Here is a 61,489-nt window from a genome sequence, read left to right as displayed (position 1 = left end):
ACCATGGACAGATTAATGATTATATAAAGAAAGCATATTTCTATGTAAGAAAGCTATATCCTCATAGAGCATAACTGTCATATAATATCAAAAAACAATTATGTGATTATGATATGGCATCAATTTGCCATGTTGCGGTCGACATGGACATGTCTTGTAGTATACAGAAAATACAAAATTGCTTTCCCCGTAACATCTATGGTGTCAGGAAGTATGATCGAGTATCGCAGAGGCTGAAGTATGCGAACTGGTTGAAAATGAGTTCTAGACGCGAACTGCTTACTTTATTACTGTTTCATAAAGTCGTCACGTCACGGACCCCACGATACCTCTATGACAAAATTGCATTTAAGTCAAATGACGGAAGATATCCAACCATGTTTTGACTTACAATCATACCACCTAAGTATAGAACATCATTGTTTTAGCGGTCTTTCACATACCATATCTATAAATCTTACGGTAGCTCGACAATTAAATATGTCGGGTTTTAAAAGGCAGGTAGTTGAGAGATTGAGAGACAGAGAGGATCTGTGCATTACTTAATATGTTGTACATTAAAACAATCTGTGATGTACTTTGGTTTGCGATCGTGCATTGATGTGTAGTCTGAGTTTGTATACATATATTTTGTCCGTATCTTATTTTTTCATCATCCATATTCACAACTCTACTTTTTATGTAGATTTTTCTGTATCCATATATCAATGACGAAGTAATTTCCAATTTTAGGTCCTCTTAACTTTTAATTCTTAAACAATTTGTTTGTTTTTCAACAAATATGTATATGTCGAAACCGGTTCTAAGAAAATTTTAATGAGGCAAGAAAGTTTACAACAACATTCTTAGTTTTAATTTTATCATAATACTGTTAAGGTGATAACATTAAGATAACGTAGAAATTTTTGAAAATAACATTTTGCAGTGAAATGTGAAGCTGTATAATAAATAATAATAATAATAATATGACTTTATTTGTCCCATTAGATGTATATATACATAAAATTATTATAAATTAAGCCAGGACAAATTAGGCGGAGTTCAGGTGCAGCCGTAACAGCACCTGCTCTTCCACTCAAACCTAATAAAACTAATTCTAAATATACAAGAGAGAATAAGAAAAGAAAAACGAAAAGAAATAAGATGGCGAAATCATAATTAATTACGAAGCGTAAACTGCCCGATCCCTGTCGCCTTACAATGCATTCTGAATTTGAGACAAGCGGCCCTTCATTCTGTGACGAAACAACCTTGAAGAAGTGCTACATTTTATAGTTGATGGCAAATCATTAAGAATATGTGTTATTTGGTATGAAAAGCATTTCTTAAATAGCTGGTGATGATGTATCGGCGGGGTAAGAGTGCCCTTGAATCGAATATTCAAGGTATGAACATCGGTATGAAATTTTATTTTATTGAACAAGTATGGAGGTTTCTTCAAAGTAATTATATTAAAGAACAAAACCGCCGAATGAAGTATGCGCCTATTTTTCATGTTGAGCCAACTCAAATCCTTTAATTTGTGCGAAACATGCTGACGCCCCCGTAACCCAAATATCAAGCGCAAGCAAGAATTTTGAATTTTCTGAATTTTTTTCGTATTACTATACGAAATACACGGATCATACAGTGTATCACAATAATTAAAATGCGCTAACACCAAGGCCTCGCACAAAAGCACCCTTGTTCTACGATTGAGGAACGACCGACCGCCATAAATCAGCTTAAGAGCAGCATACGCGGAAGCAGTGCACTTATTGATGTGTTTATTAAAGCTCAAATTTTCGTCCAATAAGACACCCAAGTTTTTCACATAATCTTTCAGCGGCAATACTTGATTGTTGACAACTATCTTGACCCGATCCCGAACAGAATTGTCACTTATCACCTTTCTTGGCCCAAACAAAATCAGCTCTGTTTTAGCTGCATTAAGACAAAGGCAGTGACGCCTAGAAACCAGCTCCAAAGCCTCTATATCCGAAGTCAGACCTAAGCAAGCATCATCGACATCCGATGGCAGAAAAGATATATATAACTGGGTGTCATCCGCGTAGAAATGATGATTACAACTTTTTATGTATCTGTTAAAATGCGATGTGTAAAGTGAGTATAGCAGTGGACCCAAAATTGAACCCTGAGGAACACCGGACGTTGTCGAAAGAAACGATGAAACGCGACCATTCACCTTCACGCACTGCATTCTGCATTCGGCATACATCAAGTCATTGATAGCATTAAAAGCCTTTGAATAATCTAAGAGACACATCAAAGTCAATTATCCTTGGTCTGTGCTTCGTATGACAACGTTCACAATATTCGATAGAGCTGTATTGCAGCCATAATGCTTTCTAAAACCTGACTGTGTAGGCGGTAAAAGGTTGTATTCCGTAACATAGTCCTTTAATTGAGATTCGATTACTCTTTCTGTAATTTTTGCCAATATCGGTAAAATGCTAATTGGACGAAGGTCTTTGAGGTGATCAACATTCGTTGTCTTTGGTAGAGGCAGAACCATGGACCAACAAGTGGAAAATAGAAAATAGAAAAAATAGAAATAGAAACCCTAAAAATAGTGTATAATATAATATGTATATAAACAGGATAATTTATGCAAAAACTTTTGGGTTAAGTCAACCGGAAGTGGCACTTAACCTGAACTTACACCGAACCTTTTTATAAAAATTTCCATTTCACATCATACTTTTTTAAATTGAGAGAAATTAATTACGATAAACATTCAGATTAGTGCTGGAACGGATAGTGATTTTGTGAAAAGCCGGATACCGGATATTCGGCATCCCCTCCGGTCGGATATCCGGTTTTCCGGCATATCTATCCGGCCATTGCAATATTTGAATAAAAATGAAATTAATAAGAAAGCTAATAAGATATGTCAACTTATTTGGATCCAAGATACAAAATGAAATTTTTTGATACTGATTTAACTAACGAAGGAACTCTAAAAAGAGGAAATTAATTTTCCATCACCATTTATCGATGAAAATTGTAACATCAAAAATTTTATCGAAACTTTAAATATTGTTTTCTCAAAAACTAAAAGTTATTTTTCAAAACGTATTGGTTCATTGGAAAGAGTACACTTTTATTAACATTTTGGCAAATTTTCAAACTCATATTCCAAGAAATGGATTTTATACGAATTTTTAAAACTTAATTGGCGAAAATTGCAAAATTCGAAAAAATTGTCGGTCATTTCAAAAATTTATTTCTCAAAAACTGAAGGTGATTTTTCAAAACGGTACTTTGCATTAAAAAGAGGATACTTTTATTAGTAATTGGCGATATTTCCACAAGGATCCATCAAGAAATGAATTTTGAAAATTATCGATGAAAATTGCAACATCGAAAATTTAATCAAAACTTCAAATATTATTTTCTCAAAATCTAAAAGTTATTTTTCAAAACGTGTTGGTTCATTGGAAAGACGAAGCTTTTATTAACACTTTGGGAAATTTTCAAACTCATATTCCAAGAACTGGATTTTATACGAATTTTTAAAACTTAATCGGCGAAAATTGCAAAATGCGAAAAAAATGTCGATTATTTCAAAAATTTATTTCTCAAAAACTAAAAGTGATTTTTCAAACGGCTTTTTGTATTAAAAAGAGGATACTATAATTAATAATTGATGATATTTCCACAAGGATCCTTTAAGAAATGAATTTTATAGCGAATTTTGAAAGTTATCGATGAAAAATGCAAGATCGAAAATTTTATCAAAATATCAAATATTGTTTTCACCAAAACTAAAAGTTATTTTTCAAAACGTGTTGGTTCATTAGAAAGAGGACACTCTTATTAACACTTTGGAAAATTTTCATACTCATATTCCAAGAAATGGATTTTAAACGAATTTTTAAAACTTAATCGACGAAAATTTCAATATTCGAAAAAATTTTCGATCATTTCAAAAATTTATTTCTCAATAACTGAAAGTGATTTTTCAAAACGGCTTGTTGCATTAAAAAGAGGATAGTTTAATTAATAATCGAAAGTGATAACAGCGACAGTTCTGTTAGTAACGAATGTGATGATGAATTACAAGCAGAAAGAGAAGAAAACTAGACGAAACTGTAACAAGAGATTTTATATATCGTATTGGGATTGTTACAATGAGGTTGCTAATGATAAATAAAGTTGTATTCAATGAAAAAAGTTTTATTGGGGTTAAACTTGATTATTATCTGCACTCTCCAACACCTAAAAGAGATATTAATTCCTGTGAATGGTGGAATACTAAGTAATAGGCCAAAGCCGGATATTTGGTAACTATCCGCTATCCGGCCGGATAAAGTAGGATAGTTGCCGGATATCCGTTCCACTACTAATTTAGATATAAAAAGGAAGTGGTACTTTGTCCTAAAAAGAAAGTTTTAAAATTCGGCTTGGCTACTAATAATCATAATTGGATTGTAATCACTTGCTGATAACATTTTAAAGGTTCATTATAAACAATTTTCGTCCATTACATTCTTTTTTACTTTAGTTGTATATCCAAAAACGTCTCTATTGAAGTTAGGGATTTACTCCTATAGGCATAGAAATAAAATCCTTTCTGAATTTTATCTGGTGATGCAATGAATTCCGATAATTTTCTTAGATTATATTTTAAAAAGTTTATCTTTCAACAAATATGTAGATTCTGAGAAAATATAAATGCAGTAAGAAAGAAGTTTACACTACAACTTTATTTTAAATTTATCATATTTTTTTGGATTTGGATAATTTATTAAACATTTTTGTTTTGCTGTTTTGCTGCATTTTCACTTAAAGTATTTCAACAGTTAAACCTTCCAATACAGAAAAAGCGAAAAAGAAAGACAAGATAATGTCTAAACTCATTATTTTCTTTGTATTGGCTTTTGGTAAATATAAATTTAATTTTTAAATGATTTTTAAATAATTTTAATTTTAAATATTAATTATAATTTAATTTGCAATATTTTAATAGTTTCAATTACTTTGGCTACAAAAGATTGTCTGCCTCATCAATACTACGACACTTGTGGTTCAAGATGCCGTGAATATTGTAATTGGGATCCAAGTAATATGCCCTGTACCGCAGAATGCGTACAAGGTTGTTTTTGCCAAGAAGGATACGTGTTGGCTTCAAAAGATAGTAAAGAGTGTGTTTTAAAAAGCGAATGTAAGGATTTTATAAAATGTATAGAAATAAAATAAAAGTTAGAGGAGAAAATTTAAAATCATCATTATTGTTAATTTTATTTTCTTTTTTTACTTATACAAACTAAAGACATACTACATTCGTTTCTAGAGATATATCCAGGTTGACAAAAACTTCGTCTGGTACAAACTTGGATACATGAACCCGAATTAACCCAATCAGATCCTTTAAATTTTGTAGTGCATCATTTCTTTGTAACACATGGTTAAGATGGTTAAGATGTTTGTCAGTCACAATTGTAGTCTACCATAATGTGCTACCAGCCTAAGTTACTAATGTGGCATGATGAAGTACCTACGCAAGATATTGGGGAAAAACAGAAGAGATACAGGAAATAGAGGGAAAACAACAAAGTTGGTATGGTCATCTGGTTGGAATGAAAGAAGATAGAATACCTAAGAAAATCTCAAGAGCCCAATGGGAGAGAGAGATTGAGAAGATGGCTAAAAGAAGAGGGAAGAGACTCACCGAGGTACGAACTATAGTCAGAGATACGAAGATGTATAACAGATGGATCCAAAACCCAACACATAAGGTATAAATGGGGGCAAGAGAAAGAAGAACAAATTAAAAATAGGACCATTAGATAATAACCTGATGGTCTAACTCAAACCGCGCAACTATCACCGCAAGTTCGATGAATAGGCTAAGAATTTCACCACAAGACCTAGTGATCCATAAAAATCAGTTTGGTCTAATTTATAGGCTAGTGGAATCATTGGCCCACATTTTATGAACATCTCATGAATGGAGAGCGCTATTGGTCCATGATCACTGATTTTTTGATAATGAGGCAAAAAAGCTTTGGTTTTAACACATGTCATAATATGCAACACAACCAATTTATTGAAGAAAACGTTTGATGAGCGCATACTTTCATAAAAAGGGCCTGGATATAAGCTTCCATGAATGACATCTTTCAAATATTTTCTACAGAAATATGCATAGTCGCTAGTCGAACTTGATAACCATGCACTTTGGACCAATTGGAAACCAACATTAGCAGCGTTATAATGAAAAATTACGAATATGCACCCTTAGACTACAAGTTATTATATTATTTAATTTCAATATAAAGATTTTTTAGAAAGAATACAAAATGAAACAACACCAAGCTTCAAAATATATTTACTATCATGCATACTATTCAATATGGGATTCGAAAAAGTCATCCGGAATATTTAATGGCACGTGCTAATGATTGACATCATTGCTACAGCAAGAAGAGGCATGATGGGTGCGTTCTGCCTATTACAAACAGCAGCTAAAATTAAACCCAAATAAAACGAATCATTCAACACAAGATCTGCAAAACTTGGCCATAGGAGAGCATAACATCGAAAATGTACAGAAAATTGTATACCTGAAATCACTGGTGATGATTTTTAATGATAAATTCGTTTAATGACGGCAAGTTATTGCATATTTATTTACTTTTAATTTCTTGAACAAAAAAATTTTGTTGAGACTAGTGGTGGAACGGATATCCGGCAACAATCCGGTATCCGTCCTATCCGGCCATTTTTTAAAATCCGGCCAGATTCCGGATAGTTACCAAATATCCGGCTTTGGCCGGATATTAAAAACCTATTACTTAGTACTCCACCATTCACAGGAATTAGTATCTCTTTTAGATGTTGGACACTATAGATAATAATCAAGTTCAACCCCAATAGGACTTTTTCTTTGAATACAACTTTATTTATATCAGGTTTGTCATTAGCAACCTCATTGTAACAATCTCAATGCGATAGATAAAATCTCTTGTTGCAGTTTCGTCTAGTTTTCTTCTCTTCGCTTGTAATTTATCATCACATTCATTACTAACAAAACTGTCGCTGTTATCGCTTTCGATTAGCAATTAAAGTATCCTCTTTTTAATGCAACAAGCCGTTTTGAAAAATCACTTTCAGTTCTTGAGAAATAAATTTTTGAAATGATCAAAAATTTTTTCGAATTTTGCTATTTTCGCCGATGAAGTTTTAAAAATTCGTATAAAATCCAGTTCTAGGAATATGAGTATGAAAATCTCCTAAAGTGTTAATAAAAGTGTCTTCTTTCCAATGAACCAACCCGTTTTGAAAAATAACTTTTAGTTTTTGAGAAAACAATATTTGAAGTTTTGATAAAATTTTCGATGTTGCAATTTTCATCAATAACTTGCAAAATTCGCTATAGAATTTATTTCTTGAAGGATCCTTGTAGAGATATCACCAATTATTAATTAAAGTATCCTCTTTTTAGTGCAACAAGCCGTTTTGAAAAATCACTTTTAGTTCTTGAGAAATAAATTTATGAAATGATCGACAATTTTTCAATCGATTAAGTTTTAAAAATTCGTATAAAATCCAGTTCTTGGAATATGAGTATGAAAATTTCCCAAAGTGCTAATAAAAGTGTCCTCTTTCCAATGAACCAACCCGTTTTGAAAAATAACTTTTAGTTTTTGAGAAAACAATATTTGAAGCTTTGATAAAATTTTCGATGTTGCAACTTTCATCGGTAACTTGTAAAATTCGCTATAAAATTAATTTCTTGAAGGATCCTTGTGGAAATATCACCAATTATTAATTAAAGTATACTCTTTTTATTGCAAAAAGCCGTTTTGAAAAATCACTGTTAGTTCTTGACAAATAAATTTTTGAAATGATCGACAATTTTTTCGAATTTTGCAGTTTTCGCCGATTAAGTTTTAAAAATTCGTATAAAATCCAGTTCCTGGAATATGAGTATGAGAATATCCCAAAGTGTTAATAAAAGTGTCTTCTTTCCAATGAACCAACCCGTTTTGAAAAATAACTTTTAGTTTTTGAGAAAACAATATTTGAAGCTTTGATTAAATTTTCGATGTTGCAACTTTCATCGGTAACTTGCAAAATTCGCTATAAAATTAATTTCTTGAGGGGTCCTTGTGGAAATATCACGAATTATTAATTAAAGTATCCTGTTTTTGAGTTGCTTCGTTAGTTAAATCAGTAGCAAAAAAGTTCGTTTTGTATCTTGGATCCAAATAAGTTGACATATCAGCTTTGTTGTTAATTTAATTTTTATTCAAATATCGCAATAATGTGACAATGTAGGGCAGTGGTGTCCATAAGGTCGATCGCCAACAAAATCATGTATCTGAAATATCTAAATGTAGGCCTCAGAGCTAAAAAAATAAAGGAAGGTTAGTTTTAAAATGTAAAAAGAGAATTTAAACCCTTCGGTCGATCTTGGCAAGACATTTATATGATGTAGGGTATCACCTCAAAAATGTACCAGAAATTATAACCATAATGGCAAGATAGATATGCCGGATAAGCGGATATCCGGCGGAAAGGGATGCCGAATATCCGGTATCCGGCTTTTCGCAAAAATCACTATCCGTTCCATCACTAGTTGAGACCAAAGACAAACTTCTCAGCCTTTGTAACTTTTGAGCTTATTAAAAAGTGGTTCTTTTAATGAAAGACACTTCCATGTTTACGAAATACAATTTAAAAAAAACATAAAAATATCATTCCTATATTATTTACATGACTAATTACTTTTTAACTTTTACATTTTAGCTTTTAAGCAATTTAAAAAAATATTTTTAAACATATAAAACATTAAATTTGGTGTATGACAGGTATGTATGTATTTACAACAAAAAAAACATTTTTCTTCTAGATAACAAAAAGGTATCATAAAAATTCTCAAAGGAACGTCTCTAGATAACGAAATTATACGTGAAATGTTGCGTAAAATTTTTTCCGCCAGCTAGAAATTATAAATTCCCAACCGTGCCGTTCACAATCACCAGTTACTTATCAGAAAATGTGGCGACCGTTACCGTTTCTATACTTATTCATTACCTTTATAAGTAAGTTCAATCTTAAACATAAGGAATCAACTCATAAAGTTATTAAAAAAATAATTAAGTTTATTATTTAATTTTTTACTTCAGCTGTGCGATCTGAAACGGATCAATGTGATATAAACAATATAAAAGAGTGTAAAGAATCTTCGTCGGCGTTCGTTTTACCTCAAAACACAACTAGTATTAATTTGGGTAAGTTTAAATCATTCAAAAATTTAAAAATAAAACTTTAAATTTTAAAATTATGCGGGAATCCAATTCTTCGGAGTGCCAACTTTAAAACATAAATAATCACTAGGTGACGTCTTCGGTTTTCGGTGGTGTCGGTGTAATGTCTGCGGTGTTGGTTTTAGTTTTTTAATTAATTTTGCAGTAAATATCGTTTTAAAATGGGTTTATTAATTATGAAATTAAATAGCATCATGCTATTCTTAGTATTAATCGTTAAATTTGTGCCATTAATTAATTGTTCAAAAAATAGTGGTAAGATTAGATTTTATTTTCTAATGTTTACATTCCGTGTTTTCGTCCTGTGTTATTTGTTTTTATTTTAATTCAAAATATATAAATAAATATTTGAAAATGCTTCATTTATTTGAGTTCGAATTGAAATTTTTCATTAAAAAAATGTAACGTTAAATTGTTATCATCTTAAAAAGGAAGTCATGTAGGGTTAAACAAATATTTATCTCTTGGATGATGTAATTACCAGATGCTTTCTTTGGTTTGTATTGGACTACGTGACATAGTTCTTTCTTAATTCGTATTGAATCTGACTCAAAAGTTATAAATAGTTTTATGGTTTCGTTAAATTATTACAACTAGCTGCGTAACTTTACACTTTTTGTTTGTTAAATTGCTCGTAATCGATAACTTTCTGGTATACACTTTCCATTTTGAGTTATTTACGTAAAACACTATTTAATAATTTGTCGTATTAAGTTGATTTTGTAATAAAATCAAAGAAAAAAATTAATTATTCATGCATAAGAATTAAAACGCGATTTATACGATACATATTTTAATTAACAAATTGTTTATAATGATTATTATGAAAAATACCTTGAAAATTACTTGCAACATTCCGTTTAACAACGAAATTGCATGGAAAACTAAAACAGTTATTTTCACAACGCCAATTTAAATTAGACAGGACCGTAATTACAACATCTGGAAAATTGATCAGATTATAATTACATTATAACGGTAAAATGCAAAGTTAACGGACCCACGTTCTATTCGGCTGCTATATTTCATTCTTCTTGCACATTTTCAGCAAGTAGAGTGTAAAGGCGAATGCAGTTAAGTGATTGTAACGATGTCCCATGATAAATTTAACCTACTTTTCCCTAACAAAGAAAGAAAAGACATTTTAAATTAGTTTTCTAAACAAAATGCTCTTATCTCTATAAATGTACCTTATTTCATTGAAAAAAATCCTTTTTAAAATTTAAAACTGTCACGATGACATTACTTTGAAGTTTCACGTCAAATTTAACCTATATGTTAAACGTCAAAGTAGATAACTTTTTTATCGAGGTAAAGAATAATCAAATTATAAATTGGTGTAAAATATAAGTTTATGTCCCATTACTTCTTATATTAAAACAATTCTCATCTTAACGAATTACGTGACAAAAAATGGCTAAATTAATGTTGATAAATAAATTTTAACAATTTTAGAAAAAAACATTTATTATTTTTTTTTCTCATAGATGGGTCCTTTTTCAAACTGTCAAAATATAAAAAATTATTTTTGAGTAAATATTGGGCTTTGAAAAAACCCTGGTCTAAACAGATATTTTAAGCTGGTTTTCTAAACAAAATTCTCTTACATTTATAAATCCATCTTATTTAATTGAAAAAAAATCATTGACATTATTTTGAAGTTTTACGCCATACATAACCTATATGTTAAAATTCAAAGTAGATACCTTTTTTATCAAGGTAAAGAATAATTCAAAATTGGTGTAAAATGTAAATTATGTCCATTACTTCTTATATTAAAACACAATTCTCATTTAAACTAATTACGTCATCAAACATAACTAAATTAATGTTAATAAACAAATTGTAATAATTTTAGAAAAAAAATTTATTATTTTTTCTTGCTCATAGATGGCTCCTTTTTCAAACTGTCAAAATATAAAAAATATTTTTAGTAAATATTGGGCGCCCTCTACTTTGAAAAACCCTGATCTAAACAGATATTTTAAGCTGGTTTTCTAAAGAAAATTCTCTCACATTTATAAATTCATCTTATTTAATTAAAAAAAAATCATTGACATTATTTTGACGTTTTACGCCATACATAACCTATATGTTAAAATTCAAAGTAGATACCTTTTTTATCAAGGTAAAGAATAATAATAAGAATAAAAATTGGTGCAAAATGTAGGATTATGTCCCATTACTTCTTATATTATAACACAATTCTTATTTAAACTAATTACGTCATTAAACATAACTAAATTAATGCTATATTAATAATTTATTATTTTTTTCTTGTTCATTTGTTCTACTGTCAAAACTGTCAAAAGATATATTATTTTTGAGTTAATTTCTATTTATTTTTCAGATAATGTACTAGTCTTTACGGTGGCAACGTCTGAAACTGATGGTTTAAACAGATATTTGCAATCAGCTCACGAATACAACATAAAACCGATCCTTTTGGGTTACGGTAAAGAATGGCAAGGAGGAGATGTAAAACGAAAACCTGGCGGTGGTTGGAAAGTAAATTTATTAAAAGAAGCCTTAAAAGACCTAAATAAAGATGAGAATAAAGAGAGGATCGTTATATTTACGGACGCTTACGACGTGATGTTTTTGTCAGGTTTAAAAACGATTGTTGAGGCGTTCAAAAAGACCGAAGCAAAGGTGTTGTTTAGCGCTGAAAGTTTTTGTTGGCCTGATAAATCATTAGCTGAGAAATATCCCACAGTAACGAAAGGAAAACCGTATTTAAATTCAGGAATGTATATGGGTTACATAAAAGAAATTATGATGTTGTTAGAAAGAAAAGATATTGAAAATATGGATGATGATCAATTATTTTTCACTGAAGCTTATTTAGATGATGAATTAAGGGAGAAATTATCAATGAAATTGGATCATGAAAGTGAAATGTTCCAAAATTTAAATGGAGCAATGAGTAAGTTCTATCAATATAAGTTCTTTTGTTGTTATTCTTTTATTAATTTAAGGTGAAGTTGAAATAAGAAATGATAAAGAAAACAAGATGACTTTACGTAACGTTGTTTCTCATACAAATCCATTAATTGTCCACGGAAATGGATATTCAAAAATAAAATTAAACCAATTAGGAAATTATTTATCAAACAGTTGGGATGCTGAAGAAGGTTGTCAATACTGCAAAAGTGGACAGATTGATTTAGATCTAAATAAAATTGAAGAACTTCCCATTGTTTTACTATCGGTTTTTATTGAATTTCCAACACCATTTTTGGAGGAACAATTAGCAAAAATCGCTCGGATAGAATATCCTAAATCAAAAATACACTTATTTATCCACAACAAAGTATTAAAAAGATATTTTTTCTTACATTTTAATAATTTTTTTGATTTTTAGGAAAAATATCATAAAGACCATGTTGAAGCATTCCTTTCAAAACATCTCACTGAGTATTTAAGTGTAAAAGAAATTAAACCTGAAGATAGCATTACTGAATCAACAGCAAGAGATATTTCAATGTAAAAGTTTTTTTAATCGTTAAATCATATAATTAATTATTTGAAAACGTTAAAAACATCAAGGATCATTAAGAGTTTAAGTGAATTACTTTAAATGGTTCCTAATCGCTCACAAGATATTTAATTTAAGTAGCTCCAAATCGCTCCCAATATTATTCACTTTTAGAAGCTCCCAATTGCTTGGTAAGGCGCCCAACTGCTGTTAGTACACTTCAATATATCACACTCACTCTGAATAATTGTCAATAACTAGCAACTTCTTCAAATATGTTTTATTTTTACTATCTTTTAGTAGATGCTTTACTTTTCGCTTTAAGGACCCTCAGTGACTCCCAGTTGGTTATTTCGCTTTGAGTATATGTCAATATCTTTTAGCCACTCTAAAAAGCTCCAAAATTGTTATCAATTGCTCGCAATACTTTTTGCCCCAAAATGTTTTGTTTTTAAAAAATGTCAATGAAAGTCTGTATGGCTCTCAATTACAATTACTCTACTATTTATTATTGCAATTACTCAATGTCCCCAATTACACCAAATTAATGCTTAAATGGCTTTCAATACTTCTGCTGTTTTGAAAGAATTCAATGAGCACAAAACCTCGCCACAGTGACTCTACATGAGTTCCAATAGCTCTCCATACAACCCTATATCTCTTAATCTCTTACTCACTTTAAGGAAGATTTATGGTGGAGCACTCATACCTGTAAGAAATAATTTTAAGGCGTCTTTGGTGGTCAACATGGGCCTTCTGATATAGAAAGGATAGAAATATTTACAAAAATAGATATCTCTTAGGGGCTCTATCTTTCTGAAAAAATTGCTATTGTTGTTACTGACAATTATAACTTGGTCTTGATCTGTTGGTGGCAAACTATGCCTGGAATGTTTTAGATATTTATTGCAATTTAAATTATTTCAACCTCACAATGATAATTTGATAATGCTTTTTTTTTCACATACCTTTCTTCTCTTCAGTTTTCAGACATGGAGTTGTGCTTTGTTTGTGTTTTTAAGTAAATCTTTTGATTTCTTCCTTAACTGTTGGAATCCGGAGATCTCTATGTATATCAGAATTTTGCACATGCCAATGAGCATTAACTATGTTTCATAGCAGTTTATTCTGGAATATTTAAATACAGTTGGTGTTCAAATTGCTGGTACAGTCCGTAGAGCTGGATACTGTAGTGTTATATTGGTTTTAGGATTTCATCGTAAATCCGTAATTTTTAGAGATTAAAAGTGTGGAGTTCCTCCCAATCAGCCAATACAGCTATTTGTATTTTAATGCTAATTCCGCTCTTTTCTTCTGTACATGCTCCTTCCACCTTAGATTGGCGTCCAGAGTCACAATACATAGTTCCATTTATGAAAAGAATTATGATCAAAATCCATTTTACCAGTATTTATATAAGGAAAAAAATAAATTTGTAATTATTATGTACTTTTTAACTGGTCTTTAATTGTTAACTATTCAGTCTGATTAGTTTCGGCGCTTAGTATCATCAGAGACTATGTCGCTGAAACTAGTCACAAACATAGTCTCTGATGATACTAAGCGCCGAAACTAGTCACAGTGAATATTTAACAATTATAGACCAGTTAAAAAGTACATACATAATAATTACAAATTTTTTTTTCCTTAGTTCCATTTATGTCTAGGTTTTTTAACGTTTGTTTGTAAAATTAATATGGACGAATTTCAACTCATTTAACTTTATACTCCAATTTTTAGCCCAGTTGAAAATTGCATTGCTGTTATATGTATTTTCCCAGTGGATAACTTTTGATCTTTCTCCACTAGAAGTAGTCCTGTGTCACTTGCCAACATAGTCATTATAGTCACCCCCAAATCTAGTATGTCATTAGTATATAGCAGATACTGGATAGGACTCAGTATATTGCTTGTTTAACTCTGAAGAGTCTGCCTGAGATATACGATATTAATATCTCTACATATTACATTGGAAGCATAGGCCTCAGTCTTTTGAGCAATAGTTTCTCAAAGAGTTTTGAGACTAATGGTGATAGTGAAATCGGTCTGTAAGATTTAATATTGTTAAGTTGTTTTCTTGCAACATGATAACCTCCGCAAATTTCGAGCATGCCAGTATATGTTTTAATTTAAGCATTGAAGAACATTATTATATTTTCTCTAAGTAGTGCTTCAGGATTTCTCCCATGATGTGGTCGCATCCTGGAGTTTTCTTTATATACAGGTTAGTTCTTATTTCATTTGCTTCATCTTTAGAAGTAACTGGTGTGATATTTTCTGCTCTTTGGTTTCCAATATTGGTCATTTCTTAATTATTTTGCCCTGGGTTGAGACTAAAGATCTCATCCAGATGTTCAGCAAACAGCATCCGGTTTTGCTTATTGTCTCGGTCCAGTGTTGCTTCTAATATGAGGAATAGAGGTTACAGGTCTCTTGACCTTCTTGGTTGCCTTCCATAGTAAATAATCGGTCTGCTCACATACTGACAGTTCTTCTAGATAGGAGCTCATGGATTTTTTTTAAGCTTTTGAATCTCTCTTCTGAGTTTTTGGGACTTATTATTAAATAGAGCTTTGTCTGCGGAAATCCGTTTTCTTCTAGCTCTTCTTTTACTTTGACCTTTGGCTACTTGTTTTACCTCTTTAGTATTGTTGTACGCCGTAGATTGGGTTGGGTTGAGTTCTTCATAGAAGTTGGTAGTTTCTTTCGTGTGGAGTGGTAGTTGCAGTTCCTCTCTTGGATTGCTTTCTTTAATTCTCTTCCTCGTGGTCAGCTTGAAGACCCACTCTACTACGTGTTTGGCGTTGTAGAATGTATTAGAAGTAGGTATTCTTCTTCTTTTATATGTCTTTGCGGGTAGTTAATTGCACCGAAACTCAACTTTTGTTTTGATAACATAATTTCGATTACTATCAGTTGAATGTTCTCTCTTTGCAGATAGTATTCTTCGAATTGGTGCTATATATTTTATAACCTCTTATTTTAAATCTTATTTATACATGTGAAGTAAATCCTTAAGGACCAAGAAACACTCTATTGAGTCATGTATGTCCCAGTACAGGTTTAGGATTGGAAGTGGTTTAGTAAAGGTACAAAATAAAAATTTTAGGCACGAAATTGGGTAAAGCAAATGGTATGTATGTAGGAAAGCGGAGGGTATGCTTCCGCATACAGCACCTAGGCCCCAACGGGCTCCTTGTACGTCCTCCTACACTCTCTCCGGCTACATCAACCAGCCTAAGGAATTTCCGAAGGCTAGGATACAGCTCAGAGGTGTGTTCCTGATACCATCTATGGTCGGCCATTCCTCTCCGAAGTCTCTCATTCTGAGGTCTTGCAGAGTGGGGCATTCACACAAGATGTGTCGGACCGTCTCCTCGCTCTCTTTACAGAGAGGACTAACAGCAAGCTTAAGGTTATAAAGATGCTTGTTTACCTTACAGTGACCCGTGACGAGTCCCGTTACAGTTCGTAGAGTGTTTCTGCCAAGCCTTACGAAAGACAAGGCTGCCTCTGCTGAAGGATAATGTAATACTTCCTTAGACAGATGGCAGCCCTTAACCCTATACCACCAGTTCATAAACTTTTTGTGGGTAAAATCTTTAATTATCTCAATCTGAGTTGATAAGGACGGAGCGATTATCGGTTCAGGCGAACATGGCGCTCGCTTGGCAGCCCTTTTGGCAAGCCTATCAGCGTGCTTGTTACCTGAACAAGTCGAGTGTCCTTTTATCCATTGAAGTATAACACAGTTATGCACTGCGGCCTTCTCCAATGTCAGATGACAACCCATAACAAGTCCTGAGGTAATTGTTATTCTACTCAGGGCCAAAATAGCTTGTCTACTGTCAGTATAAATTGTAAAAGTCTTACCTACCAAGTTGGATCTGACAATAACGTCAGCGGCAACTTGTATGGCGATTAATTCCGCCTGTATGACGGTGGTACTTTTACCTAGAGGTTCAGATACGTGGAGTCGGAGATCGTACGAGAAGACTCCGGCTCCAGCTCCTTCCCGTCTCTTTGAACCATCAGTGTAGATTTTAAGGCTGTTTTTTACCTCTACTTCTGTGGAACTTGAGTGGGTGAGATATTTCTTCGTAAAAATGTGTTGTAGGGGTCCGTTACACAATCCAGAATTGGTGAGTATTCCACCATTTCGTTCCAGAGATTGGCATTTTTACTGTTTCTCTCACCCATTAGAATTCCTGCTGCTCGCAGTCGAATCATGGTCACCAATGCCACCTCTTGGATGAACAAATGAAGTGGCGTTAGGTTTAACATGTTTTTCATGGCTGCAGTGGGGGTAGTCCGCAGCACACCTGTAACATACAAACACGCAAGTCTCTGTACTTTAATAAGTGCAGCAGTAGATGTAGACTGTAGGGTCTTTGACCACCATACTACTGCACCATATGTAAGCATAGGTCGGATTACAGCCGTGTAAATCCAGAGAGCATTTTTGGGTGACAAACCCCATGTCTTACCTATAGCCCTCCGGCATTGACCGAATGCAACGTACGCTTTTTTAACTCTATTATCTAGGTGGGCTCTCCATGTCATTTTATTGTCAAGCGTGATGCCCAGATATTTAACTTCTTTTGACAATGCCAATGGAGTATTAGCAAGGGATGGCATTCTGGGCTTGCCAACCTTCCTCATCCGTGTGAAAAGAATCAACTCTGTCTTCTTAGGATTCACAGAGAGTCTTTGTTCGTCACACCATGTCTCTATCAATTTAAGAGCTACTTGCATCCTATAAAACAGCACGTTTATATACTTGCCTTTGACGAGAATGGTTAAATCATCTACGTAATCAACTGTGATAAAGTTGGCTTCAGCGAGGCGGTTCAAGAGGCTATCCAGGGTGAGGTTCCACAAAAGTGGGGATAGTACACCCCCTTGTGGACAGCCTCGAGTAACTCCTCCTTGAAGACTGACATCGCCAGCCCTAAGCTTAACTATCCTATGTTTAAGAGCGTTCTCAATCCAACCACAAAGAGTCGGTGGAACATTATGCTCTAACAGGGCTTCGTTAATACCAGAGAAAGTTGTTTTATCAAAAGCTCCCTCTATATCTATAAAAACACCTAGGGCGGACTCCTTTAGGTCCAGCGCTCCACCAACAAAGCTGGTCACTGAGTGAAGAGCTGTTGTGTGGACTTGCCCTGAGTGTAGGCGTGTTGATTAGGATTTACTGGTTTGGTTGGAAGACAGAAATCTCTAATGTAGCGATCACACAGTCTTTCCAGAGTTTTCTAAAGAAAGGAGGAGAAACTGATTGGTCTAAACGATTTCGGTGTGAAATAATCAAGCTTACCCGGTTTTGGTATGAAGTTCACTGTGACCTCACGCCACCGACTGGGTATATAGCGCAGCGCCAGGCTAAAGCAAATATTGCATAGGGTTACTTTGTAAGTAATATATAAAATCTTAGTATATATTTTTATTCATTTTGCATGATAATTGGTCTTCTGCATTTTACATGTGCCAGGATAAAGTTGATCGCCACAGTGTTGGAAAAATAATGTTCTGGTTGTCTAAAACCTTTACTTTGAATAAGTAACCAGTTTATTGATATAGTATGTTTTACTACAATTTTTGGTTTCGCTGTAAATTATGATTTGTGTTATGCTCTGATTTTTCAACCTACTAAACTAATAATAATGACATGGTGGGTGGCAGTTATTATTCATTACATCATCAGCATACTGACAACAATCTATCATCAAATTTTAATATAAAAAAGCGCTTTGGAAAGAGTTGAAAAAAACATGCAGTTTGTGCTACTACCTATTTATCTTTGCCAACATCACTGCTTCATAAGAAACTTAAACTACAATGGATTCTACCTAATCATTCCAATCGAAGTTCTTCTTTGTCAGAGGCATTCTCTTTTAAAATCCGAAAAATGTTCACTCATAGAATAGCAAGAATGTGACTCATAAGTTAAAATAAGTTTTTCTGAAAAATGTAAGAAGGAACCAACATTTTCAAACAAGTCTGAATAAGTTTACTGAACTTAGATGAAGTAACACTGTTGAGGCAACCACTTGTGTGAAATTATAAAAACTCGCCAGAAATTTTAGGCACAAAAGGGATTTCTTGATAACTTTTTAACGTTTTCCTTTTACATACTTATTCATGTATCTACAAAAATTATCCGCTTTTAATAAAATTAAAAACAATCTTTTTAGGGATCAATGTCTTTTGAGAAACTGCGACGTTTATTTTTCCGTCGATTCCGTGGCTCACATCGACAATCCTTACACTTTAAAATTATTAATTGAGCAAAACAGAACAGTTGTGGCACCTTTATTGGTACGCCCAGGTAAAGCTTGGAGTAATTTTTGGGGTGCTTTAACCACCGACGGTTTTTACGCAAGATCTGATGATTACATGGATATTGTCCACAATAAAAAACGGTGAGTTTTTTTTATTTTTATTCAAATTAAAGTAAAAACTAAGTTAATATTACAAAGTTATTTGACAATAATAAATTTGAAATAAAATTTTTAATCGAATGCTATACTGAAATCGGTTTTAAACGACCGTCTATCGATAGAATACATGTTATCGGCGGTGCATTCATATAATCCGGCGTCCATTTGTGTAGCTGGATCAATTTCCAGTTTACTTTTTACTTTATCTGTGCCAATACGCCATTCGTGAATCTAAAAAGTTAAAATATAAATTATTTATGAGTAGAAATTATTAAATATGATTACGTTTAGGTATAAATGTGAAAAAATTTCTGATCCATCTTTATACCAAGTGATATGAGGTCTTGGATTTCCCCTAGCAACGCATAAGAAAGCAATTTTATGCCCCAAAACGTATTCATAATCGAAATGAGACGCTAAAATTATTTTTGCACCCTAAAAAACGTTTATTAAAACGATTTATTAAGATTAATCGAATTATGTTTACGTTTTGATTGTTGTAATATTGATCTGATTCCGGATCTCGATATTTCCCCGTTATTGGCAATCCAATTTGAAACTTAAAAGAAAATTAGTTTATTTTTATGAGGATTTTTATTGATTTACTTTTGATTTTGTCCGTCCTCTTCCTCTGCCTCGCCTCGCTTCCCCATCGCCCACAATTAGGAACAAAACCAATAAAAATAACCCGTTAAATCTCATTTAAATGGAAGCTCGTGCTTGCACCCGAACGTTTCGTTAAAAATTGCGCTGAAATAACTACTATCCTATTTATTTGCGGCAATTTGTTGTGCTTGCCAATTTAAAATAATTGAGAGTAAACGGGTTTGGAGAGCGAGGGTGACCCGAGAATATTGCAGTATATAAATGTACTATTTTAAATAAGAATACAATCTCAGTACTTATTGTTAGTTATATTTTATTATAGATTTATTTATTGCGTATATGGTGAAAAAAAGTTTAAAGAATTTATGTTTTATTTTAAAGATTAATATGTAACCATAACATAGTCTGTTCTAAATCCTCGAATATCGATTGCATATTTATTATTGGCTTGGCATTCGTAATAACCGGCATCTTTTTGGGTTGTTGGATCGATTTCCATCTTTGATTTCATCGTGTCGTTTCCGATTGGCCATTCATGAACCTAAATTAAAATAAATCCATAATTAAATAAGTAAAAAATACGTAACAAATTAGAACATAATTAACATTTAAATTTAAATAAAAAGTTTACTTCTTAGGTTAAAAATTTAGATTAAATTTTTTCTTCAAAATACGATAATTACTTGAAAGAATTTATGAGCATATAATTCAATTCCATCTTTAAACCATGTTATTTCCGGCCTTGGAAAACCTGAAAAGTTGAAATGATCTAGAATTAGTCAAATTATCTTAAGAATGAATTGAAGCATTTCGAATTTGTAATACATTGAAAAGGTATAAATCATTTATTATCGTTTATTTACCTGTAGCCATACAAAAAAATGTTATTTTCCTACCCAACATGTAATCCAATTCGAAATGGCTGGCTTTAACAATTTTTGCACCCTTAAATGAACAACACGATAAAAGTATTAATGTTTAAAACAAATATTTTTAAGATCTTACATCTTTATTTTCGTAATAATTAACAGCCGCGGGATTTCTATGTTGAATTATAACAGGCATACGAGAATTATACAATCGACCGCGCCCCCTTTTACTACCTAAAACGATTTGAAAAAGCACCCCAATAAAATAAAAAAATAATAAATGTTTCTTTTTAATTTTCGAAACTTTTAAGAGTAGTAATAAGCAGTAATTACTGACCCATTCGACCACCAGCTCCTCTGGCTGAAAATGATTCAGAAAAACACCCCATTAGAACTAATACAACCACAAACAACGTTTTTGTACGCATCTTCCGGAAAGAAAACTCTTTACTACGCTTAACGGGCGATTGTTTTCGAAATCGTACTCAAGCTCATTGTTAAATTTTTTTGTTTACTAGCCCTGGGGAGCGTAGTAAGTGAGAAGAACCCCAACTCTTTTCGATTGGGTCAATGTCGGCGCAATCTTTCAATAATCGTTAAATTGAACAAATTGTTTTCTTTAAAAATTATTTAAATAAACGATTTATTATAAATCACGTGATCGATCTATATTACATCTAAGTATACAGTAATCACTCGAAAATTCAAATCAATTAAAACAAGGCTAATTCGGATTAAACGACATTTCGAATTACGGAATAAAAAGTACATCATTTGATAGGAGGAACAATCACAAAGGATACTTGCAAATACCAAGCTCAAAAAGGACTAATCAAATCAACCATATCTTCAAGAGAATCGTCATTAATTATTGATGTACGAACAAGAAGAGGTGCAAATTGTGATAGCGACCATTATCTGGTCGAAGCTAAGGTCCATCAAAGAACAGCTAATATAGGAAAAAGTAAAAGATGCAGAAATACAAGAATAGTGCAAATAAGATATCTCTAGTAAAATGGAAACCATAAATATAAATAATAGCAGTGACATAGACGAAAGTTAGGAAAAATTAGCAAAAAGTGTTACAGATATGGTAATAACAAGGGCTAGTTCGATAAGGACTGTGCAACAATAATGAAAGAAAAGAACTTCGAACCAGATTGCTACAACGAAATAGCGAATAGAGAAACCTATAACAGATCTATATCAAAAAGAAAAGAAGCAACAAGGTTGTGCAGAAAAAAGAGAAGAACTGCAATGAAGAAGAGATTCATAGAAATAGAAGAGTAGTACAGAAACAAATTTACGAGAAATATATGTTAACAAATTAAATGGGAGTCAAAAGAATATCAACCCAGATTGAATGTGAGTAGGGTTAGAAACGAAGCTATACCGTCGGAAGAGAATGAGGCCTTTGAACGCTGGACGCAACACTACAAGAAAACTTTGAATGTTCAGATCAATAAAGATAAAAATGAAACCATGGAAACTGAAATAGAAACCCCAACAGCGGACGAAGTGAAAACAGCAATAATAAACTCGAAGAATAACAGATCTTCTGGTGAAGATAATGCCACCATGGTGGCGACATACCTATCTCTAAGCTATATAATATGTAACATATGATAAAATGAGGTAATGCCAGAGGACTTAAAAACTTGTCTTATATGCCCAGTATACCAAAAGGGTGATAAATTAAGTTGTGGAAACTGTAATAATAATAATGATAAGAATATTTATTGATGTACCTCAAAATAACAAAGATACAGAAATAGAAATGGAAACAGAGTACACAGAGGTCATCAAAAGGGGTTGAGTCAATATATCTGCAAACAGCTGTATTGTTTTTCATCAACCTCTCGAACAACCTAAAATAATAATTATAAATATATTATTAATAATAAATTAATGATAATGAATATATATGTTACAGTCATTGTGATTAAATTGCTATTATACATAATGACTGGTCATTATATATAATAACGAAATTGTCTAAACAATGTGATAAATTAATCACTTTATCCGGATATTATTCATAACAACTGTTTAAAGTAAGCCAAAGTAATAAATACAATCCAACTGACATGTTACCTCAGTACATCAGCTAAACACTGACACATTTAGTACATCAGCTAAAGTCGGATTAAATAGCCTTCCTAAAGAGGTGCTAGTTGAACTATCAACAGAAGAAGAGCTAGAATCTATATTAAATGAAGACGAAAACCAGTTGCATGAGGAGAGGGAAGCCGAGCCCAATATTACCGACCCTGTGATTAATGAAGAGGAAGAAATCGAAAGCGACACTATAATTTCAAACGCTGATTTGCAAAATGAAATTGTAGATAAGCTAACAGGAAAACCTAATAAGGAGACCGACAACCAAGAAAATACTACAGGTCTCTCAAATATAACGCAAAGTGATGAAGAATTAGTAATTGCTCTGTTTAAAAAGAAACAAGATATTAGAGACATCAGAAAATTAGTTGGACAATCACTGAAGAAGCAAGCAGATAAAATGTTAGCTCTATCTTCGGTAAAATATCCTACTGCTAGTACGGGTGATAATGTAGTGGTAAAAATTCCTGATGTAGATCGCGACAAAGCCGATAATAGAAACATTATGGCTGTTATAATTTCTCAGGAGACAGAAGGAATGTATAAATTAGGAACTAAGGGGATTCTAAATCAACTTTACGCAAGAAATCAGTTCACTGTCTGCAAAGAAACGTTTATTACAATTGATATCGTTCCCCAACATGAAGTTAACATCAGAGAATGTGCAAAAAAAGAGTCACATCTTGGCGGCCAGGGATTTCAGCATTGTAACTGTAAAGTCAAGCCTCATGTGTAACTCGAAATGTCACAAGAGCCTTACTTGTAAGAATAAATCATTATTATGACTCAGTTGTTTTTAAATATTATTATTGTAGTTACATAATTCATGTCAGTAGAATTTAAATATTTTATTTTTTTAGTCTTTATAGAGTGATACCAAATACTTGTATTATTCTCTGTTCTTTTTTATTATTTTGTTTTATGGCTAGTGAGCTTTAAATTTACTTTGTATTACTATTTAAATAATAGTATAACATATATACCGACTTGTTTTATTCCAATTCTTCGAAGATATTATATAAAATTGCCAGTTAATGTGATTAATTCTGTGTCTTTATCACTTCGTCTAAATTGAATAGACATTATAAATAATGGCTGGATAGTATATATAATATCTGGATTCATTACTTTGACTGTAACATATATAACACTGCAAATAACATAAAAAAATGAACGTTTAAATAGTTGCGTACGGTATCTAGGAATAAAAAGCCTACAACGATGTCTAACATTAATGTAAAGCTAAGTTTCCACATATACGGATTACTGGCGCCAGTACGAAGCCAGTTTAGTGGCGCCAATTAGCTGGCGCCAGAAGTTGTTTCCACATAAATGTTATAATTGTGTACTGGCACAGTAATAAAAATGGCGTCAAGTGATGTACTTCGCGCTGGCATCAATATGGTAGTCCAAATGTGCTCCTTGGAACTGCACATATTATTAACAAAAAAAAAGCGAAAACATAGTTCCTGGGTTAGATCGTGGATTGCACGTAGAAATAACCTAGGTGCGTCTAGTACTTTAATTAGAGAATTATGTCATGAAGATCAGCAAGTATTTTTTAATCATTTAAGAATGACTGAAGAGAGTTTCATGTTTTTGTTGAGGCAAGTATCCTCTAAAATATAAAAACAACATACGCATATGAGAGATGCCATTCCAGCTCATGTAAAACTGCAAGCAACTTTAAGATTTTTGGCTTCTGGAGATTCTTCTACATCTTTGCAATATATGTATCGTTTGCCAAAAAGCACAATTTCTAAATTTATATGTGAAGTTATTTATGGTGAAGTACTTTATGGTATTCAATTGTATATACTTCGTATTTTTGCTTTTGTCGAGATTTCGTCAAAATTAGGAACTGTTTTCTTCATAATTTCAACTATCCTTCTGACAGCTTCATTTCGTGCTAGTCGGGCCTTATATTGTGGAATTTTCTGATTCTCTGACATAAGAATGTCCAGAGATGCAAATAGAAGAACTCCGCAAAACTTATCTGTTGCTGAGTACAACTTTGAAGATGTAGAAAGCATTAGGTACCTGGGAATTTTACTCAGAAATCATAATACCATACAACACTGCATACAAGACAGAATAAGTGGTGAAAAGGAAGTTACTTCGTTCACAAAAAGTTATTCCAATCAAAAGCTGCTTAGGAAATTAAAACTATTATTATATGTATAAAATGATAACCGGTTATCACATATGGAAGCGATGAGCATAGTCTAAAGATATTTGAAAAAAAAATATTGCGAAGATTTTTTGGAATTAAGAATTAAACAACTTTGTTGAAGGATAAAACATTGTTCAGTTTGCCAAAGCTCAAAGAATAAGATAGATGGGACACATCGTAAGAATGAGTGAAACCAGGAAAGCAAAAAGAGTATCTGTGAGCAAACCAGATATGCCAAGAAATAGGGGAAACTGTTAATGAGATGGATAGACGGTATGACTAACGACATAAAAAAGCTGCGAGTTCAAAATTTAAGAGTGACAGCACTTAATAGAGTGGAGTGAAGGTAGATTGTTCAAAAGGCAAAATCTTACCAAGAGATGTAGCACCACATGATGATGATGATAATTTACTATTTACTGTGCTAATGGTATCAAATTTTTGGCTTTCCATTCTTCGACGTTTTTACATGAGGTAGAAAATAGACATTCGGCATGGTACAAGTTTATTTTTTTAAGCCTTTGTGTAATGTTTGATTTGTCGTTACAAAGCACGTGGATTCGGTTGGGTCTTTCGGTAAAATAGTTTTGTTAGGCGGATTACATTCTTATACATTGGTTGGATAAGGGTGGTACATTTGGGAAGCAAAAACATAGTTGATATTAATCCATCGTCACTGACCAATTGGGCTTCTGTAGCAAGACTTGGTGCATTATCGATTAACAACACCGCCTTTCAAGATAAGTCTTGACAATATTTTCTCATTTCTGGAACAATACATTTTATGAACCACTTCTTAAAAAGCACTGAGGTCATCCAGGCATTCGAAATCAATTTGTAGATTTGGATTTTTAGCTTTTGCGTTAGCATAGGCAAAGAAAGTTAATCTTTCTTTGCTAGTTTTACACCCTGGTGCTGTTTTGTTGTCAGATCCCACCAAAGTTTTATCTGGAAGGTTTTTATAAAATAAAGCTGAGTCTCGCCTGCGTTGTATATTTGATTATGGTTTAAAAACAAAGCATTGTGCTTTCTTTTTGCCATAATGACGGAGTGAAAGTAAACATGTTGAAACACGCATAACACTTCATAGATTATAACGGTTATGAAGGATCAGAAAGAACTATACAAAATATAAATATGCATTCGAATTGTAGGATACTCATCAAGTACCGAGTTTTGGTGCAAATTGCAGAATACTAAGACAATATATAATTTTTTTGTTCTTAATTTTTTCTAGCGGATTATGGAATGTTCCGTTTATAAACAATGCCTATTTGATTAACGCCACCTTATTGAGAAAACACGATCGCACAACTTTGAATTTCGGCGGAAAAATTGATAAATGGGACCCGGATATGGCGTTTTGTGGAAATTTGCGAGAGCTAGACGTCTTTATGTTTGTTTCGAATCGATTGGAATTTGGTCATTTAGTAGATCCCGATACCTATAATACCAAAGTAACCGCCCCCGATATGTACCAAATTTTTGAGAACCCCACCGATTGGGAGGCAAGATACATTCATGAAAATTACACGGAAAGTTTCGATCCAGACAGAAAAGCAATGCAGGTAAGTTATTATTTTATTAATTTTAACTTGTAATACACTTAATTCTGTTTTTACGCGACAGATACGTTCCCAATAAATTCGCGTAAAAGAAAATCGCGTAAAAAAAGATACGGTATTTATGTAAAAATACGGGATAGGTTCCGACATTTGAAGAATCGGTTAAAATGTTATGATTAAGAAAGATAAATTCGGTTACTTTAATGTTAATAAAACTTATTTAAAAATAATAAATAATTCATAAGTTGAAATAATAATAAAATAAAAGTAAAGAAAAAATCATTATTTAGTGAAAAAAACGAAAATTAATTTCTAATTGCTATCACTTTTCGATGCGCTTTCCTTCTCAAGCTGTGCTGCCGCGTTAGTGGTTCTAGTCACAAATTCTGTTATCGATCGTTGTGTTCCAGGTTTGATAAGGCTGTTATACAATTCACGATAACTGCCCATTAATAATTTAATGTCTCGTTGAAATTTTGTAGATCTTTCTTCAATAGGATCATGCTTTTGAAAACGAACGCATAATTTAGCAGCGAGTTGTAGTCCTTCTTTGATTACATCTGCGGTAAGGGTAGGAATCTCTTCGTCAATTTCACTGCATTCTTTATCATCGGGAATCTCAAGCGCTAAACTAATGATTTCATCATCAGTAAGTGCTTTATCCTCTAGTAATTCATCGATATCTCCAGACGATATATCAGCAAATCCTTCTCCGCCTATTTCATGAGCTAAGGCTGTGATGTTAGGGTATTGATCCATATTAGAAGGCACATGATCTTTATTTTTTACACATTCTGGCCAAAGAGATCTCCAACATGCGTTCAAAGTTGATGGTTTCAATTCGGATAGTGCTAATCCAGCATGTTTGATGCAGTCATTTATTGTAAAGTTCTTCCACGCGTCAATGACCGTTACATTTTTATTATTTGTTAATTTATCTAAAATGTATCGAAATGTTTGCTTTACGTAATAGGTCTTAAAGGTTGCAATAATTCCTTGGTCCAACGGCTGTATCAAGGAAGTAGTATTTGGAGGAAGAAAACAAAATTCAACATTCGGGTGCTCTATGTGTGGGTGGCCAGGTGCGTTATCTATAATCAGAAGAACCTTAAATCAAGACTTTTATCGCTCATATAGCGACGCACTTCTGGGATAAAATGTTTGACAAACCATTCATTAAAAATTTCTCTAGTTACCCAGGCTTTTTTATTAGCTGTCCAGTGTACTGATAAGGTATCTAAATTTACACCTTTCATAGACCGTGGTTTTAGAGCTCGATTAACAAGCAAGGGTTTTAACATTCGATCTCCAGACGCATTAGAGCAAAATAAAAAGGTTACGCGATCTTTGGCCGCCTTGAACCCATTGGCAGTTTTCTGGGATTTAGCTACGTATGTTCTATTTGGCATACGCTTCCAGAAAAGGCCTGTTTCGTCCGCATTCCATACCTGATCTGGAGTGTAACCACCTTTTTTAATTATTTTAGATAGTTTTGCTGGAAATTCCTTAGCTGCTACATCATCTGCAGATGCAATTTCACCCTTTATCTTTATATTATGTAACGCGTGTCGTTGTAGAAAACCATTTTCATCCATCCCGTACTAGCAGAAAATTCAAATTTTCTTCTTTTCTCGCCTGATGTTTGTGGTTCCGCTTCTTTAATCTGGTTGTAAATCTTTAATGCCATTTGCTTGATGTTATTTCCGTCAACGGGTATTCGTTTTTGAGACATATCCTCCATCCATATTATAAGAGCCTTTTCCATTTTTTGCTCCACAATGTCTCTTGTGTATGATGTTGTATGAGCACTTAATTTTGTCCCAGCAATTACAGATTTTCTAATCGCGTCCTCATTTTTTTTTTATAGTTCTTACGGTGGATTCTCTTAAACCGAAACGTTGCCCTACAGTGGTGGCACTATCTCCATTAGCTAAATTATCTAAAATGTTGATTTTAACTTCCAAAGAAATAGCTTTTCTTTTTGTTGGTTTTGTAGCTGACATTGTGATTAGATCGCCTATAAAAATTTTATTTATTTATACGTAATAAGTAAGTAAAGAATAAATGTATCAAAAAATATTTTATTTAATATTGTATTCGATTTTGTTACTCACCTTAAACATTGAAGCCAAACTGTAAACTCGTAATTATTTTAACCAAAACAGATGTGAGATGATAAAATTAGGGAAATCCCCTGTAACTATTGATGCGCTCGCGCAATCAGGGGGTATCGATTCTCGCACAATCATATACCTTTCAAGCGCTTTCACATACTTGCACGTACACGAAATTTTAGTTCCAAAATTATTCTAGATTAAAATTTCTTGCATCGCGTTAAATCAAATTAAATCGCTTAAAAAAAGAATAAAATATATTTTATTAATCGCGTTATATCAAATTCGCGTAAAAAAAGTTCGCGTAAAAACAGAATTAGGTGTATAATGTAACTTGTTTTTAGCCTTGCCCTGATGTGTATTGGTTCCCAATTGTGTCCTTAAACTTCACCAGAGACCTAATTAGTATGATGGAAAACTTCAATCAATGGTCTGATGGTTCAAACAAAGATTCTCGATTAGAGGGCGGTTATGAAGCGGTTCCTACTCGCGATATCCATATGAACCAGGTCGGTTGGGAACGACATTGGCTTCACTTTCTACATCAATACGTGCGACCACTTCAAGAACACATATTCACGGGTTATTTCCATGATCCTCCTCGTTCCCTTATGAACTTTGTCGTTCGTTATCGTCCTGATGAACAACCTTCGTTACGCCCCCATCACGATAGTTCCACGTACACAATAAATATTGCTTTGAACGAGCGTGGTGTGGATTACGAAGGTGGTGGTTGTCGCTTTATTAGATATAATTGTAGTGTTGTCGATACCAAGCCAGGTTGGATGTTGATGCATCCAGGACGATTGACACATTATCACGAAGGGTTGTTGGTTACTAAAGGAACGCGTTATATTATGATTGCTTTCGTAGATCCATAAATTTGTGTAGTTCCTATTTTTTATTTTGCTTTTTATTATTTTTTTACTTAACATGTTGATACTTAACTGCCAAATTGATATTTTTAATGCGTAATGATGTTCCAGTGGTTTTTTTAAACTTTCTATTAATGAATCTCTAATTGAATATTAATTTTTAGGTTAGGTTAAGTTTTAAAGAGTTTTTATTGTAAATAACACTAAAATGTTTTAAATGATAATTAATTGAATAAATTCTTTATAAAAGGTGTAAAATTGATACCTCTATTATAAATACGCACCGACAAATCCTACCTCCACGTCGCCGTCATATGCCCTGGACAACTTTGGTCAGATAGGGGTAATACCCCTTCCTCAAAAGTCTGCCCCCACGCAGATGCCGACCCTGAAGTAATGGACATAACCCGTCTATCAGGTAGGGTTCGCAGCATAGCTGGGAACAGTTTTACACCCAACAGAGTAAGGTGGGCTATTTCTAATTTCAAGCGCCTAAAATCGCCAGGAGGAGATGGAATTCTGGCTATTTTTCTGCAAAAAGGATTAGAAGAGTTGCTCCCAGTAATAATACCCTCCAGTTGCTCCATACCTAAAGGTGGTAGGCGTTCAAACGCCGACCCCAAGGCATACAGAACAATTAGCCTAACTTCATTCCTCCTCAAAGGGATGGAAAAGGTAATCGATCAATACCTTAGGAATGGAGTGCTTGTCACTAATCCATTCCACCCTAGCCAACATACTTACCAGAAAGCAAAATCAACAATGACTGCTCTTCATGCTTTGACTAGCACTTTAGAAGAGACAATTGCAACCAAAGAAATAGCCATATGTGCTTTCATAGACATAGAGGGTGACATAAAGGGTTTCATAGATGTTTTGATAACACCTCCTATGAATCCGTCGACAATCAAATGGTGTACAGCCATGTTGAAAAGTCGGCAGATCACAGCCAGCCTGGGAGACGACTATAAAAGAGGATGTCCCCAAGAGGGAGTGCTATCACCTCTACTGTGATGCCTGGTAGTTGATGACTTGATGAACACCCTAACAAAAAATGGATTCAAGATTCAGGGGTATGTTGATGACCTGTAATCACAATCCAAGGTAAATATGATACAATCATAACTCAACTAATGCAGAAAGCCCTACTACTCATCAGTACTTGGTGTAGAAGCAATGGGCTCAGCATCAATCCAAATAAAATCGAAATAGTCCCCCGAAATAGTCACTCGAAGAAGAAAGCTACAAATAAAAGCACCCTCCATTGAAAGCAGAACTATTAACCTCAAAACAGAAGTTAAATGCCTATGGGTAATACTAGACAGTAAACTAAATTGGAACTCACACTTAGACAAAGTGAGGAAAAAAGGCCATCATGGCAAACCAAATCTGCCGCAGGCGCCTAGGAAGGAACTGGGGTCTCAAACCACGAATGCCTCATTGGGCCTACGTAGCAATAATCAGACCCATCGTCGCCTACGCCTCATTGGTTTGGTGGCCAAAAACAAAACATAAGACAACACAACAACAGCTGGCACAAATCCAGTGGTTAGCATGTCTTAATATAACGGGTGCAATGAGATCTTGTCCGACGGCTGCTTTGGAAGCCCTACTCGGTCTCACACCACTATATTTATATATACAAAAGGAGGCAGCTTCAAGTGCCTTATCACTGAAAACAGTTTCTTCACTCAAGTTGATACAGGATAACCTCAGAGGACACCTCGAAATTCTCAAGAACCCATGTCTAAATCACCTGATTGAAATTAAAACGGACCGACAGAATACAATTTTAGCCAGCCGTGTAAAGTTATATTTAGAAGCAGGAATGATTGGGCGAAGGATGAGCCTCAACTAAAAAGAAGAGCCCTAGCCTGGTACACCAATAAGGTTGCTAGTTCTTCCTCCAGATTCATCGTATAGATATCAATTGGAAGAGAAGGAAAACAAAAACCAGGTTTTTGCCCTTAAAGGATGAATCGTATGAAAATTTATTTTTATGTGTTACTCATTCAACTTGAAGTCTTCAGATCTTCGGACACAAGTACGGATTTACAAAAATTAGTTAGATATGAGGAAATACAAAATCCTTATTATAACGTTACCGTCAATTAATTGGACCACATGGTAAAAAATGAGAATTGATGTAAAAACATTGAATTCTGTTAACAACAAAACCAGAGTTACAATAAAAACCAGCGTTAAAACCTCCACATTTGATGAAATTAGAGATAAGTATAATAAAATCGAGCTTATAATATGTTTAACATGAAACTCAGAAGAACTGCATGAAGAATGGAACCAGGGTCTTATACATCCTATTCATAAAAAGGGCGACAAGCGTGATTGCCGTAATTAGAGGGGAATAACACTGCTTAACATGGCGTGCAAAATATTTTCATGCTTCATCTATAATAGAATGAGCGAATATGCGGAGGAAATCTTGGGATTACCAATCTGGATTTCGGCCCAACCGATCTACAACAGACCATACACACTTTGAGCCAGATTTTGCAGAAGGGTTACGAATATGACTTTGATGTGAACTCGACAACTTGATATGATCCCACAGAAATTGGTTAATCTTGTACAACACCATTGAAGGAAACCAAGGAAACCAATTACTATTTGTAATCAGGAGCCGCGTCAGACAAGAAGATGTCCTCTCAGTTCCGCTTTTTTACTTGACATTGCACGCAACTATCTCAGAAATTATCCCAAAGGGATGCGGATGACACGGTCAAAATTGGGCTAAATGATTCATCTTCCATACTGCGATTACGATAAGCGTTGCGTAGTCTTCAACTTGCTGTCTCTGCGATTTGTTTCTGACTTGATGTTCTTTTTCAAGCTTGTTAATGACATGCTGAATACTCTCGATTTTCTGCCTGAGTTGAGCTTCAAGGTACTGCAAGGGCTTACACGTTACAACGCCATATTTTGTAGTCACAGCTCTAAAATGAGAATATATAAGAGTTTAATAAGACCATTGATAACGTAAGGATGCGAAACATGGACGAAGGAAGATCTAAAACAGTTCGAAAGAAGAATACTGAGAAAGATATTTGGTCCAATACAAGAACAAGATGCAACATGGAGAACTCCAATTTATTTTGAATCAATGTCCTGCTTGGTGATGTGGACATAAGCAGATATCAACGAATTAGATAGCTGAGACACATAAGAAGAATGGAATACGATAGAAGTGCAAAAATCCTTACAGAATGGAAACCAACAGAGAAAAGACCTCGTAAAAGATGGTTGGACGACGTGAAGTATGATGAGGGCGATGGACGCGTGAAAGACTGGTGAATGGCGTAGAATTGTTGAGGAGGCCAAAACCCACCAAGGGTTGTAGAGCATTAAGAAGATTCTAAATAAATAAATTTAAAATAATTAATTTTAGGTTATCTTTTTTGTAACGGACATTTTCTTATTTTTAAAACCGGTCAATGTTGCCAATCAAATCAATAAATGTTCCTAAAGCTGTTTTAACTTTACAAGTTACTTTTTATTTTAGTAATTGCATTAATAATTACTAAATAAATAATTGAAATCAACCAAATGACGTTATTAATAATTCAATAAAGTTGAAATCGATTATTTTCTTTATAACCTTACATTTGCGTATTTTGAATCCGGTTATTGCTACCAACCCAAATCAAAAAATTCCTTAAATAAACCTAACTTTTCTATGAAAATTCGCTTTTTAATTTTCGTTATTTTTTGTTTAAACTATTTAAATGAAGTCGATTTAATCATTACGAAATTAATTTCTTTTAATAATCTTTAATTATCGAAAATTAAAAATCATAATAACGAAATCTAGTGACTTTCTTTGACCGTTTTGACATGTGTTTTTCTGTGGCGCAGATACACACTAGTTCTGGCGCCTCGTTGATTGCATTCGTTTGCTAGCACAGTTATTTTTTGATGGTCTAAAACCGGTGGTGTTGATCGTTTCCGGTTTTTTGTTCAACGATTAGAAAATGTCGAACATCAACCTCGACAAGGAGACATTTTTTCGCCGGCTACGCAAGTTACACACAGCCTGGCTAAAATCCGACGGCGAGAATGGATTTTCGAAGACCGATTGCCTCGTTACTGCCGTTGGCGTCGACGAAGAGCTCGTTTACAGCAAATCGGGCTCTTTGCAAGTTTGGCTTTTGGGATACGAATTAACAGATACTATTACTGTGTTGACAGAGACCAATATTTACTTTTTATGTAGTAAGAAAAAAATTAATTTCTTGAGGCAAGCCGAGAATAATAAAGAAGAAAATTCGATTGGGATTAAGTTACTTATAAGGGATAGAAACGATAAAGATGAAGCGAATTTTAAAACGCTTATTAGTGCTATTAAGGAAAGTCGGAAAGGAAAAACTTTAGGTAAATTCAGTTTTATTATTTTTTAGGTTAGGTAAAAATTTTAGGAAAAATTCAAGAATAATGCGGAAAAGTGTAGAACATACTGAAAAAGCACATTAAAGTTTAGATGTGGCGTCACAAGCAATGTTAACCATGCATTTTCCTACTAAACTGGTCAACACCTAACCTACAAATTGTTTATTTTATAGCCACACACAAAATCAATCTGAAAAACTTAAAAGTAAAGTTATTTTCACTAAACTAGGTGAGATTACAATATATATTTACTAATGAAACACCTTGTTTTTCTTAGGCTTTACTGACTACCTGTCGTTAGATAGACTGTACGTCAATAGACTCTGTGTTAATACTAGAACTAACACTAGGTCACTTCTAGGTCTAGTGTTAGTTCTAGTTTTACACTAACACTATCACTAGGTCTTGTGTCAGTTCTAGTGACAGTGTTACTGTAAAACTAGAACTAACATTAGAACTAGAAAGTATGTACTATAAGAATGTTACTAGTTCTAGATCTAGTGTTAGTTTTAGTTCTAGAACTAACACTAGAACTAGAAAGTATGTACTATAAGAATGTTACTAGTTCTTGATCTAATGTTAGTTTTAGTTCTAGAACTAACACTACACCTAGAACTAGAAAGTATGTACTATTAGAATGTTACTAGTTCTAGATCTAGTGTTAGTTTTAGTTCTAGAACTAACACTAGACCTAGAACTAGAAAGTATGTAATATAAGAATGTTACTAGTTCTAGATCTAATGTTAGTTTTAGTTCTAGTACTAACACTAGACCTAGAACTAGAAACATTCGGGTTTAGCCATCTTAAAAGACGTGTGGCTAAACCCGAATGTTACTAGTTCTAGATCTAGAGTTAGTTTTAGTTCTAGAACTAAAACTAGAAGGCAAGATTTAGCTGTGCGTCTTCAGACTAAATATAGTTCTAGTTCTAATTGTGATTCAGTACTAGATTGTTGAATATTTTTATTGAACTAACACTAGATCTAGGAACTAGAAATATTCGGGTTTAGCCGTTTTAAAGAACGTGGGGCTAAATCCGAATATTTCTAGTTTTCGGTCTAGTATTGGTTCTAGTTTTGCACTAGAACTAACACAAGACCTAGAACTAGAATCATTCGGGTTTAGCCATCTGGAGAGTTAGTGATATTAGTAGTTAGTAGGTGATATTCACGTGTTAATAACTCACAAAAACACTATTTTTGTGAAAATGTTGTGAATTTTATTTCTAATGTTTAAGTATGTTAGGTTTGGTGTCGAAAACAGACACTATTAACTAAAAAATTATCTTTATATTCACCAATTGTGCTAACCGTTCATTACAATCACTTTTTATTGAAAAAATGTTGTGAATTTTGATTATATTACTTAAAGATGTTATATTAGGCATCAAAATCAAACATTTTGAAATAAAAACGTTGTTTCAACGTCATTAACAACTATCACTATTTTTGTGAAATCTTTGTGAATTTTAATTTTTTAATATTTATAAATGATGTTTAAAAACGAACATTTTTGGTAAAAAAATATGTTGCTAGGTGATAACTTTAACCTAAACTTAACGTTAACTAGTAATAACTTTAATGTTAACCTCAACTATCTTTGACAATGTTTGACATATAACCTCCATTACTAACATAACCTACATTTAAATGTATGTAGTGAAATAATCTAAGTACGTCCATATCTTGATTCATACCATTTTTAAGCGATGACTTACTACCAACTCTCGTGGTTTCTACTATAGATTGTTATATAGTTTTATTGAACTAAAAGTGAAACTAACACTAGACCTAAGCTAGAATCATTCGGGTTTAGCCATCTTGAGAGACGTGGCTAAATCCGAATGTTTCTAGTTTTCGGTCTAGTATTAGTTCATGTTTTACACTCTTGAAAGACGTGCGGCTAAACCCGAATGTTTATAGGTCTAGGTCTTGTGTTCTAGTGATAGTGTAAAACTAGCACTAACACTACAACTAGACCTAGAAAGTATCGGGTTTAGCCGTGCGTCTGAAGACTGTTTCTAGTTCTAGGTTTAGTGTTAGTTCTAGTTTTAGTTCAATAAAAATATGCAACATAGTGATATGTTATGCTAACTAGCGCTATCTCCTAGAGCACTGCACGAGTACGTACAGAATCGCGTGAATATGACTACGAATACTCGTCAGACGATTTATACCATTATCTCGTGTGTACTTATACGCATCACACGTTTCTGTACTCACATCAGCGAGTACAACAGTAATCGGCATCGTTTAGAGTCGGTATCGGCGGTATGCTGACGGAATTTACAGTTCTGTCACAGGCTATATGTATGTGGCTCCCTACTAGCACTATTTTTATGAAAATTTGCATATAATAATAATAAATGCCTTCATTAATAAGTTGCAAAAAGAAGAAAAAATAATAATAATACATTCTTAGGAAATAGACTTATTTTCTGGACGAAGTTCAGTTCGGTTATTAACCAACTGCTCTTCCACTTTATCCAGAATATATAGAAAGATATCACTCAACAGAAGAATAGTTTCAGTAAATAGTCTTCAGTCAGTAGGTAGTATTGTAATCTCCAAACACTTAGTAGTGTTTTGGCAGCAATATATAGTCTTCTGAAAGCATTAAATAGTCTTTGCCAACAATATCTAGCTTTCTCCAAGAAATTAGTAGTCTTTCCAACAATATTTAGCATTCTGAAAGTAGAATAGTCTTTTGGAAACAGTATCTTGTCTTCTCAAGCAGATAATAGTTGCTCCCAGCAGTATTTAGTCTTCTCCAAGCAGGTTGTAATCTTTTCTAGTAGTATATAGCGCTCTGAAAGCAGTAAGTACTCTTATGGAAGCAGTATCTCGTCTTTCCAATCAGTTTTAGTTGTTTGACAGTACTATCTAGTCTTTTCCAAACAGATTGTAATCTTTTCCACCAGTATCTAACATTTTGGAAGCAGTAGGAACCTTTTTTGGAGAGCATCTCTTCTTTCCAACTAGTTATTAGTCTTTTCCAGCAGTATCTAACATTCTGGAAGCAGTAGGTAGCTTTTTATAAAGCATATTTCTTTTCTAAACAATTATATAGTATTCCGCCTGTCCAAGTAGGTTAAAACCTTTAACAGCAGTGTTTAGCGTTCTGGAAGCAATAGGTATTATTTTTAAAACGGTATCTAGCCTTTTCCAAGTAAGTTGTGGTCTTTTTGTGCAGTATCTAGGATTTTAGAAGCAGTAGGTAACTTTTTGAAATAGTATTTCCTCTTTCCGAGTAGTGTTTAGTCTTTTACTAGCAGTATTTAATCTTCTGATAGCAATAATTACTCTTTTGCCAACAGTATCTAGCATTCAAACCTAAAAAACAACCGTATTTCAACCGAAAATATGCGTTTTAACCAAATGTGCTGCGAAAATATGGTTAGCGACATTTGAGAAATTCGCACTGGTTTAAATGTTAATTAACCTAACTCAAAGTGCCCTCCTCTAAAAAGATATGTCGCATCTGGGTGACAAAGAATCGAATGTTGTAGTATATAGCAATTTTTAAATCTGTAATGGAAGGAACACAGGAAGATATCACTCAACAGAGGAATAGCTTTAGTAAATAGTCTTCAGCCAGTAGTATTGTAATCTCCAAGCACTTAGTAGTGTTGTAGCAGCAGTATGTAGTCTTCTGAAAGCATTAAATAGTCTTTGCCAACAATATCTAGCTTTCTCTAAGCAATTAGTAGTCTTTCCAACAATATTTAGCATTCTGAAAGTAGTTAATACTCTTTTGAAAACGGTATTTTGTCTTTCCAAGCAAATAATAGTTTCTCCCAGCAGTATTTAGTCTTCTCCAAGCAGGTTGTAATTTTTTCTAGTAGTATATACCCCTCTGAAAGCAGTCAGTAGTCTTATGGAAGCAGTATCTTGTCTTTCCCGTCAATTTTAGTTGTTTGGCAGTACTACCTAGTCTTCTCCAAGCAGATCTTCTTTCCAAGTAGTTATTAGTCTGTTCTAGTAGTATTTAGCATTCTGGCTGCATTTGGAAGCTTTTTGGGAAGCATATCTCTTTTCCAAACAATTATTAAAGTCTTTAAAAGCAATAAGTAGTCTTGGAAGCAGTATTCCGCCTGTCCAAGTAGGTCAAAACCTTTAATAGCAGTGTTTAGCGTTCTGGAAGTAGCAATAGCTATTATTTTGAAAACATCATCCAGTCTTTTCCAAGTAAGTTGTGGTCTTTTTCTGCAGTATCTAGCTTTTAGAAGCAATAGGTAACTTTTTGAATTAATATTTCCTCTTTCCAAGCAGTTTTTAGTCTTTTACTAGCAGCATTTAATCTTCTGATAGCAATAATTAGTCTTTTGCCAACAGTATGTAGCATTCACGAACCAATAAGTTAAAGAGTTTAAATGCTGCGAAAATATATGGTTACCACGGTCGATGACGTCACAAAAAGTGACGCCACGTCGAAACTTTAAAGTGATTTTTCCGTAAATTTTACACTTTTCCATACTTTTTTTTATTTGTAACGGCTTACTTGAATGATCTCCTGTCGATTAAAAAAAAATTGTCGTTTTTTAAGCGACATGATGATTCTTGAATTATATCAAATATTTAAATTCTTGATTCTTTAGGCACATTTACAAAAGAAAACTATCCTGGAGAATTTATGGACTCGTGGAGGGCTGCTTTAAAAAAAGAAGAATTTAATGTGGTTGATGTTTCTTCTGCTGTAGCTTATGTAATGTGTCCAAAAGAAGAAACGGAAATCGTCACGATAAAGAAAGCTTGTAACGTCTCTGTGGATGTATTTACAAAATATTTAAAGGATCAAATAATGGAAATTATTGATTCCGACAAAAAAGTAAAACATAGCAAATTGGCGGAAGGTGTCGAACAAGCTATAACCGATAAAAAATACGTTTCTGGAATAGACGTAAACCAAGTGGATATGTGTTACCCTGCTATAATCCAATCTGGGGGGAATTATAATTTTAAGTTTAGCGTTTTGAGTGATAAAAATAATTTACATTTTGGGGCGATTACTTGCTCCTTAGGGGCGAGATACAAAAGTTACTGTTCAAATGTAATTCGCACATTGTTGGTAAATCCTTCTGATGAGGTTCAAAACAATTACAATTTTTTATTAAACCTCGAAGAAGAAGTATTAAAAAAGTTAACAAACGGAACGAAATTATGCGATGTTTACGAATCAGGTTTAGCTTACGTTAAAAAAGAAAAACCGAATCTTGTTGAGAATCTAACTAAAAATTTCGGTTTTGCAATGGGAATTGAATTCAAAGAAAATTCCTTAACAATCGGTCCAAAAGCGACTGCAATCGCACGAAAAGGAATGGTATTTAACATCAACATGGGATTTAGTAATTTACAAAACAAAGATGCACAAGATAAAGAAGGAAAAATTTACGCTTTATTTATCGGTGATACCGTAATGGTTAACGATGATCAACCCGCTACTTTATTAACGGTATCTAAGAAAAAAATAAAAAATATCGGAATTTTCCTTAAAGACGATTCCGAAGAAGAAGAGAACGACGAAGAAAAAGAAAACGCCCCAAAACCAGAAATTTTACGCCGTGGGCAACGAACCGCTGTAATTGAATCGAAATTGCGTTCTGAGCAAACATCCGAAGAGAAACGAAAGGAACACCAAAAAGAATTAGCAAACGCTTTAAATGAGAAAGCAAAAGAGCGACTTGCAAAACAAGGTGGTGCGAAAGATGTTGAAAAAGTTCGGAAAAACACGGTTTCTTATAAAAACACAAATCAAATGCCGAGAGTTTCGGAAGTCAAAGAATTAAAGTTATATGTCGATCAAAAATATGAAACGGTTATTTTGCCGATTTATGGGCTTCCGGTTCCATTTCATATTTCAACAATTAAAAATATCTCGCAGTCTGTTGAGGGTGATTACACTTATCTACGTATTAATTTCTTCCATCCTGGTTCTACAATGGGAAAGAACGAGGGCGGTACTTATCAACAACCAGATGCTACCTTTTTAAAAGAGGTTACATATAGAAGTACTAATACTAAAGAACCTGGAGAAATTTCGCCTCCATCTTCAAATTTAAATACAGCATTCCGATTGATTAAAGAGGTAAGAAATTAAACAAAATTATTTAAAAACAAGAAAATATTACCATAGGAAAATGACTATAGATTTTTAATTAAATTTTAAGGTCTCTTGAATTTTTTTCTACTTTATTTAGGATAATGTGTGGGTGTTATTATTATTATTACTGCTAGGCTGAGGGGAGTGCCCTCTCTCGTCACCGCGACCTATAAGATCTATTGTAACTTAAGCCCTCCAAACGTTTAGGGCAAATGGAGGTCCTTGATGAATCTTAGTATTGCCAAGGATTTGTTCGTTTATGTCGGTAGGTGTCAGGCTTACTTTACCGAAAATGTAAAGTCCCTAGATTTACAAAGTACCGCGGTTCATGAAGCCTGTTTTCGAGCCAAAATGGCGGTTTGACAGCTTGTCACTGCACCTCACCACTTATTTACAAAAATATTGCCGTCTTGTTGCCTTTGGAGTTGCAAAAATGGCAGTAAGAAGGATTTTCGACTCTTCAAAGTACCACGAGAAAAAAGAAAGGAAATTTGGCGTAATGTTTTGGTTTGTAGTTTTAAATTACCCACTTGACTTTCGAGCGAAAATGGCGTCAAACCGCGGTACTTTGTAAATCTAGGGACTTTAACCGAAAATGTAAAGTCCCTAGATTTACAAAGTACCGCGGTTCATGACGCCTGTTTTCGAGCCAAAATGGCGGTTTGACAACTTGTCACCGCATCTCACCCCTTATTTATCAAAATATTGCCGTCTTGTTGCCTTTGGAATTGCAAAAATAGCAGTAAGAAGGGCTTTCGATTCTTAAGAGTACCACGAGAAAAAAGAAAGGAGTTTTGGCGTAATGTTATCAATAGAACGACATAGTTTTAAATTTCCCGCTTGACTTTCGAGCCAAAATGGCGGCAAACCGCGGTACTTTGTAAATCTAGGGACTTTACGAAAATGTTGTCTTGGGCGACCTCTTGCGACGCATTCACATAGTATATGTTCAGCTCAGTTCAGCTGTTTCTGACTCGTCACAAAGTCGACATGTTTGATCCTCAGCTTGTCCAATGTGGAAGAGATGGTATTTTAGGGGCGTATGGCTGGCCAGGAAACCTGAGAGCGACCTTAGATCCCCTTTATTGAGGCATAAAACCTCTTTGGTTTTGTTTTATGACGGAGTTATCATACTCTTCGCTTCTCTGTGACCTGGAAGTTCTTTCCACCTATTGTCTTAACAATTTTGTTATCAAAAAAGAATTTTTTTTTGGAATAACATTTTGCAATACGTCCCTTAAAAGGGCTTAGAATAGACTTTATCATATTGGCGTTAATGAAACTGTATTATAACAAAAATACAAAAATGTAAAAACGTAATTATTTACAAAACAACGTTAAGGAATAATAAATATAACTTTCAGCATTATTTAGTATGACAATGTTCAAAACAGTACTTAGGATGTAGGCCAATATCGCACTTTATACATATAAAATTAAACTTTTTGTACAATATTTACATCGTCGATCTGTCTCATAGAACTGAATTAAATGACCAATGTTATCATAACGGATTGCCAGCAATGGCTTAGATACAGAAGTTTTTCTTCCTAACTTCCCAGCATCATATGATATCAAAAAGCTAAGGGCTATGTATCGCCGAAATGCCAGTAATGAAGAACAGTTTATATTATTAAGTTTCAAATTCTTCATAAGGAGCCAAGCATTAAGAACTGATCATCTCACAGAAATAAATAGATTGGCCAATACCACTTTCTAAGTCTCATTCGCGTTCTGCATACTGCAACAAGTTCATCTAATTTATCCAGCCCACCCATTCTTTTATTATAGCTTGTTAGCATTTCGGGCTGCTCTATAAGACCTACTTTCTTTACACCACTGTGTACTGCTGGATACAGATTTTCCTTGAAAGTTTGTAGCCATGGTAACCACTCTGTTATCTTTCCATTGAACAAGTAATACTTCATCACTTCCCATAAACCGGTATATACCTCTGCACAGTGATGGGCGCTGGGTAAATATCTGACGGGTAGGTATTTATAAAATGGGTATTTATCCGGGTATGTACCCCGACCCAGGGTAAATATCCAAACAGTACGTATAAAAGTGACACAAGTAAAAATATATCAAATTCCGAAAAAATGAAGAGGAAGATGATGAAATGGACGTTGAAGACGAGGAATTGTTAACAATCGAAGACTTATTACCATCAGACGAATCTGATGTAATTTAGATTAGATCAAGTCATTATGATTATTATCATCAAGCCATTGTTGGACATGGGCCTCCTCCCCTATTCTGTTACATTCGATTCTATTCTGAATATTCTATTGTTGAAGTTTGCCACAATCTTGACCACATTATTAGCGCCAGTTCTTCTTCATAGGTCTTCATTTCAGTCTGCGTTACTTTGAGCCTCCTGGCAGTGGCTACCGTTAATGTTAATGTTTCGGAGCCGTACGTCATAAGCGGAAACACGCATTGATTGAAAGCCTTTCTTTTCAAATATACAGTGTGCACCCATTCGACCTGCGGATAGACGCATTAGCAACAGTTGGGCGATTGTAAGTGGGCGGAGCTTGCGCTCTCAGATATATCGAAAGCTTTAAAGGTTTGAGAACGGGTGGTTTTTGTTAAGGTCGTTTTATCAATTGTTTTCACTAACAAAAAAAAATGTAAAAAAGAAGGTTTTATTCTTTACATATTTTTTTTAATTAAAAAGAAATAAATCCCTCGAACACTGTACTAACAATTTTCTTAGTTATGAGCATCAGATCATGTCACTGCAAAAAATTTTATAGCAACAAATTTTCATCACAACTTCATACTAATAAAGAAACACATGAAAAGCCGAAATGAAAAAAATAACTGCTCATTTATTTAATAAATGCTCAAATAACCCAACCGGTTGTAAAAATTCTGTCGGACGTTAGCAAATACATCCGGTGTAATTGTATTGCTTATTTCAATAATTTTTGCTTGTAACTCCTCTAAATTTGCTGGACGGTCATCTCCATATCCGTAAATCAAATTATTTAAAAAGGGCCACAAAAAATAATCGTTGGGGGCTAATCAGGGGATCGTGCTGGCCATTTAATAGGACCTGAATTACCTATCCACTATTTTGAAGTCATATTTAAAAAATTTTCCACGTTACGGGTATTATGAGCCGGACAGCCATCTTGCTGAAACCAGAGATTTCAAAGTTAATCATGTAATTTTAGGTTTGGGTGACTATAAGAATTTTTATCAAAGCTACGAAGAATGCCAGAAAATTTGATTTTTTGTTAAAATAAAAATTTATTTCCTTTACAACCTGTAAAAATTTCATTTTTAAAAAAATTTGAAAAGATAAATTTCCAACTTGTATGAAATCGCTTTGTACCGCCCTCCGTGCAAGTGTCTGTCTTCGTCGCACTTCGAGGTTCGTGTGGTTACTGCGACCTGCGGATAGGGCTTTTCAATGTGTTAGACAAGGCATCGAATTGCATACGATTTTAATGAGTTAGATAAAGAGACACATATCAACTCCAATCGGCCCGATAAGTAAACGTAGTATATCTGTCCTGTGTTAACTAATAGAAGCCTTATTGTCGTCCTTTTTCCACTTACGTTAAACGTATCCGCAGCTCACCGGCGTGCACTCTGTATAAGAATATCGCTCTTGAAGATATCTCTAAGTTTCCCGTAGGCTGTCCATGCGAGTGTAATCCGTCTTCTGTTTAGTTCACTTATTTGATTATCTCCATACACGAACCTCATGGCCAAGATGAGGTGTCAACCCTCTCAATCTCATTATCCCCAATGTTGATGTTAGACTTGGGAACAAGATTTGTCATAAATTTTGATTTCTTTACGTTAATATGTAACCCGATTCTTGCACACACCTCCTTTAAGTCGTTCACCATTAGTTTCATCTCTCCAAGGCTATCCAAAATAAGAACTATATCGTCCGCGTAGCATAAATTACTTAGGTATTTGCCATTAATGTTTATGCCTTCTTGGGTCCAATCCAGTTGTTTAAATGCATTCTCCAGGACTGTGATGAACAATTTGGGTTCAACATTGTATCGCCTTGTTTTACTCACAATCAGTAATTCTAGGCAGTTTTACCGTCAGTGTAGCATTCTTGTAGATGTTGTAAACAAGTTTGGTGTATCGATAATCGACTCTGCATTCTTGAAGTGCTTGCAAAACTGCCATCAACTCAGTTTAAATTTAAATTTTATAAATACCTCTAAATACCCATCATGGGTAAATACTCTCGGGTATATATCCAGGAAATTTATCCTTGAAAATAAATACCCGGGTATTTAACAACACTGCCTCTGCCATGATTTATTCCAAAACCTCGTATTGGGGAAAGGACATCCTTCTGTTCGATTTGGGCGTATTGTGCCTGTTGCACATATTTTTATCTCCTTCGGATAACAAAATAAACCACCACTGGTAAAATAATTATCAAAATAGACCTTATACCCTTCATTTTCTCCAATACCAACTTTATTTATTAGGTCTAAAACGACATTTCCTCCAAGTCCAAACCTATTTTCGTTTCTTTTAGTGCCTTTTCCTGAATATACATAAAAGCTTACCATATATCCTTGACTTGTACGCGAAGACACAAGTTTACCTTTCATGTATTGCTTCGCGTAATGTTTGCCGCAATAAGGTATTATACTTTCATCTATTTTTCTTCCAGTCCACCATATATTTCAATAAATGGTTTTAATTTATACAATCTATTTTCAAAATTATTGTGAGTGTTAGCGTTGAAGTGTATATTTCGTAGAATTGTTTCAAATCTAGTTAGTCGTATACCAGCTTGTAACATTTTTGGCACATCACCTTGGCTCTTCGACAGCATTCGTTTGTTCGGGTATTTGGCATATTCAGATAGTAACATACCGCCTAAGACTCCATACAATTCATCAATGGTTACATGGACATTATTGTTTTTTTATTTGGCGTAGATGTTTGTTTGGTCCAAAATATTTTTGATTACAGCATCATCAAAAAATAATTTGAAATAATCCAATGGATATTTTGCTTGGCGGTTTCTTTGGAATGTGTCTTGGGGTCGCATGAGACGTTGCAAAACACAATGGTTATTTGCTCTTCTTTTGCCGCTTTTGATTATTTTGATGTTGAAGATCTTCCTCATCAAAATCGTCATCAGATCCATGAAACTCAACATCACATTGTTGTTTCACCTACATGTTCTTCATCAGATTTATCACTAACCATCTCCGTTTCGGCTTCCTGGTCATCAGGTATTTATGAATAAGCCTTGCCTTGTTCGAATCCTGTGTGGTTTTCCAGATACTGCGGGTAACTCAAAACCAACTGGCTTACTAGATATATTTAGCTAATGGCTCACTTAGGAAGTGACAGCTTGATTTTCTGTCAGTCCCCAGCTCCACTCTAAGCTAAAGTTCTTATTGTGTTAAAGTTTTAGTTGTCCTTATTGCAGGGTGTCTACTTTTGAGCCTGGTGGATAACACCGTATGCGTGTAGTTGTGGATTGGAAGTTGTTTATTGTCCAATATTTTTTGGTATTCTCGGGCCAACGAATCCTGTCTTTCAGCTTGGGCGGTGGAATATCGCTAAGTGCAGGAAGCCAGTGATTGTTCTCATGGCGTTTAGTACACTCTTATCTTAGTCTTTTCATGGTATTGATTGGTTCTGACAGTTCTTTTCCCATTTTTACAAAGGGTATATTGTTTGTGTTGTCACTTTCTAATGTCTATTAATGAGGGTTTGTTTCAGTAATTGTTAACACGCCACAGTTTGCACCTATGAATGTTGTCATACGCTTTCTTCAAATCGATAAATCCTTTGAGCGACGATTTCCACTGAAGTGGTTATGCGTATAAATAGAATTTGTGTTTATGGGGTAGGTAGAGAGAATCGACATGAATTGTTCCTCTCCAGCTGTTTGGTTGACAAAAAAATCACAATTGTGTTTCTGACACTGGGTCTTCGTCTGCTTTGAGGTGTGCATTGTCATGCAACAACCTGATTAATTTCATCAACTTTTCTCTTCGTTTCTGTTGAATAGCTTCTTGTAGTTTTTCGACAGTTTGACAATAAATGTCGCTGTGATTGTCGTTTTCATACTTTGAGAATGATTTGATCGGAACTAACAGTGTGCGGCTGTAATTGCACACGTTGTACTGAACCTAAGACAATGACAATAGCCGTCAATGCAATACATATACGCATCTAACATGCGTGCAAGTTTCAACCTGATCGAAGCGACATAGGCGGTGTGCCGCGCAAATGTACTGTTGGAACCAGGCATCAGCAGTGTCTTTAGGGAAACATAGCAACCACGCTTATTCGCTTCCTGAATCGTTTGCGCGAGAATTCTGTCATTTTGGCAGTTGAATATTTGCTCAATCGTGAATAATTTATCATCAGTGAAAAAGATGTCTTTTAGCTCCGCCGGAGAGAAGCGTTTTAGAAGTTTGCGACATCTCTAAGTGGCCTTCATCTGTTCTGGCAATGTGTCAGTTTTCATCGTGATGCTACGAAGCCGCCAAATATGTTTGACGATTCTGTGCATGGATTCATGGCTAATATTCAACTGTTTAGCCATTTTTTTGAGACTCCTCTTGGAATTTTGGCGAATTTTGTCTTGGACACTCTTGTCAGTGATGGAAGTCATGGCAGTGTTTAGTCTTTCACTTCTGGGACAATCCTCGATACTGCCAGTCTCCCAATAACGACGGATTGTGCATTGCCTAGCGCAGCCTCAAAATCATTGAGAACATACAAAGCAATCCTTTGGATTTCTGGAGTGTCTTTAGTAACAATAACGAACATGGCAAAGTTAGGCTCCCGGACTTTTATGACATCCTGTATGAGGAACCACAAGTGGTAAAATATTTAAAGCTCAAACGATTAACATGGGCAGAGTATGTCCAAAGGATGCTGAATAATAGAGTACCAAAGAAGCCACTACAAGAACATCCTGGAGGTAGGAAACTGGTTGTCAAAGCCAGAAGATGATGGGAGAATGAGGTGCGGTAGAATGCCAGAAACTACAAATGTTTCAACTGCAAACTGGAAAAGATTGTCAGAAGACGAAGATGGATGGAAGAGGAAAATTGAGGATGCCAATGTTAGAATTCGGCTGTAGCGCCATTGGATGGACGGATGAACCTTTTATACAGCATTGCACAGACCATTCAATCAAAAATAAATTAAAAATATTTAAAAATGTTACGAAAATGTAAAATAAATTATGGATTAATTTAGACTCAACATGTCATTGTAAATTGACTATTGATATTTTTAAGTAAATAAGTAATTTCAATGTAAACAAAATTAATCTATCAAAATAAGATTATGTTTAATCTTTATTTTTTCTGATTTTGTTTTAGGTTCAACGTAAATTTAAAACGCGCGAAGCTGAAGAACGCGAAAAAGAAGATTTAGTGAAACAAGACACTTTAATTCTCTCTCAAAATAAAGGCAATCCAAAATTAAAAGATCTGTACATCCGTCCGAACATAGTAACGAAACGTATGACCGGATCGTTAGAGGCTCATACGAACGGTTTTCGTTACACATCGGTTCGCGGTGATAAAGTAGACATCCTTTACAATAACATCAAAAATGCCTTCTTTCAACCTTGCGATGGTGAAATGATAATTTTATTACATTTCCATCTAAAACACGCTATTATGTTTGGTAAAAAGAAACATGTTGACGTCCAATTCTATACAGAAGTGGGTGAGATTACAACTGATTTAGGAAAACACCAGCATATGCATGATCGAGACGATTTGGCAGCCGAACAATCTGAAAGAGAACTAAGACACAAATTAAAAACGGCTTTTAAAAGTTTTTGCGAGAAAGTTGAAAGTATGACAAAATCAGAAATCGAATTTGATACCCCGTTTCGAGAATTAGGTTTTCCAGGAGCACCTTTTCGTTCTACCGTATTATTACAACCGACTTCCGGTTGTTTGGTTACTTTAACAGAGTGGCCACCTTTTGTTATCACGTTAGAAGACGTCGAATTGGTTCATTTTGAAAGGGTACAGTTTCATTTGAAGAATTTCGATATGGTGTTTGTATTTAAAGATTATCATAGAAGAACGGCGATGGTTAATGCGATTCCCATGAATATGTTGGATCATGTTAAGGAATGGTTAAATTCGTGCGATATTCGATACTCGGAAGGCGTACAATCATTGAATTGGGCGAAAATTATGAAAACGATTACTGATGATCCGGATGGATTTTTTGAAAGTGGCGGTTGGACCTTTTTGGACCCAGAAACTGACGATGAAGAAGAAGCTCAAGATGAACAAACCGAAGATGAAGATGAAGTGTATGAGCCTTCTGATGTTGAGAGTGGTTCAGAAGAATCTGATGAAGATTCGGAATATTCTGAGGGTGATACTGAAAGTGATAGTGCTTCTGAGGAGGATTTAGGTTCGGATGAGGAGTCTGGGAAAGATTGGTCTGATTTAGAAAGAGAAGCTGAAGAGGAAGATAGAGAAAGAAATCGTTATGATGAACAAGATACCACTAATCCCAGAGGTGTTAAAAAACCTGATAGATATGCGGATCGGCATAAAAGTAAACACGACAAGCATAAATTAAATAAATCTCATGATAAACATAGATCTTCTGATAAACATCATCGAAGTTCGAATGATAAACATAGATCGTCTAAACATTCCTCATCGCCGAATAAGAATTCTTCGTCTTCGCGACATGGTTCTAGTTCGAAACATAATAGTAGCCATGATAGGCATTCAAAGAAGAGTTCCCCAGGTAAACATAAGAGTTCTCACCATAATGATAGAAAAAGAAGTAGAGATGATGATAGCGAAGACAGACACAAGTCAAAAAAATCGAGAAAGTAAATTAAGGGAAAAGACGACCATGTCTTTTTTTTTGTATGTTATTTTTAATTATTGCTGTAAGAATTAAGATAAATGAACTTACTTTCTTTTTTCACATATATTATGGCTGTTTCATTGTAACTTTTATTGTAAAAGCAGGATTACTTAAAAGAAAACGGTTGAATATCGAAATTATCCTCTCAGTTTATAACCTAAATCGGTATTTATTTAATGTTACGTTTAGCGTTTTTAATTGAAGTATCAAAAAGTGTTTCTTTTTCTTATTGTCACTACTCGTTTATGTGTTAATTTTGTTTTTCCATCGTTAAAGAAAGTAAAATTAGATTTTCACTTAAATTTTTGAGTTTTTTAATTTTAGTATCTTTAAATACACCATATTAAATATTTTTTCAAAAATAAATTTTTATTTTAGTTCAACACTGTCATACATTGCAAATATCCCAAGAATTTTTACAAACAGTTAAATTAATCTATTATTTTTTGTTGTAGAAAAGTAACCAATAATAAATAAATAGAAATTTAACCTTTAAGTTCGCAATTGGCAATAGAAACGATCCTCGGACAAAAGATGGCGTTAGTTAAAAGTTATTGAACTTAAAATTTATATTCCCAAGTTCATTATTAACTTTTTTGTATTAAAACCATGTAACTTGACTAGAACAACTACAACTAGAATTAGCACTAAATGTTAAGGATGACGCATCCATAATTTCATTCCCTGTGGATAAGTATCCTACATAACATAACCAATTTACTATATGCTGTTGACTTTTTCCCATTAAATTATTAAAACGCTTTTATTTAACCAAAGGTAACCAAAGAGTTATCAATATCAAATATAATAAGAAACTAAGAATAAATTTGTTATAGGATGTAATATAATGATACACCTGAATATTTCTTACATAAACTTTAAACTACTTTATTAATATTTTCGTGTTACAAATTACTATGACTCTAGTTTTCTTGTTCGTAACCGCCATAATCGTTTTTACCATATATATACTATCTTCTATATCGCTGACTAAGGCAGCAAAAGAGTGTAAACACTAGAGTGCAGATATATATATATCTGTCTTTGTCGTACCCCCGTCGACTCAAGAGACATGTGTGAACACGTGATGAGTACGCTTTTATCTTATTGGACGGTGAATTAAAAATTAATAGCAGCTGATGACCTTGATGTTTATAAATCAACAAATAAATGTTTGACATAAACATAACCTAAAATCTAAATATTTAGTTATGTATATTATAGGTTTCATGTGTATAATAACATAATTATTAACATATTTTAGGACTAAGCAATTTAAAATGTAATTGTTATTTGTTAAGAAAGTGAAGCAAATGTGTTAAAAGTAAAATAAAAAAGAAAAAGAGTAGTGGAGATATTTTTGGGTCCTAAAAATTGGTTGAGCAGGTAGAAGGAAAGGTCTCAGTGTAATAAAAAAGAATTCAAAGTCCTCCTTTTCTTGAAACATTTTTCTTTATAAACATTTAGAGTACATATACTCTAATTTATTTGATGCATCAGTGATAATTTATAGTTAAAGTAAACCATCTATAATAATAATTGCATTTTAAAGCTGCATAAAATACGCGCGAAACACTTCAAACTCTTTAAAATTTACGATTCGCGCTAGCGCTTTCGCGACACGGGGGTACGACAAAGACAAAACATATATCATTCCGTCTTCTTTTGATGGAAACGCTCGCCACTCATTGCTTAGATAGGGAGTCAGCGATATAGAAGATAGTATATATATGGTTTTTACCTACACCTTGTTACTTGTTGAAAAGTGTTATTCTTAGTTCCTAGTTACCAACCGCTTACAATAAAAAATCACTATATTATAACAAAATTTAAACGATATCGACGACTATCGTAAATTAACTAAATTCTATATGGAAGAAGTGCTTGAATATCAATCGAATCCCTTTTCAAGAGCCTAATTCTAAATACATATCTAAACACATTCTAAATGTCTAAATTATAAGACATTTTACCCATTTCACTAACTGAGGAGGAAATATTCAACAAACCCATAAACTTCCAATTGTTAGATTATTTAACAAAAAAACAATACCAACATGCGCAATTGAACTGACACCAGAAGAAAACACAAAAGACATATACAATACCAAATCCATTTTTGAATGCATAATTAGCGTTGAACCGAAACATACCACATCGATAGCATATGTTAGGAATTTGGTCATATAGCTTCAAACAATCGAAATGTGTTAAATGTGAGAAAAATCATTAATTAAAAGCTGCATGAAGGATAAAAAAGATACACAAAGATGTGCTAATTGCGGCGATAATCATCTGGCGAATTATAGAGGTTGTACGGTTCATCAAAATATGCAGCAACGAAGTGCACCTACTCAAAATGCAAATATGAATTCTCAAAGAAATAATGATCATACCACCACAAAATTTACAAATTTTAAAACAACAAAACATTCAACACCAAAATGTTCTTCATACCTCACATCCACAATTACAGATACCATAATCAAACTTCTAAAAGACCTCCTTACACCAGTTATAACACAAATTCAACAATTCGTCGCAAATTCTCTATTTTCCAATTTTATCAATTGATAACAATAACAGCTGAACCATACAAGAAATCACCGTTCTGAACTGGAACATGAATGGACTAAACTAAAGAATCAAGGAACGGAAATCATGGAATTTCTCTATCGTCATAACATTCAAAAAGCATGTATTACTGAAACATGTTTAAAGCAAGGTGAAAGATGGATACTAGGATACCACGTATACGTACATCTAAAACAAGAATAAGTAAAAGAGGAATTCAACATGATTACACCAAAAGACTTAGTGAAAAGTTCACTAAAATTTAAAAAACTGAATTAGCATCAAAACGGAGTTAAAGCATATCCTGACATAAATATATCAAGCACAAAAGAAGACAAAATTTAACCTCGATAAACTTAAACAATCAGAAATAGAGAAAATACTCAAAGAAAAATGTAGTGAAACACCAACTGAATTAGAGGGGAGTCGAAAACATTTGGCACACTTTCAAAACAACAATTACAGCCATACAAACAGAAAAATTACAAGACAGTGTAGGAATTATAAAAAATCATAGATGTCAGAAAAAATTTTAGAACTGATGGACACTCGAAGATCTCAAAAAAATCAAAATGAAGCATATCAGGAAAGTGAAAGGAGACTTACTAAGAAAACATAACCACTTCAATACATACAAAAATGTAAACGAAGTCACAAATATGCATGAAAGATTCACTACAATGACTCTAATAGATGATAATAATCAGATAGTAACTAGTCCAGAAGATCTCTCTTTGATGACGAAAGAACAGAACCGCAGATGAATGCAACCCAAGAAATAATACTTGACATGGTAATATCAGAAGTTACAAAAGCGGTTAACACGCCAAAGACACGAAAAACCCCAGGTCCAGACGAAATATATGTAGAAATGATAAATCTTATAAATTTAATGAAGAAAACCTTCAGACATTAACACTGCTAATTAATAAAATATATAGCACGGGAACCTTCCCAGAAGACTGGCTCAGATCAACTTTTGACCCCATACCCAAGAAAAATAAAGCAAATAGATCCTCACAGTTTAAGTTAATCAGTCTAATAAGTCACGCGAGACTTGGTATAAAGGAAGCACTGTTTGCCTTTCAGATACAGCTACAAAAGTGTCGAGATCAACGCAAAGACATGTTGCTCTGCTTTAATGCTTCATAATTTTTCAATATGTCCTCGAAAATATTGAGGAAGTCAGAGAATATGAATCAGAGTCAACAGAGAATATGTAACCAACTTAAAGCACGCAGATGACACAGTCATTATTGCAGAAAATGCTGAGGGATTGCAACGACTTTTGTTACAACGTGACAAGGGAAGGAGATACTCTAGAGTTAAAAATTAATATAAACAAACTAAATTAATGGTAAGAACCAGATAGAACTCGTACACAGATTCCAGTATCTCGCTTACAGATGATAACAGATGATCTTGACCACGAGATTGAAGTGCGAGCTCGTATAGAATATGCAAGATTCGCTTTTCTAAGAATGAAGATATTCCTAGCAAATTCTACCTCGTCACTAGATATTCAATATCGACTTGTGAAAACGTACATCTATTCACTACTGTTATATGGAGTGGAAGCATAGAGTCTTGGAATTAATGGTATGAGGCGGATAAAACTTTTTGAAATGTGGGTTTTCCGAAGAATGTTGAAGATCGCTTGGGAGGAGCACGTTACCAATGATGAGGTCTTAAGAAAGATGGAAACTGACAGAGAACTCTTAAATATGATAAAATCCCGGAAAACAAGTTATCTAGGGCATATTTATAGAGGGAAAAAATACAACATGAAGCTTGAAAGAAATAGGGGGCCAGGGAGGAGAAAATGCTAGTAGTTGAAGAATGTAAGGGACAGGTGACCTTAAGAAGAGGAGTGAAATAGTAACACATTATGCCTTAGGACAGAAAAACATCCACGTCCGACTTAAAAGAAAACTACCACAAGATTTATTCACCAATAGTATACATAAGCAGCGTAAATTATAGTAAGTAACTGTAAATATTGTTAATGTTGACCTAAACTTACTAATATTAAAAAAAATAAAAACATAACCTCAAACTTTGACACAAACGTCAAAATGAAATAAATCACCATGGTAACGGCATGTCAAAAACTTTTAAACAAAGAATGATTTTATTCACAACATTTTCGTACACTTTTCTGCCGATGTAATAAGAAATAAAACTAAAACTAGAAATTTTAGCAAAATGAGTTAAATAAATTTTTTTTAATGAAACGTCAAAAAGTGTCACTTGAAAAAGACGCGTAGGAGGTAGCGCCATCTAGTGAAATTTATAAACATTAATTAATTTTTTTATAATAACTTTTTATTAAATTTTTGTTATATTAACGCTTAATTAAATCGAAAATTATCGATTTTTTTTTAAATATAAACATAGTTTTTATTAAATTTTTATGAATTATTTTAAATTTATTAATTAAATTTTTTTTGTTACCCCCATCTCGTAGTTATTCTCCATATTTATCGTAATAATAAATTTTTGACATTTAGAGAAATTTCGTAACAAAAATTATGAATTTTTACAAAAAAAAGGCGCGATTCATCCAAAAGAAACGTTTAAAGACATTTTTGAACATCCTAACGTTTGCTTAAACCGATTTTAGACGACACGCAACGATTTTTATCTCGGAATGAAGTTTCAGACATAACCTAACTTTTTTATGTCAATTTAAAAATATTTGTAAGTTGATTTATTTTACATAAAATTTAATTTAATCGCCATTTGAATCATCATTTTAGATTATTTCCGCGTCAAAGACGTACAGTCTTACCTAAAATTTCTAGTTTTTGGACGAGTTAAATAATCCTTGAAAAAGTTAGGTTAGGTTGCGAAACATGTACAACACAATTTTTACAACGCAATAACAACTAATTAGTTAAAACTAGCTAATATACGAAAACAATTTTGAATATTTATTTAATTTAAATATTGTTATTTGAAACAGCTATCCAACAAAAGATGGCGCTGGTGCAAAATTAATAAGTAATTTATTTGTTAATCTATTTATTTTAAAATTACTTATTTAGGTCGTAATATATTAAACATAAGTTTTTATTAAACATTTTTTTTCAAATTATTATTTAAAAATAACATTTTAAAAGAAAAAGATAAGTAGTACCAACAATAAAATCCATAAATAACTACTTCAATCATATGATTTTGACGTTTAAAATATAAACACTCTCCAAATGGTAACTCAAGAAATGCATCCAAAAGAAACTGAAAATAACGGTGAGGAAAATACGATTGAAGATGAAGAAATGGATGAGGATTACGAAGATATGACGGAAGAAGGTACGAAATCTTTCTTATTAATGAATGAGTGATTAATAACTTAATTTCGTTTTAAGAGTTTAATTCGATAAATAGTCAATTGGATGAGTTAAGCTCGGCGTTGGATGATATGGAGCAAAAAAACGATGATATCCATGCCCAGTTGTTAGAATTACTTGAAGCTAATCGAGCTGTTAGAAAGCAAATGCAAGAACAGACTGGAACTACAAAGGATAGTAGTAAAAATGAATAGAAATATGTTAAATTTTGGTGTGTTTGTAGTTTATAGCCTTAATCATTCCTACTGCGTTTTTCAACAGTATTTTATTTGTTATAAATGTGTTGTTGATTGAATTAAAATATATTTTAAAGAATATTTAATGTTGACAGATTCATCAAGACATTTTTAAAAACATTTTCATTAATTTTCGTAATAATCACAACATTATCTTTTTCATTTTTATTATGATCTAAAATTAATTGGCCCCTTGTTTCATATCCATGTAATTCTACAGTTGCATGAAATGACTTGGTTAATTGAAGACATGCAGTGTTCACAAAAGCAGCTGCTAAAAATGCATCACAAGGTAACCAATATTCAAAATCTTTTTTATGGGTATAAATATTCCTTTCAGCTTCTGTTAAAAGTTGAATTGGCCTTAAATTAATCTTTCCAAATACGTTCCATCTCCAATCAAACGTTATTTTGGGTTTTAGACAAGTTTCCCAGGGTAATATCGTGATGGGACATTTTGAATCATTTAAAACTATATGAGCAGCTTCTGGATCAACGTGAAAATTATATTCCGCAGTTTTCGTTATATTTCCAATGGCTAAATTAAAAAATTTAATTGATTTAATTTGTTTAAATCATTTTCTAACCTTTGTAATTTCCACCCATTATTAAAATTTCATGAAGTAATTCTGTAAAATCGGGAAATAACTAGGAAATTGTTAATGCTGGGTTTGTTAATGGTCCTAAAACCATTAAAGAAACATCTCCATTTAATTTTTTCGCAATTGAATACATCCCAATTGGACTTGGTTCGGATTTAATTAAATCTAAATTGGGTTCCACATCAACTGAAAGATCCCCAAAACCATCATTACCATGAAAATTTGTTTTTAATTTGGCGTGTTTTATTAATTCATCTTTAACTCCTCGATAAACAGGGATCTACGAAAATATGTTTATACATAAAACTAAATTTACTATCAAAGTTTACATCTGTGCGTTTTGTTATTTGTAAAAGTCTCATGACGTTTATGCAAACGTTTTCAATCGAAGTGTTTCCCATACTACAGCAAATGGCTTCGATTTTAACCAGTTTTTCTTGGTCTGCTTTTAGAAGTATTAAAAGAGCTAGGGCATCGTCGGTGCCGACGTCACAATCTAATATTATACGCTTCATTTTGTTCAAATTGTAACTGTTTAATGGAGCACTTGAATAAAACTGAATTCAGAAACGTTCGCTACATTCTCTCAAGGACTTTCATTATTACTTCTATCAAAACAAACACCTAATCTTAAGTGCTATAAAATAATTTTGTGATAATAAATATTCTGACAATGTGGCTGAGGAACGTAGTTTTATTTGCATAAAAAAATAGGTTAATTTTATTTTATTAAAATTATTTAATTAATTTAGAATGCTAATATAATTTCTTAATACAGTAAAACTTCGATATAATGAAACTTGTTAGAACGGATTCGCTTAAATTGTATTTTAGACTGTCTTGAAAGAAAATCCATTGGCAGAAAACGTTTTTCTGTCGAAAACTTCATTTTTGTAACGCTCTCGGTGCGTTAAAGTACATTTCCAATCGGCGCATGATAACTCCCATATTTATCAATGGATCAAAAAAAAATTCTTTTAGTTAGTATCATCTTACTCTAGGAATGTACGTAGCCGTTTTTCGATGTATCTAAAGTTGTCTGTTTTTATGCATGTTTTGGTATAATTCAAGAATCATCATGTCGCTTAAAAATCGACAATTTTCGAGTGAAATACGGTTGTTTCTAGGTTTTCGCCGCAAAACGACTAAAATGTCGTTGTTTACCATCTACAAACTAAAGATAATCTAAAATCTATACCTGAAGTTCCTGAATACTAGATACTGTTGGCAAAAGACTAATTATTGCTACCAGAAGATTAAATACTGCCAGAATGCTAGATATTGCAGAAAAAGCCACAACTTACTTGGAAAAGACTACTAAAAGATACTGTTTTCAAAACAATACCTATTGCTTCCAGAACGCTAAACACTGCTGTTAAAGGTTTTGACCTACTTGGATAGGCGGAATACTGCTTCCAAGACTACTTATTGCTTTCAAAGTCTTTAATAATTGTTTGGAAAAGAGATATGCTTTCCAAAAAGCTACCTACTTCTTCCAGAATGTTAGATACTGGTGGAAAAGACTAATAACTACTTGGAAAGAAGAGATACGCTCTCTAAAAAAGGTACCTACTGCTTCCAAAATGCTAGATACTGGTGGAAAAGATTATTATCTGCTTGGAGAAGACTAGATAGTGCTAACAAACAACTACAAACTGATTGGAAAGATGAGATACTGTTTCCATAAGACTACTTACTACTTGGAGAAGACTAAATACTGCTGGGAGAAACTATTATCTACTTGGGAGTTTTCTCGATATATATGAATCTAAGAGCAAAAGTGGAAGAATGCAATATCGTTAAGAATAAAATTTGACACAGCTCTTGCTCTAAAATGTTTTTTTGTAATATACTCAGATTCCTCAGTGTTACCCCCAACTTTGAAAATACAGTGAATTCATCAAATTTTCATATTTTTGTGTTTTTCTTAACATTGATGCATCTAAGAGCAAAAGTGCAAGAGAGTAATATTGTTAAGAATAAAATTTGCAACAACTTTTGTTCTAAAAGGTTTTTTATAACCCGCTCCGTTTCCAAAGTGTTACCATTGATAACTTGAAAAAGCAACAAATTCATCAAATTTTCATATTTTCGTATTTTCCTCGATTTCGACGCATCTAAGAGCAAAAGTGTAAAAGAACAATATTGTTAAGAATAAAATTTGCTACAACTTTTGTTGTAAAAGTTTTTTTATAACCTGCTCCGATTCCAAAGTGTTACCATTGATAACTTGAAAAAGCAACAAATTCATCAAATTTTTATATTTTTGTATTTTTCTCAATTCTGACGCATCTAAGAGCAAAAGTGTAAAAGAACAATATTGTTAAGAATAAAATTTGCTACAATTTTTGTTGTAAAAGTCTTTTTATAATCTGCTCCGATTCCAAAGTGTTACCATTGATAACTTGAAAAAGCAACAAATTCATCAAATTTTCATATTTTCGTATTTTTCTCGATTTTGACGCATCTAAGAGCAAAAGTGTAAAAGAACAATATTGTTAAGAATAAAATTCGCTACAACTTTTGTTGTAAAAGCTTTTTTATAACCTGCTCCGATTTCAAAGTGTTACCATTGATAACTTGAAATAGCAACAAATTCATCAAATTTTCATATTTTCGTATTTTTCTCGATTTTGACGCATCTAAGAGCAAAAGTGTTAACGAACAATATTGTTAAGAATAAAATTTGCTACAACTTTTGTTGTAAAGGCTTTCTTATAACCTGCTCCGATTCCAAAGTGTTACCATTGATAACTTGAAAAAGCAACAAATTCATTAAATTTTCATTTTCTCCATTTTGACGCATCTAACAATAAGAGCAAAAGTGTAAAAGAACAATATTGTTAATAAAATTTACTATAACTTTTGTTGTGAAAGTTATTTTATAACCTGCTCCGATTCCAAAGTGTTACCATTGATAACTTGAAAAAGCAACAAATTCATCAAATTTTTATATTTTCGTATTTTTCTCAATTCTGATGCATCTAAGAGCAAAAGTGTTAAAGAACAATATTGTTAAGAATAAAATTTGCTACAACTTTTGTTGTAAAAGTTTTTTTATAACCTACTCCGATTTCAAAGTGTTACCATTGATAACTTGAAAAAGCAACAAATTCATCAAATTTTCATATTTTCGTATTTTTCTCGATTTTGACGCATCTAAGAGCAAAAGTGTAAAAGAACAGTATTGTTAAGAATAAAATTCGCTACAACTTTTGTTGTAAAAGCTTTTTTATAACCTGCTCCGATTTCAAAGTGTTACCATTGATAACTTGAAAAAGCAATAAATTCATCAAATTTTCATATTTTCGTATTTTTCTCGATTTTGACGCATCTAAGAGCAAAAGTGCTAAAGAACAATATTGTTAAGAATAAAATTTGCTACAACTTTTGTTGTAAAAGTTTTTTTATAACCTGCTCCGATTCCAAAGTGTTACCATTGATAACTTGAAAAAGCAACAAATTCATTAAACTTTCATATTGTCGTATTTTTCTCCATTTTGACGCATCTAACAATAAGAGCAAAAGTGTAAAAGAACAATATTGTTAATAAAATTTACTATAACTTTTGTTGTGAAAGTTATTTTATAACCTGCTCCGATTCCAAGTTACCATTGATAACTTGAAAAAGCAACAAATTCATCAAATTTTCATATTTTCGTATTTTTCTCGATTTTGACGCGTCTAAGAGCAAAAGTGTTAAAGAACAATATTGTTAAGAATAAAATTTGCAACAACTTTAGTTGTAAAAGTTTTTTATAAAAAAGCACAAGTTCATCAAGATTTCATATTTTCGTATTTTTCTCGATTTTGACGCATCTAAGAGCAAAAGTGTAAACGAATAATATTGTTAAGAATAAAATTTGCTCCACCTTTTGTTGTAAAAGCTTTTTTTTAACTTGCTCCAATTCCTCAGTGTTACCATTGATAACTTGAAAAAGCAACAAATTCATCAAATTTTCGTATTTTTCTCGATATTGACGCCTCTAAGAGCAAAAGTGTAAGAGAACAATATTGTTAAGAATAAAATTTGCTACAACTTTTGTTGTAAAAGTGTTTTTATAACCAGCTCCGATTCCAAAGTGTTACCATTGATAACTTTAAAAAACAACAAATTCATCAAATTTTCATATTTTTCTCGATTTCGACGCATCTAAGAGCAAAAGTGTAACAGAACAATATTGTTAAGAATAAAATTTGCTCCAATTTTTGTTGTAAAAGTTTTTTTATAACCTGATCCGATTCCAAAGTGTTACCATTGATAACTTGAAAAAACAACAAAGTCATACAATTTTCATATTGTCGTATTTTTCTCCATTTTGACGCATCTAACAATAAGAGCAAAAGTGTAAAAGAACAGTATTGTTAAGAATAAAATTTGCTCCAATTTTTGTTGTAAAAGTTTTTTTATAACCTGCACTGCTTCCAAAGTGTTACCATTGATAACTTGAAAAAGCAATAAATTCATCAAATTTTCATATTTTCGTATTTTTCTCGATATTGACGCCTCTAAGAGCAAAAGTGTTAAAGAACAATATTGTTAAGAACGATTTGCTACAACTTTTTTTCTAACATTTTTTTTTGTAGTATACTCCTATTTCCCAGTGTTGCCATCAACAACTTGGAAATATAGCGAATTGATCAAATTTTTATATTTTTCTTGATATTGACGCATCTATGAATCTAAGAGCAAAAGTGCAAGAAAGCAATATCGTTAAGAATAAAATTTGACATAGCTTTTGTTCTAAAATGTTTTTTGTAATATACTCAGATTCCCCAGTATTGCCATCAACAACTTGGAAAATTCAGCGAATTGATCAAATTTTCATATTTTTATATTTTTCTTGATACTGACGCATCTAAGAGCAAAATTACAAGAGAGCAATATTGTTAAGAATAAAATTTGCTACAACTTTTTTGTAAAAGCTTTTTTATAACCTGCTCCGATTTCAAAGTGTTACCATTGATAACTTGAGAAAGCAACAATTCATCTAATTTTCATATTTTCGTATACTTCCAGTGTCTATGCATGAGAGAGCCAAAATGTAAGAGAGCAATATGGTTAACAATGAATTTTGCTACAACATTTTTGCTTAGTTTTGTTATGACACTCCAATTCTCGAGTGTTGCATTAACTTGGGAGTGTCGACACTCTTTTCCCCATATTAATCCGTTACATCGAGGTTTTACTGTATAATGTAATAATAAAAAGCCAATAATTTGTGCGTATTCAATTTTATTTACACAAAAAAATATTTTGTTATATATTTGTGCCGTGCAGTAAAAGTATTAACAAGAAAATCTTCTCCACTAAACAACACACTTAGTTACCATTTTTTTTTTAACATTTTTCCAGCATTGTGCATTTTATTGGTGCCGGTAGTGGGTTTATACAGCACGGGGTGTAAATATGCCATGGTTGCACGCAAGGTGGATAAGCGTATACAGAATGGATCGTCGGTGTACCACAGTTTATGATACACTTTGACGCAGGCGGGGCTGAGTTCATGGGCATCTTACGAACTTTCTTTTTTCACTTTTCTTGATTATCGATTATGTTCTTTTTTGTTGTTTCTTTAATCTTTCTTAAACCGCACGGCGTTTTACACTTTAAAATTTGAAATTTTGAATTAATTGGGCCGAAAAATTTGTTGTGCCAAAAATTGATGTTACAGTTTGTTGAGTTTGTTTGATTTTGAAAAATTTGAAAATCGTGACATGACTATTTTGATTTTAAAATTTTTTGTTATTCCATCTCTTATCGAATAATTATTATCAATTTAATTATTAATTATTATTATTAATTATCAACATTTATGTTA

At 33.2% G+C, this 61,489-nt stretch overlaps 6 protein-coding genes and 1 long non-coding RNA gene across 8 annotated transcripts; 3 read left to right on the top strand and 4 right to left on the bottom strand.

Annotated features, from left to right (window-relative positions):
• The first annotated feature begins 8,994 nt into the window (after nucleotides 1–8,994).
• On the top strand, nucleotides 8,995–29,777 carry LOC111417207 (procollagen lysyl hydroxylase). 2 transcript variants are annotated; one of them, XM_071197074.1, is made up of 8 exons: nucleotides 8,995–9,053; nucleotides 9,138–9,242; nucleotides 11,629–12,204; nucleotides 12,257–12,591; nucleotides 12,643–12,764; nucleotides 18,954–19,181; nucleotides 26,203–26,533; nucleotides 28,989–29,777. In XM_071197074.1, the coding sequence occupies exons 1-8, from the start codon at nucleotides 9,008–9,010 to the stop codon at nucleotides 29,523–29,525; spliced, it is 2,280 nt and encodes a 759-aa protein (XP_071053175.1). In that variant the 5' UTR covers nucleotides 8,995–9,007; the 3' UTR covers nucleotides 29,526–29,777. The 2 variants fall into 2 exon arrangements, with proteins under 2 accessions (XP_071053175.1, XP_022905194.2); XM_023049426.2 differs by lacking the exons at nucleotides 8,995–9,053; nucleotides 9,138–9,242 and adding an exon at nucleotides 9,345–9,533.
• LOC139430296 (uncharacterized) lies at nucleotides 10,061–10,536 on the bottom strand. The gene is made up of 3 exons (XR_011640766.1): nucleotides 10,469–10,536; nucleotides 10,279–10,399; nucleotides 10,061–10,220 (listed from the first exon to the last, which is right to left on the bottom strand). It is a non-coding gene; the product is annotated as an uncharacterized lncRNA (long non-coding RNA).
• On the bottom strand, nucleotides 19,185–19,971 carry LOC111417209 (noktochor). Its single transcript, XM_023049428.2, has 4 exons — nucleotides 19,806–19,971; nucleotides 19,687–19,758; nucleotides 19,485–19,634; nucleotides 19,185–19,430 (listed from the first exon to the last, which is right to left on the bottom strand). Exons 1-4 carry the CDS (start codon nucleotides 19,899–19,901, stop codon nucleotides 19,272–19,274), a joined length of 477 nt encoding a protein of 158 aa, XP_022905196.2. The 5' UTR covers nucleotides 19,902–19,971; the 3' UTR covers nucleotides 19,185–19,271.
• LOC111417210 (immunoglobulin domain-containing protein oig-4) lies at nucleotides 20,095–21,207 on the bottom strand. The gene is made up of 5 exons (XM_023049430.2): nucleotides 21,012–21,207; nucleotides 20,811–20,908; nucleotides 20,669–20,750; nucleotides 20,489–20,556; nucleotides 20,095–20,346 (listed from the first exon to the last, which is right to left on the bottom strand). The coding sequence occupies exons 1-5, from the start codon at nucleotides 21,100–21,102 to the stop codon at nucleotides 20,188–20,190; spliced, it is 498 nt and encodes a 165-aa protein (XP_022905198.1). The 5' UTR covers nucleotides 21,103–21,207; the 3' UTR covers nucleotides 20,095–20,187.
• A 3,577-nt stretch (nucleotides 29,778–33,354) lies between the features above and the next one.
• On the top strand, nucleotides 33,355–49,204 carry LOC111417205 (SPT16 homolog, facilitates chromatin remodeling subunit dre4). Its single transcript, XM_071197000.1, has 3 exons — nucleotides 33,355–33,908; nucleotides 38,521–40,007; nucleotides 47,372–49,204. The coding sequence occupies exons 1-3, from the start codon at nucleotides 33,509–33,511 to the stop codon at nucleotides 48,866–48,868; spliced, it is 3,384 nt and encodes a 1,127-aa protein (XP_071053101.1). The 5' UTR covers nucleotides 33,355–33,508; the 3' UTR covers nucleotides 48,869–49,204.
• Nucleotides 49,205–54,641: 5,437 nt separating this feature from the next.
• Nucleotides 54,642–55,146, top strand: LOC111420676 (bublin coiled-coil protein). Its single transcript, XM_023053719.2, has 2 exons — nucleotides 54,642–54,791; nucleotides 54,848–55,146. The coding sequence occupies exons 1-2, from the start codon at nucleotides 54,686–54,688 to the stop codon at nucleotides 55,021–55,023; spliced, it is 282 nt and encodes a 93-aa protein (XP_022909487.1). The 5' UTR covers nucleotides 54,642–54,685; the 3' UTR covers nucleotides 55,024–55,146.
• Nucleotides 55,076–56,276, bottom strand: LOC111420674 (nucleoside hydrolase-like). The gene is given in 3 exon segments (XM_023053718.2): nucleotides 55,076–55,603; nucleotides 55,653–55,947; nucleotides 55,997–56,276. Coding segments are annotated over 3 exon segments (948 nt in total). The 5' UTR covers nucleotides 56,183–56,276; the 3' UTR covers nucleotides 55,076–55,136.
• Nucleotides 56,277–61,489: the final 5,213 nt, after the last annotated feature.

This window comes from Onthophagus taurus, chromosome 6, assembly GCF_036711975.1.
Source record: "Onthophagus taurus isolate NC chromosome 6, IU_Otau_3.0, whole genome shotgun sequence".
NCBI lineage: Eukaryota > Metazoa > Arthropoda > Insecta > Coleoptera > Scarabaeidae > Onthophagus > Onthophagus taurus.
Note: the sequence above shows the minus strand (reverse complement) of the source record. Positions and strands in the feature narration are given on the sequence as shown.

What these genes read in the sequence shown, in the direction of transcription:
- LOC111420676 (XM_023053719.2), top strand. Translation starts at nt 54,686, where the DNA reads ATGGTAACTCAAGAAATGCATCCAAAAGAAACTGAAAATAACGGTGAG. An exon ending in CGAAGATATGACGGAAGAAG is followed by an intron (nt 54,792 to 54,847) that starts GTACGAAATCTT and finishes TTTCGTTTTAAG; the next exon opens with AGTTTAATTCGATAAATAGT.
- LOC111417207 (XM_071197074.1), top strand. Translation starts at nt 9,008, where the DNA reads ATGTGGCGACCGTTACCGTTTCTATACTTATTCATTACCTTTATAA. An exon ending in ATTGTCCACAATAAAAAACG is followed by an intron (nt 19,182 to 26,202) that starts GTGAGTTTTTTT and finishes AATTTTTTCTAG; the next exon opens with CGGATTATGGAATGTTCCGT. An exon ending in CAGACAGAAAAGCAATGCAG is followed by an intron (nt 26,534 to 28,988) that starts GTAAGTTATTAT and finishes ACTTGTTTTTAG; the next exon opens with CCTTGCCCTGATGTGTATTG.
- LOC111417209 (XM_023049428.2), bottom strand. Translation starts at nt 19,901, where the DNA reads ATGAGATTTAACGGGTTATTTTTATTGGTTTTGTTCCTAATTGTGGGC. An exon ending in GAGGACGGACAAAATCAAAA is followed by an intron (nt 19,759 to 19,805) that starts GTAAATCAATAA and finishes TTTTCTTTTAAG; the next exon opens with TTTCAAATTGGATTGCCAAT. An exon ending in TTTCACATTTATACCTAAAC is followed by an intron (nt 19,431 to 19,484) that starts GTAATCATATTT and finishes TTAACTTTTTAG; the next exon opens with ATTCACGAATGGCGTATTGG.
- LOC111417210 (XM_023049430.2), bottom strand. Translation starts at nt 21,102, where the DNA reads ATGCGTACAAAAACGTTGTTTGTGGTTGTATTAGTTCTAATGGGGTGT. An exon ending in ATTTTTTTGTATGGCTACAG is followed by an intron (nt 20,557 to 20,668) that starts GTAAATAAACGA and finishes TCAACTTTTCAG; the next exon opens with GTTTTCCAAGGCCGGAAATA. An exon ending in ATGCTCATAAATTCTTTCAA is followed by an intron (nt 20,347 to 20,488) that starts GTAATTATCGTA and finishes ATTTTAATTTAG; the next exon opens with GTTCATGAATGGCCAATCGG.
- LOC111417205 (XM_071197000.1), top strand. Translation starts at nt 33,509, where the DNA reads ATGTCGAACATCAACCTCGACAAGGAGACATTTTTTCGCCGGCTACGC. An exon ending in TCGGAAAGGAAAAACTTTAG is followed by an intron (nt 33,909 to 38,520) that starts GTAAATTCAGTT and finishes TTGATTCTTTAG; the next exon opens with GCACATTTACAAAAGAAAAC. An exon ending in CATTCCGATTGATTAAAGAG is followed by an intron (nt 40,008 to 47,371) that starts GTAAGAAATTAA and finishes ATTTTGTTTTAG; the next exon opens with GTTCAACGTAAATTTAAAAC.